Genomic DNA, 72,089 nt, shown 5'->3' on the forward strand with positions numbered 1-72,089 from the left:
TGCAATGGATTGTCACCCTGTCCAGGGTATACTTTGCCTTGTGCCCGATGCTCCCTGGGATAGGCTCTAGGTTCCCCGTGACCTTGAAGGATAAGCGGTATAGAAAATGGATGGATGTACCCTTGCATACTGTTATATAGTGCACCATAGTCCTGGAGAAACGACTTTTCGTTCCAGTGTATACAGTCTCTATAGAGGAATGACAAAAACCTATTCGACTTGAAAATCTTCACCCTTTTTCCTCCAATCATAGCACTAATCATTACAGCCAAACAGTTACATTTTTCTTCATCTGACCAGAGAATAGTCCAGAGAACCAAAAAGCTGCAAACTTCAGTCTGTCTTTTTTATGCCGGTCTTGAAGTAGGAGATTCTTTCTTATGGGACAGCCTTTCAGGCCATGGCAGTGTAGGACTGTCTTAATAGTGGATGTAACCAGCATCTTCACCAGGTTCTTTGTTGTTGTCTTGGGATTTATTTGTTCACTTTAGTACCAATTGTCATTCCTCAATGGGAGTTTGTACCTCTTTCCATGAACAATGTGGTGTCTGTGTGGTCCCAAGATTTTTATATTTGCATATAACTGTTGGTACAGATGCGTACGGTGGCTTAGTGGTTAACACATTCGCCTCACACCTCCAGGGTTGGGGGTTCGATTCCTGCCATTGCCCTGTGTGTGTGGAGTTTGTATGTTCTCCCTGGGGGTTTCCTCTGGGTACTCCGATTTCCTCCTCCAGTCCAAAAACATGCACGGTAGGCTGATGTCCAAAGTGTCCGCAGTGTGTGAATGCGTGTGTGATTGTGCCCTGTGATGGATTGGCACCCTGTCCGGGGTGTAGCCCAATGCTCCCTGGGATGGGCTCCAGGTTCCCCGTAGGATTGTAGGATTGTAGGATAAGCTGTATAGAAAATGGATGGATGGATGGATGTTTGTACAGATGCTTGTGGTACCTAAGAAGGAACCGGACTTGTGAAGGACCATAATGTTTATTCCCCAGGTCTTGGCTAAGTTGCTTGAATTTCCCATGGTAGGCACTGGCTCTAAAGGTAAGCAACTGGCTCTAACAGCTAATCAACTCTTTATCATGACAATCGGCCAATCTCATTACATATATTTCTGTTTAAATCTGTTTAAAGAGACGGTCAACTTGGCTTGTGTGAACAGCTTGTTATATCTGTGACTGGTGATAAAGAACTGTCTCACTGATTTATCTGATAAATAATGAATCATGAAGAAATACAGTGAGGAGGTGACAGTGATACAGTTGAATAATGTGAGAGAAAGAGTAACAAATTCTGTGTTTTTATGGTTTGAAAACGTTGTGGATTGTAAACAGGGATTGCTAGCATGCATAGACTGCCTATTTATTCGCCCACGTGACCGCTGTGTGAGGCGAGTTTGTCTCGTGCAGCCCCTCCCACCTGATACAGGCGCGCCGCCGAGGAGAAGCGCGCACGCCCCTCCCACCTGATACAGGCGCGTCGCCGAGGAGAAGCGCGCACGCCCCTCCCACCTGATACAGGCGCGTCGCCGAGGAGAAGCGCGCACGTCCCTGCCACCTGATACAGGCGCGTCGCCGAAGAGATGCGCGCGCGCGCGCGCCCCCTCGGCGACGCGCCTGTATCAGGTGGGAGGGGCTGCACGAGACAAACTCGCCTCATACTCTTCAGTCGGCTAAACTCGGATAGCTGACGACACGCCACTTTTATGAATGAGCGAAAAGACTAAACTTTTGCTACTCGTAACTTTTTTCTTCACACTAGAACCCAGAGCGAGCTCTCTTCCCCGGCCCAGAGAGGCACTGAGATGCCCTCTGACTTCATATCACTCTTCGGCACGGATATCGACCTCACTTCCCCTAAGTCTCTTTACTCCAAAGGTAACTTTTTGGGGTTTTTTGTTGTTGTTGTCCTCCTCTCTCTGTCCAACTTGGGTCACTTTAGGGGGTGTTAACATAAAAATACGTGTATTTTTATCTTCTGTATAGTTCTGTCGTGACGTTAAGTGTGAATTAAGACGCTTTTTGTATGTATTTATGCCGTATGAGAGCTATTAAACGTTATGAATCATTGTGTGACGTTTAAAATAAAAAAATGACAGTTTGTTTTCAACGGCTTTTTTTCCCCCCTTCTCACACTCGCGCACAGCGTCGCGTGGCTCGATTTGTTTGCGCACGAGGGGGCGTGGCCGTATAGCGGGGGAGGGCGGAGGCAGGGCTTGGCTTGTTGCTAGGCAACAAAGCCAGCTTTATTTCGCCGCCTTCTTGGACAGGATAAACAGTTATAGTAAACGAAGCTAAACCTTGCACATTTAAATAGCATATATTTGTCAATTTCACTGAAGATATATAATATATAGATGTTATGTAAACATCCCTGCTGACGTCACATCCTGTTTGCTTGTTTCTCAATGCAAAAGTTACTCCACTGTTTACTCCTACACACTAGAAGTGCACCAGGGCACTGCACAGATGTTTTTAAACTGAATTATGTAAACACTTAACTGGACTACAGCCAAACTGAAGTTCAGTGACCTTGTTTTTAATTACAATGCACTCAAGTAACCTTTAGCAGACATTACATTGTGAAAGGAAATGGGTGATGAAACTAAGAAGAAAACACCTGGGGCAGGTAGGAGAGTTAATCCAGACCTGGGCGAGCATTTACGAGTCGTGTATTGACCCTTTCTATATGAATGTTAAAAAAAAAAAAGTAGGCGTAAGTAGTAAGAAGACTGAGGGTTCCCAGATTGCAGCGAGGTGTTGAACTGGCACGGTTTTTACTGGTCACAGAACGGTAAATAAATAAATAAATAAATAAACTTTTACTAACCCCTGGGTCTGTACCATGAAGCTAGTTGAAGAAACTCAGGGTTACGGGATTAGTTTCGAGTTGACAAATCCAAACCAATCCAATCAGGCTTTATTGGTACCATGATGCTGGTTATCAACATACTCTGTCAACTCAGGGTTTGATCCTTAAAGTGCACCTATTATGGGTTTTCAAATATTACCTTTCATGTAGTGTGTTATAGAGCTGTTTGTGAATATAAAAACGTCTGCAAAGTTTCACAAATCAAAGCGCACGACAAACGGAGTTATTGACTCCCAAAAGAAGGAAGCGATTCTGAACAGCTATAACGAGTCATTTTTTCAGAATTACTTCCTGTACTAATCTATGTAGGTTTGTAACAAAAAGCCTCACCTCAGGATGTATGTAAATCTATTGTAGGAGACCTTTAATACAAAATCAGGCATGTTTCAAATCCATAATAGGTGCGCTTTAAGCTATGATTAATCCACAAGCGCGTGCACATAAACGCACGATGTTGGTACCGATCAGCCAATAGCGTTCAACATGGGGGGGAGGGGGGAGATGAGCAGGTGTGCATACTTTAATAATATTGTGGAAATATGATGAATTTAAACCTACACTAACCGCAAAAAGCGACACTGTTGCGGCTGCCAAAGCTCGGGAACGTTGCTGATTGTGTAAGTGCATACGTTTACTTTTATGGGCTCACAATGAGAATAAACAGATTGAAAACTTATAACCCCACAACATCTTTCACGTCATTTCATTTAATATTAAATGTAAGTGGTTTTAATTAAATGCTTCTCTGCGAAGTGCTCTTCTTCTTACAGTTTGCGATGGGGAGTCAAATTAGTTGCATCGGTTATATGTCTATGTTTGCTCACAGCTGATTGGTCCAAGTTGGGTTTGAGTTCACTTATCTAGAACATATCCCGCCCCGGAGAAGGTTAACCCTGGAGCGTAAGTTACTATGGCGATGAACACCGCTTAAAGCCAAGCCACTTTCGTGGTACCTAAAACCCAGGATTGGCACAAACTAAACTGAAACTTACCTGGCTAGCCAACTAAACTGACTTCATGGTACAGGCCCCTGGTCTTTTGCTTAATATACTTAGTAACAATGCAGTAAAACTTTTCCTAAAGGGTGGAGGATGTGAACGATGTTGGACTTTTCTTGCACTAAACAAGTCATGTTGCACACCGATTTGAACAGTTGTCCTGAAAAGTTTATATGAATTTGATGCAAACATTGTGACGCAGCACCTGTTGAATAGACCTGTGGACTTAAAGGGGGTTAGAGAACATTTGTTAGGAGTCCAACAGGTTTCATGAAGACAGGTAAGCCTGTGAGTGTAGATGATATGTTGGTCTTTATTGAAATCTCGAGTTGGTGGACCGCAGTACTGATGCAGGCCCAGGAAAGTATTTTAGCAGACCAAACCGAGCACTTGAAACCTTAGGTACTGTAGCAGAGCTAACGTATGAGGGAAGGAGAAAATAAAGGGGAAAAACTGGCTGTCGTTCAGTAACTCGTGCTTTTCTAAACATGAACCGGCTTGGCCTCTGTAGCAGGTTTTCTGTTGAGGCTTATCCAATCACATGCTGAAGGCATCGGACCAGAGACTAGTTACAGCGCTAGAGGCATTAGCTCAGAACAGGGTGAGTTTGCACAGGCTTTCATAGATATTTCATTTCATTTACGCTCTGAGGTCTGATTTAGAAAAGTGATAATGGTTAATCATTAAAAGGTGACTATTGTCTCCATTCAGTCATGATAGTTGCTTACCTGGGTCAAGGAGTTTTCTCTAACTGGACCTTTACACATTTACAACCTACACGCTACACTGTATGGCCAAAAGTTTGTAGACCCCTCATCATAACACTCATGTTCCTTTTGAACGCCCCATTCCAGATTTAGTCCCCTCTTTGCTGTTATAATAAGCTCCACTCTTCTGGGAAGGCTTTCCACTAGATTTTGGGGCGTGGCTGTGGGGATTTGTGTTCGTTCAGCCACAAGAGTATTAGTGAGATCAGGCGCTGATGTTGGGACGTTGAGGAGGTCTGTGGTGCAGTCGGGGTTCCAGTTCATCCCAAAGGTCTTCAGTGGGGTTGAGGTCAGGGGCTCTATGCTGGACACTCGAGATCTTCTGCTCCAACCTTGGCAAACCATGTCTTCATGGAGCTCGCTTTGTGCACAGGGGCATTACATGATTGAACAAATTTGGGCCTGTTAGTTCCAGTGAACGGAAATTTTGTGAAGATACAGCGTGCAAAGACATTCTGTACAATTGTCTGCTTTGGGAAGGTGCACATATGGATGTGATGGTCAGGTGGCCACAAACCTTTAGTCATATAGTGTACATCTGAGCAGATGAGGGCTTTTCTTAAAGGTGCAACTACCTCCAAACTGCCTTTCCACAACGCACAGCTTTCTGGTCTTCAGAATCTTAACCATTGACCCATTATTATTGTCATAAAGTAACTTGGTGTATTATGATGCGCAATATCCACTGAGCCCTTTGTAAGCTATTTCTTTCCGCTGATGCATTTCAATTAATTTCCTGTGGATTAGATATTCCTTTGGTTTATACACGTTTAATCAAATGTACAGGTAGGTCTCTATCTCGGTCACTACACAAAACCTTCTTGCTGCTATTATTTTCAGTAGAATCTTGCTTTTGTCCTTTCGTCTTCTCGTCTTTGGTCTTACTCAATCCCGCCCACCTCGCCCACCATTTTTCTCCCCAATTTGCTCACCTGTCAGTTCCCACCCACCCACCATAAGACGGGTACCAACCAACGAATGTGTGAAGGCTAACACGTGCTTTCTCCCTGACACGTAAAGCCAGCCGACTGCATCTTTTCGAACTGCGTAACACACTTGGAGGAACTCGCTACCTGCCCTCTTACGCATACATGCACTCTCAGACACCCAGGATTGGCTAGTGTTGCTCTGATTGACAGGCGAGAGAGAGAATGCCATCCCTCCCAGTCATGGATGTGTTACCTTTTAACTGGTCTTCGTAGCTCAGTAAGTTCTGGCTCAGTGCCTTGACTTAGTGTTGAGATTACATAAGGAATAATCTTCTCTGTAATCCTCAGTGACGCTATCGCTGAGTATTTTAAGCATGGCTGAGCCAAAGCCTGATATTCGGTTAATAATGGAGCCTATGTTCTATTTTCCATTCTGTCTATAGCCTAGATATGCTTTAAATGAGGAAGGTGTGATGGATTGAGGTGTGTTCCGGTTCCTTGTGGCTCATTGGCTTGTAGTGTAGTGGTCTGGGTGAATATTCCTTTCTACTCGGACTTGGCCAAGGCCCTACCCAAGCCATGACCAAACAAATGCTTGCTCTGTTTTGCCTGCATGCTTTTGCACTGGATAAATGTCAGGCTGCAGTGTTTTGGAGGTTTGTCCATGAGGGCCAAAATGAAGCCCTCATGGATATGAAGGATTTTCTTTTCTCATTTCAGAGTGTAAATATAAAAAAAAAACAACAACAACACTGCTCTAATCTGCTATAAACCAAGCCTCAATTTCCAGGTTATTGTGCTGTTGTGTTGAGGGCTGTAGTCATGGCTGTGGGTTCAGTTAATGGCATTTTATGGAGAGTGATCAGGGCGAACCAAAATTTTATGTTTCTATACACCTGAGCAGTTGAGGGTTAAGGGCCCAGCAATGGCAGCTTGGCGTTGCTGGGATTTGAACTCACAACTTTCCAATCAGAAGTTGAATGTCCTAACTACCTAGCTACCACTTCCCACTTAATCGGTCCATCTGGATCAAATCCCCGCTAGTCTTCTTTAAAGTAAATCTCAGAACCCACAAGCCACCAGGATTTGGGTGTCGAAAAAACCCAACAAGCGTAATTTCATCGTTCTGTTTCCCTAAACTCTCTATAGCAGCTTACAAGTGAGGCAGAATGAATATATTCATGTTCTTGAGCAGTTCTTGAATGTTTTGGGATGCAACAGCAGAGCTGAGTACTTTAAGCACTAAGTGAGACTCGGTATTATGAGTTGATCATACGGTATCTAACTCTGCATTTGATGTCAGTTCTTCTCCAGGATGTTTTATTCATTAGTTTTAGGTGATTTTTGGCCCAAAAAGAGTTTAGTTGAGTTATGTGCATGTACTGATACTTAATCAGACGTCAGCACTTCAGCTCCCCGGACTGTTGCATGTACGGGTTCTGAAAACAGAGGTGCATCTCAGTTTGGTGTGATTCTGACCTTGAACTTGAACCTTTGACCATTGAAGCCAAGTATTGTTTGGCGCCACTGTCTGACACCTGACCGTCACACCCATATGTGGTTCTTCTCCAAACTGTTGCCATAAAAGTTAGAAGCACACAATTGTATAGAAGGTCTTTGTATGCTACAGCGTTACAATTTCCCTTCACTGGGAAACTACGAAGCCGAACCTGTTCCACATGCCTCTGTGCACAAAGCGAGCTCCATGAAGACATGGTGTGTTAAGGTTGGAGTGGAAGAACTTGAGTGTCCTGCACCTCAACCCCACTGAACACATTTGGGATTAACTGAAACACCGACTGCACCCCAGACCTCACCCTAATCTCACTAATGCTCTCGTAGCTGAATGATGACAAATAACCACAGCCACGCCCCAAAATCTATCAGAAAGCCTTCCCAGAAGAGTGGAGATTATTATAACAGTAAAGGGAGGACTAAATTTTGGACGAGACCGTCAACAAGGACATACAGTGAGCGTTATTGTCGGGTGTCCACAAACGTTTGGCCGTGTTTTGGACAGCGTACCTACTTTATTTGGCGTGCTCAACGCAGTACTTATCTGGAGGATCGTATTTTATACGACGCATTGATTATTACATGAAAATAAAGGAACTCTGGCCATTTAAAGTGAGCTGTAGTTCTAGCAAATGACTGTTTGGTCAGGTTGTCCAGTCGGCATGTTTTCTTTAGAGAAGAGTACAAAATTAAGGAAAATATGGGCATAAGTCATTCATTCTAAATCGCAAAATAGTGCAATGAAAGCATGAAAAAGTTCTGTCCAGAAGGATCTGCGATCCAAAAGATCAGGTCGGGTAATTTTAATCGTTTGAACGCTTTGAAGTCAAGCGCCTGTATTCAACCTTGAAAAACGTCCTCCATGTCTTCACTTTTTATGTAGAACGCGGCGACTGGAATAGTACAAAGACGTACTCAGACTTAACCTGCATTACTTCGTCATTAGACATCTTTGCGTTACAGGTCATTATTTTAAAGTGATATGGATTAATTTAGACTAAATTTGAAAGGCTCCTAATAGGCTGCCGGTCAAAAGCTTTCAAATCATTAAGCACATTAAAGTTACTTTTGCACGCAGCTTTAGACTTCCTGCAGAACTTCACTAAGGACCGAGCATCGGCAAGCAGGTGCTGCAACATGATCCAATACACATGAGAAGACTTGGTTCCTTTAGGGGAAATGAAATCAGGCTTCAGAGAAACTCTCAGGCCCGTGTAATGAAGTGAAGAATTATTCAGCTGTGCACTTAAAAGTTATAGCCTATGAAACATGAAGAATGATGAATACACCGAACTCTATTATACGCCATGATATTTTGAAAAAGAAATACCTCCCGAACTTTTTTTTTTTTTTCCGTACTCTCAAATAATGATCGATCCGTACCACGGCGCTGTCGAATCCTCTTTCTGATTGGTCAGAAGGTGTTGATTAATTTTCTCCCAACAGCAGCTCTGAAAGTATAATGCGTTTAAACATTTCAATTATATTATCTCTACACTCAAGATCTAATGGATACTGTCTGATTTTTTAATTGAAGAAGCTTTTAGTCAAACTACTCTAAGCTTCGTGGTGAAGTCTGGACGCAAAGTCGTCTCAAATAAACGCGTAATACCTGTTCGTGTTTATGATGTCATAATTCAACGTCAAAAGTTTTGCTGGAAAAGGAAAGGTGTTTGTGAGAAGAAAAAAAGGGAGGGGGAGAGATGGGTGGATGACAGTTTTTCCTTCCTGAGCACTTTGAGAACTTTAATCCAACTTGCAAATACAGAAATCTCAGCTCTCGAAAGAATGTATGTACCTGCCTTTTAAAGTATCATCAGTTTCCTGACTGGTGTTAACTGGATTTATCTTCAAACTTCCACCATACCTTACCGTCACTCCGGTGTGTTTTTTTTTTTCTTTTTTTTTCTTTTCTTAAACATAACCGCAGTTCATCTCAGCTTCTCTGCGAAAGGATGTCTGAGAAGAGAGCAGACCAGCTAGAAAGGCCTTTTTCTGTGACGCGAGAGTGCGAAAGCGGTTAAACATATGGTTCTGCATTTCCAGGAGGACAGAGAAACTCCTTGGAGACGAGCCTCCTGTGACAAAGTTTGGCACGTTGGCAATAAGGGAATGCATTGCCTGAAACATAGGGCATTTCTCCGTCACAAAGACAAACGCTTGCATCAAATCCAGAATTTTTTTTTTAATCTTACGGAAATCATTTACGCATCACACGAAGTACGGTGAAACGATTTTTATTTTTATGTACGTTTCTGGATTATGTCTTAAAGCCGGTTTAAAGCCACTTTTGACCCAAATTCTCAAACTCGCTGTAAATGACTGATACTGATGGAGATGAACGAAAGGCCCCGAGACAAACGCGCTTCTGTGCTGTCAGTCCTTTCAGCCGTTTGAAATTTCTATTATGTACATAATCACACACGTAACCTTTGAGAAAAGAGCGAAGAGAACAAAAAGAGAAGGACGTTCTTTTAACTTTATTACACTTATCGGTTAAACAAGAGGATCTGTTCTCGTGGTTAAGGCGTTGGACTACTGATTGGAAGGTCATGAGAAGGTCAAATCCAGGCTGCCACTCCTGGGCCCTCGAGCAAGACCCTTAAAGGGATAGTTCCACACAAAAATGAAAATTCTGTCCTCAATTACTCACCCTCATGTTTGTTCCGAACCCGTAAGTTCATCTTCAGAACACAAATGAAGACATTTCAATGAAACCTGAGAGATTTCTGTTCCTCGGTTTACAGTCCAAGTAACCATAACATTCAAGCTCCAAAAAGTTCATAAAGGCATCGTAAAAGTAAACCATGCGACACCAGTGGTTTAATACGATGGGACCCGGAAGGGTTGCACTGTTTACAGCAGAGGAAGAGGGACGCTGTACACAAACTGAGTCACAAGTGCATACCATTTACATAGGACAAGCTTTGTAACAACATTTTTTTTTGTCCGCTCAAAGTTCTCTCAAAGCATTCGTATTGCTTCATAAAATTGGGATTAAACCACTGGAGTCGCACGGATTACTTTTACGATGCCTTTATGAACTTTTTGGAGCTTGAACATAGGGCTGTGATGGTGGTGAGGCGCCGGGGAGCGTGGTTTAGAGGGTGAAATTTATCTCTATATAATAATATATAATTTTATAGGTTTAAATCAAATAAAACCTAAATATTAAATCCAAAAAGAATTAAATGAGGCTTCATTTTAGCACGTCCGTCAGCGAAACAACTCGAATTCAGCCTTCTTGTTGCAGTGAGAAACAGCCTGAGGGCGCTGTTGGGATGCAGCCTTGTGATTGACCTTCAAAGAATAAGTGGATAATAAAGAGATGGAGTGAAACACGCCCGTTTCTCTCTCTCGTTAGGCACGAATCCAAAATGTTCCCAGATCGCCGATGTAACGTTTGGTTTCCCAACAAAATCCTTCGCGGCGGCAGAACCCGAAGTGAAGTAGCAGAATTCCCCTGACTGGATTTTCCACACTCAAACAACCCCACTCCAAACTAACAACAGACAGCACCATATAAGGTGTTTGATTATGTTGATTACGTAATTTGTGTATTAATATGAAATCTCCCACTATATGGTAGGCTATAAATACAAAAATATTGCAGCTAGTGTTGTTAATAATATTATTACACTCGTATACAAAACGTTGTACTTTGTACTTGTCGTAGTACCCACTCGAGCAGAAACATTAACGTGGTGTGTGACGTGACCCCACCGCTGTGGTGTGGTTGTCATGGCCACCGTCACAGCCCCACTTGAACGTTTTGGTTACTTGGACTGTAAACAGGGGAACAGAAATCTCCCAGGTCTCATTCAAATGTCTTCATGTGTGTCGAATGAAAGTCTTATGGGTTTGGAACGACACGAGGGTGAGCGATGACAGAATTTTCATTTTTGGGTGAACTATCCCTTTAACCCACAACCTCTGAGTTGTATAAAACGAGATAAATTTAAGTCGCTCTGGATAAGGGCGTCTGCCAAATGCCATAAACGGATAATTACATAAGCGTCAAGTTATGACTAGTAACCTGGTCCGGTGGAAATATGTTCAGACTTTAATACAAAAGGTTTTCCGGGTTCATACCCTGAGCATTTTGTTTATTCCGATGTGACAGTTCTGCATAGTCTAAGAGACCTTCCGTCTAATCCAGACCGTCTGCACGCTTTTGCCTTGATTTACCTGCAAATAAATAAAAAATTGAATAAATAAATAAACCTCCAAGCTAACGTATTACCAGGGTCTACGGAGGATTGGATGTCTTTTACATAATGGGTCTTCTGTGTTTTGTCAAAATACATGACGACGTCAGTACAGATGAATTGTTTTACCTCTCACAATGTGATTTACCACGCCTAAAAGTAGAGACTGCATATAAAACGATGGATCAGATATCAGAGAAAACGGATCAGATATCGGATCCCGTTACAAATCCACCTTGACTGGAATTGGATTTGGATAAATAAATTTAGTTTTAGGACTGGAAATGTTTACATATAAAGAGATAGATTTTGTTATATGTATATATGATTATAATTTATTGTATAGTGTTTTTTGTGTGAAAGAATTTAACTGTGAAGTGTTGTTTTTAAAAAAAAAAAAAAAAAAAAAACCAGCTTGATAGTTTTTAAAGAAAACGATATCGGACGAGCATTGGTATCGGTGGTACTCAAGGTTTCAGAAAAGAAAAAATGCTATCATGCTAATGATTTATGAGGAATTTGAAGGGGGTGTTGGGGGCGTGTCTATAAATTGACTGACAAGAGGCCAATACAAACAAACAAACATTCCATCTGGCTTTTTTTCCCAAGCTACATAATACATTTGTTTGGAGACAGTGGCTTAAACGATTATTTTTATATTTTTTCTACATAATGTCCCACGTTCTATCTATCTATCTATATATATATATATATATATATATATATAATGTATGTATATATATGTATGTATGTATATATGTGTGTGTGTGTGTGTAGTGTGTGTATATATATATATATATATATATATATGTATGTATGTATGTATGTATATATATATTAATTACACATTAGTAATAAATAAATGTTGACTATTACACCTTTAATCAGCGTTCTACTTGACATGGACGTGTTTCAGTTTCAGCTCTTCAGTTACCAACAACATACACAAAAGCCTCATTTACACATTTTTTTGGGGTTTTTTTTGCATGTGATGTAATTCACGCAGATGTGCTTTGTAAGTCACACACCACTTTTTATACACACACACACACACACACACACACACACACACACACACACAGAGTACATCCCCGTGTATCAGCGCATGATATTTGGCTTCTTAGTAAATCAGGGCTTTAGTTGATGTTTTTTAATCCCATACAGGCCACACAAGCAAACCGTTGATGATTGTGACCTTAAATAAAGTACACAGTATATAGAAAGAGGAAGTGAGTGATTTTGAATGCGTTTCTTTAGAGGTTACACATCAGTGGGGGAGTGGGGGTGGGGGGTGGAGGAGGACTTGTAATAAATAAATAAAAAACACAGCAGGACTCATGGGGACTCGCGCTTTACTTTTCTTGAGTCAGGAAAAAAACGTGTCAGCAATGCTTTCAGTGAGAACTTTTTTTTTTTTTAAGCCAGTAAAAAGAAACCGTATTACGAAATTTTTTTTTTTTTTTTTTTTTTTGGGCATATCATCCTGATACGCTTGTCTCAGATATTTTCGATATGGTGATATCTTTTTGTGCATGTTTGTGTTTTATAAGTTTAATTACTCTCTAACTGACTGATTTGATGTTAAAATCATCATTAAACTGGTGTGTTTTTAAAAAAATTTTAAACAGTTTTACTTGAACATATTGTGTATCTAGGAAATGTCTTTGAGAATCGGGGTACGATATTTTTTTTTGTCATATTGCCCAGACCTTCAAATTTTACAGCATTAGTATGTAATGACGGTACGACGTGACACAAAAGAACGTATTCGTTGTATTTATCAATAAATAAAACTTTCAAGATCCCTTTGGAGTCGTATTGAGGAAATGACAAACTCAAAATGAACTTTACGTCCACGCCGTCTTTTAGATTTCTTGCTGAAGTATAAAATGACAGAAGGAACAGAGTTACTTCCGCAAAATGTCTGCGTCACAGCGTGAACCATCAGCATAATCCCGCCCGAAAAAAGGCGAGGCTTCAGTGAATTCAGGTGTGATGTCACAGAGACGCTGTGTGTTTCGGTACGAAAACAAAAACCACCCCATTTAGCCTTACGAAAACAGAAGATATTAGGAATTAGAGGTTACTTTTTATTTATAACGCTGTTGTTTGAGCAGTATAACCTGAACGTTTGCTTGTGCATAGCGCGTTTAATAGAGGAGATCTTTCTGAACCTGGGCGAGTACAACGCAGGCTACACTCGAAGCCTACTCCTGAAAATTGGCTCGATTCCCACTCTCGTGCTTCTGAATCAGAACCCGTTTGATTAATTTATGATCTGCTATTGACTGTTCAAATGCGGAGTTTTGTGTTGTGACTCAGTCGTAGACATCTGCTAACATGCGAGCTAAAGTTTGCCAAGTTGCCTCGGTTTCTTTGTTTGTTTGTATGTTGGTGGTCCGACAGATGTTGATTGTAGCTGCTGTTGTGATTGTATCTTGAAGCGGTTTATATCAATCTAATCACAAGAATCTTTGCTTTCCAAAGAGATATCGCATGAGTACCTACATACACACAGAGGCTGTACACAGCATAGTTAACCCCGCCAGCGTGGTCGGAATTTACATCATGTCTGAAAGCTACAAGCGTTACAAAATCAGTCGTGTTTGCAAAGTTGGTTCCGCTCGATCGTCCGCATTAAAACTGATGACATGTTGCTTAGGAGCTTAGAATCGCTTTAGAAGCCGAACCCAAGGGCCGTTATGTTTCCAGCACACGTTTGAGGTTTTTGGCAACGCGACGGGTCAGCCGGCCAATCAGAGCACTCTGCGCTTTTCGGAAGGAGGGGCTTTGGAGAAATCGGAGCGTTTCAGGCAGCCGGGGAATAGAGGTACTGCAATAATGTGCAGTATGTAACATTAAATCATGTTAACCTATTGTATAAACAATAAACAAAATAACGTTTAAGAACGTTTAAAAATCATGATATGACCTATGTTAAGCACGTCTATGTTGAGTTAACACTTTTGTTATCCATAGTGGTAATAAATGTAAGCAGTGTTTTACCGTTGTAGATAAATAAACATGTATATCTACTAGTTTTATATAAATACCAGTTGTTATGTTTTCGACATCATAGTGTAATCTATCCAAACCTTTTCCTTTTTTGTTGTTTGTTTTTTTTTTTTGGTCACCTTAATCCTGAATCATGAAACACTAACATGAGTGCCAGTATTGGAGTAGCACACTGTTTTCTGATACAACAACAGATCATTACGGGATTTTTTTTTTCTTATTTATTACAAATTTCTACTTTTTTTTTTTTCTTTTTCAGTTTAAAAGATTAAAAAGCTCCCAGGCTATTTTGGTAGGTTCTTGGTATTAAATGAATAGATCATGTTTAATTGTGTCCTGGTTTATTGCACGCTGAGGCCAAACCAGCTCTCGTGCAAAAATACCGTCATGCAGAGATGATCACTGACAGACATGCTCTTGTTAGAAACGTTTCTTGTCGTCTCTGCTAAAGTGAATATGGTAAATGGTATGCACTTATATAGCGCTTTTTTAGCCTTAGTGGTTCCAAAGCGGTTTACACGGGTTCTCATTCACCCATTCACACACGCACACCAATGGTAGCAGAGCTGCCATGCAAGGCGCTAACTTGCCATCAGGAGCAACTTGGGGTTCAGTGTCTTGCCCAAGGACACTTTGGTACGTGGAGACATGTGGGCCGGGAATCGAACCGTTAACCCTACGATTAGTGGACAACCCGCTCTACCACCTGGGCCACAGCCACCCAGTAATAAAAGTGCATAAGCACAACACAGCGTGAGAGTGCTAGATAAATTACTCCGAACGGCGGTTTTACACACAAACCCCCCCCAATCAAACAGGTTTTCTGTTTCATGGTCGCGTCTGAAATACAGAGGAGCAGTTCCTGCATGGAATACTTGCTTTCACTAGGAAAACGTGCTGCATGAGTGGTTAAAGCCTCAGCTACTGGCATCCGTCAGGCTGAACCAGCAACGCTTTGCACTTCATCTAAGCAAAGTAGCAGATGATTGGGTTTCATACGAATTAAAGTGGAATTAAAATTGCAAACCAGACAGCCGCATTAGCAGTCTACGCATTATATCTAGTGCTGTACGTATATAGGGAATGATGTAGGCGTAAAGAGAGTAAATTAAAGCGATTAAGTCATAGTAAAAGTAGGCTGCAGTGGAGACAGGGTGAAGGAGCTGAAGATATTCGAGGAAAACACATCAAATCGCAGTACGTAAAGAGATCCCAATACCGTTAGATGGAACGGTAAATTTTCTCTTCATCTGATGAACACAGACTTCTGCAAATGTGATATAGTTGTCATTTACGTACAGGTGGCACGATACCGCGTTTTGTCTTTTCCAATGCCATTACTGAAACCTCGAGTGTCAGCCGATACCGAGACTCGTCCGATATCGTTTTCTTTCAAAACTCCTGTACAGTCTTTTACTGAAAATTCACTGATGTGGTAAATATAATAAAATCAGTCCTAACAAAAGAAAAAAAAACACCAAACGGTTTTATGTGTAAACAACGAAACTTCCTTTTCTAAATCCGATTCCAGGTTTTTGCCGCAGGATCTGATATCCGACACGTTTTCTCTGATATCCGATCCACCGTTTTCCACCGTTGTCAAGCCGATACCGTTACTGGGCACCATTTCATCAGCTTGAAAGGCACTTCCGTACTACGTCTGCTGAGAGACTCATCACTACTTGTGGGCAAACATTGCTATTACATATAAAGGCACTATATGGCACTACATATAAAGGCACTATTACATATAAAGGCACTACACTATGCGTAACGCGTTACTGGTGGGTTTCGGGCGAGACGATGCCTGCAACTGTGACTCATTCGTACCATTTCATTCATTTCTTGCGTTTTAGTCTGTGTTTGTTTAGTAACTGTGAATTGAATATTCTGTACATAATATTGAATATTTGCTTAGGACAGATTTGGGCCTTCTCACTACAGGTGGACATTTGAGTCTTTTTTTTTTCACAGTTTTCTCTTGTTGTTTTTCCTCTTTTTTTTTGTTGTCTCACCACGTTTCAGGTGTGTGTAAGGTCAGGTGGTACAACGTCTATCAATCAAAAAAAATCTTCGCCAGCCTTAACACGTATGATCATTTAATATTGTACCGTATGTACGTATGCTTATTATTTGAAGCCGCTAGTCCCTAAAGGTGAAAAGATTTTAAAGGAGTCGTTTTCAGGGTGACGAATGAAATTTTGCATGAGCTCCGAGCTCTGCCTGGTCTTCTGGCCCTGAGGCAGTCCTAAATGTTAAATATTTACGGAGTTAATCAAAGCCTCGGAGAGCGTGTTTTCCGTTCGCTGATGAACAGCGCTCGGGTTACCGGCATCGGCTTTCTGCTTAAACCAGAATCGCATCAGAAATCACACCACCTCCTCCTCCTCCTCCTCCTTCTTCTTTGCATGCTCCTCCATGTGATGGTGCCAAGCGCTCTCTTTCATCTCCAGTCTTCCTTCTCTAAATCACCCGACTCGTTTCTACATTTTCTGGTAACCGTCTGGTCACTATTAGACATTGTTTTAAAATGTTCAAGAACTTTGGAAGGGACTCTGAAAGAAGGATGCTTCCTTTGTAGGCGCCATCTCGGCTGAAACTTGAATTTGTTGCTGTAGTCTGGCTCCGAGTCGTCCGAGATCATAGCGATGAGTCGAGTTTAAGCTGCATTCTGCTCTCGGGATTCAGAACTATTGAAAGGATCTGACCTGTTAATAAAACATTAATAATACGTTAGTGTTCTTCTTTTTTTTGCGTGAAAACTCAAATAATGTAGCAGTGCGTATTATTATATTTGACATTAAACTGGAAGTTGCGAGTTTTATTCAACACAGTCGATTTGCATGATAAAACACAAGGTGCAACAGTCCATTTTTTATTTCTTACTTGCAGAAATAACCTGGAAGATATGTAGAGCATGATTTAAAAAAAAAACTAAAAAAAAACAAACAATCTTTTATCCTTCCGATTCAGAAGGCTTGTTTGTGTTTGGATGCGCCTCCTGTCAGTTATTTTATAGACACGTTACTCTAGGGGCCACCATAGATCCTGGGGGGCGGAACTTCATGAACATGGGTGGGAAGAGAGTGCTGCAGGGATGACGTATTTTTGTAGGCCAACCCGGAAGTTAGCATCACCCTGGTTCCCTCGGCATAATGCCAATAGGAATTTTCCACTGGCTTTTGGTTTATTGCAGAGGATAATCTCTGTGAGCAACAAAAGTTTATGATTCTTACACGTTTTGCTCATCAAGATAATCTTCACAAATGAGCACAACTTTTATTCATTTTGAAACCTAAATACAATCGGCAGAAGCAAAAAGCTAAGGTAAAGTCTATAAACGAACAGCACCACGGTCGCATGACTTCAACGTCACCACCGCTACGCTTCCGACAACACTCTCAAACTTTATTTAAAAAACACGTGCCGTGATAAGGATCCACTGTGCACGTTTTGTGGATGAATCCGCCCCCAACTTTTTTTAGGAACGTGTCCATGTTGCATTATTTTGGAGAAAATTCACGTGCATCAAGTTTACACGTGCATCTCTTTTGGATAGTTTTTCTTTGTGGTCTAAAGATGTTTTATTTGGCTTCTGCAGTTGATTAAAAGTTTAAAGAATAAGTATTTTTTGATAAATGTGCCTCTAGGAACTCTAAAGCATTAACATCCATCTCATTGTGTGTTTTATTTATATATAATATATATAATATATATATGTTTTCACATTGTTCTAATGCATTGTTAGCGACCGCCTTTTTCAAGACACGTAAAAGCTTTAAAAATCTCGAGTGGGATATCACTGATGTATTTCATGTCGTTAAATAAAACGGGAAAATATCATGAGCTTGTATTAACCAAAGACTTTATTTCAGGCGTTTAACCAGAAACCCATTCAAAGAACCCCATTGACTTCGGGGTTCTGGAACCGGAAGTGCAGAGATGCTAACTCGTTTCCGGGTTGTAGGACTCGTTCCTGCAGCGCTCTATCGTTCAAATCTCGAACACACCTAACCGTTAGAGCTGTAATTTTGTGGAAATAAAGGACTAGTTGTACCTAATGCACTTTTAACACTTGTTCTGGCTGTAAACAAGTCCATCATTTAACGTTCGCTCATTCAACAAGCTGTGCATTGATGCGTTTGAACTGGGGTGTATGTACTGTAGCTTAAGATACATTACCTGTTTATCTTCAGTATAATCTAAGCACTTGGGTCCTAAGGGTGTGGTTCCGGGCCAGAAAGCGCTTACCTGTCTTCTTTTGTGTTGGCTTACTTCTCAAACATTTCTTTAATACCTGAAGTGGAAGAAAAGAATGATTGTGGGTAAAAACAATAGCTTTAGGAGTCATGCTTATAACGAGCACGTTATTAATCACAGAGTGTCTATAATACAATCAGATGTTCTCTGGTCTTAATTAAATTACAGGTTGAATCCATTTACGTGATTTAACGCAGTCGTCAGCACGGACGAGGAGAGATGTCCGTGCAGCAGGATTACCCTACATCACTATTTCTTAATCCTGGTTCTGGAGTACTCCTGTCCTACACGTGTTGGTGATTACCAACACGTGATTTCAAACAGTGCAACTCGCGCATTTCTGGCAGCATTATTTATATTCGTCAGTACAGTCCTTCAGAGTCCTCAAACTATTATATCAAATGAAATGGGTATTTTCTTACCTTGGTAGTTGTCTATGTATGATGAAGCATACAGTATATAACGGATTAAAGTGTTTTTTTTTTATCCGCTTGCTAAAAAGGACTTCGCAAGTTATACTACAGATCATGATAAACGTCAGGAACCCTTGCAGACACCGACTGGCAAATACCTCCACCGTGAGTGCAATGAATGAACCGGAAATGCAGGAGCTGTGCTATTTGTTTGTCCAAAGAGCCTGTGAGCTGGGATAGATGGAGAACTGAGAAAGGAAAGCATCATGACCAAAACTGAGAAACACTGTCAAAAAACGAACCCCCCCCCCCATGGATACTACAAACCCTTCGGCAAAGCATAAAGTAACCGGAACTACTCCGATAAAACTTTCTCTCATGTCGCTCATCCGCACATGCTTGGTTGTTAAGAGCTGTAAGTTTTGCGTAAGGAATAAAGCACCTTTAGATATACTGTTTTAGACAAGTAATCAACAATGAGGCCTGACATGAAGCAGTGTTACTCAGTGTTAGTGTTTTTTGTTTGTTTGTTTGTTTGTTTGTTTGTTTGTTTGTTTTATTCTGTCGACGATTGCGATCTCTTATTTATTAAAGTACAATGCACCACACTTTTTAAAAATGATTTCTCCAGTCTCAAAATGATTCACCCCCTTCATGGCGAGCATCTTTAGTACTTAGTAGAGCTCCTTTTGCTGTTATGACCTGTTGTAAACGAGATGCAGAGCTTCTGGCAGCGTTGCTGAGGAATCTTCCCCCATTCCTCATGAGCAGTGTAACCGTATATCCCAAATCGTAGTATGATGAAACGAGTATCCCAAAGGTACCCGGATGGTGTACTGTTTCGGGTAGATTTTCGAAGTGTGGAGTTTTCAGCTGAAAATTTCAGCTGAATTTTCACACTTTCAGCTGATATTGATCACAAGAGGGAGGGAGGGAGGGAGGAGGAGTTTTCTGACTGTTTGCTTTGCTGTTATTGAAAATTATTCAATACCTTCTGACCAATCAGATTTGAGCATTGAACAGCAGCGCGGTTTGCGTTACGCAAGCCTGTATTTTTAACGTTTGTTGACAGGGTTCAGCGGCTACCCAGACTTCTCTGTGAGACAGGTTTTCTAATTTTCAGTACAGGGGGAAGTGTGAAATTCTTGTCTGTGGTCATCACACATGTACAGTATATAAAAAAATGAAATTTGTTTCGAGTCGACTGAAGTACTCTGAATTGCTGGAATTACCCGTAATATAACAATTAGCGTTGGTGGGAAATGCTTGGCACTGAAGGCTTTCGTGTGACTGCATAGAAGTTTCCACATACCAGGCACTGTGCCAGCATGCGTTTTATATAAAGGTCAGCCTAATCCTCGGATGTCATCTACTCTAAGAGACGCTGTCAGAAATTTTCAAAACGTGTCCATCCTGGATTTATGGCTAGAAGCTTGAATCGATTCATCTCATCTGCGTATGTTTAATCTAAGGTGAGCTTTAATTGTGAACTTCATGGACTGATGGGTGAATAACTGATGCGTGAGTGATCATGGGTAAAAGCTGTTTATGGTTTCCCCCCCATGAACACACCGGCCTCATGCTGTTATTCATTAATCATTTCACTAAGGAGAGGTGCTGCTACCGGTAGCCTAGACTAACTTCTGGATTTGAGTAAACCTTTTTTTTTTTTTTTTCTTCTACTTCTGTTTATACTTGTTAAGGAAACGTGAGTTTGTGTATTTAAAGCCCACCTGGCACCAACAGGCATTACTTTGATTTATTAGTACTGCTGAGAGCCATATAGTCAAATCAAGGCAAGTCAAATTTATTTACAGGGCACATTTTAAAATGGTAAATGATCTGCACTTATATAGCACTTTTTTAAGCTTAGCAGTTCTCATTCACCCATTCACACACGCACACCAATGGTAGCAGAGCTGCCATGCAAGGTGCTAGCTTGCCATCGGGAGCAACTCGGGGTTCAGTGGACACTTCGGCATGTGGAGTCACCTGGACCGGAAATCGAACCGCCAACCCTATGATTAGTGGACAACCTGCTCTACCACTTGAACTACAGCTGCCCCAAAACAAGTTCCTTTGCCCAAAGTACCATACAGAGGTAGCTAAGTCAAGGATGCTAAGATTTTAAAAAAGTTTATATAAGTTTAAATATTTTTTAAAAAGATTTTCAAAGTTTAAAGGTTACTCAATACAATACAATATAGGCTGCATGCCTTTCTGGTTACTTTACGCTAAATAAAGCATGACCTTTGTGACCTTGAATATGTGAACGCACTTATGTGGTTCACAACTCGTAATAATTCAGCATGACTTTCACAGTCGAGTAGAGTCTTCTTTATTGTGTCTTCACGCACGCGTGGACTTCTGTGTACCCGATCGAATCAACGTTGAGGGGAAATGAGCACTTTTGTTTTTGTCGGTTATTTAATATACTTCAGTTCACTTTAAATTTACACCCATAATGCTGTTTTTGACTTTGTGCTTATCAATATGAACAGAAAGGTATGTGTTCATAAGCACAAACATTAAATCGTTTATTTAACTATAACCTATAACTATTTCATTATTCAGACACCATAAATGACCAACATTAGTACTTTGTTGCAAAGCCAGCGTGGGCAGTTACACCTTCGAGACATCTACTGTAAGACGTGATTCGATCTTTGCAGAATTCTGGCTATATTTTTGCCCGTTCCAAGGTTACGATGATTCCCTCCCTTTTGATGGACTCTCAATTTCAAAATACGTCATGGCCATGCAAGCACCATCTTGCATTGCCTTTTTTTATTTTATTTCATTTTATTTGAACAAGTCTTGAATTATATTGGCTGCATGTTTGGGGTCTTGTTGAAACGTCCATCTACGTCGATGAGATTAAATCCTCCTCTAATATGTCCCAGTATATCACTCCATTCATGTTTCCTTAAAAGATGTGTAATTCCCCAGTACCGTGTGCAGAGAAACAGCCCCATATCGTGACACTCCCATCCCCATGCTTCACTGTAGGTATGGCGTTCATACATGCGACTTTTCTTTCTCCAAAGAAAAGAATCTTCCTTATCATTAATCTGAGAGCAAGTGTCCAAATACTTTTTCCCCGATCAGTTTTGTTTTTAAAATGTATCTTTGTTTACGCTCATGACTACATACTTTTTATATTTATATATTATTTCTATTTGAGGCCAAAAGATGTGTGAAAAATTAAAGTGGATATATGCTCTAAAGATACATATAACAAAAACAAACCAAAAAAAATCGGAATACTTCCTCTCATTGTACATGTGTGTGTTGGAGGGTACTTGTGTAAATAGCTTAAATTCCTCGGTACTCAGAGGTCCGATTTTCATCCGAGCCCACTGCACGTCCCTCCCTGTTGCTCTGTCTGCCTGCTGGTAAACACAGCAGCTACAAACTCGGAACAGAGCTCTACTGTCTCCGCAGACGAACCGCCTCTATGGAAAGCCAGCTGACGCTGACCACCTCACGTGGCACAGTAGGCCAGTCTTTACATTTACATTTAAAAAAAGACGACGTAATACAGTAATCTGCTTTTTTAGTCACCTAGCAGTTACCTCCCACCATCCAGTCCTCCCCTATTTTTATATATATATATATATATATATATATATATACATACGTACATATGACAGCTACCAAGTGGCCCAGCTCTTTGACTGCCCTTCATTTTCTGACTTCTGGGAGGGGGGTGGATCTCACAATCAAGCCTTCTTGGTTGCCGCGGTTGTTCTGTTACTGAACGAAAAAGGACGCACAACCCTCAAATAGCTTCAATGCAATTAAACTCTGATTGTTGCACATCAACTGCAGGTTCCAAATCTACTGGGTGTAATTGGTGCAATTCATCTTCATTTAATCCCAACAGCCAAAAATGAACAGTATTTCCTTCTGAGTGTTTATTTTCAATTTCATTTTTGCACCAACCCCGCCAGCGCAAACGAACGCTAAAATGGCCGTCGTTACCCCCTCGAATGACCCCTCGATTTGTTCGAGGGGTCATTTAGTGTTCTGCAATATCACTACAGCAACACTGCAGTAACAAACAACCATATTAGTGGCGTATCGTGCAGATAATTGCTCCTACAGAAAGGCGCTCAACTTCATCGCTTCCTTTTTGGACCTCCGAGGCGCTTTGCATGTTTTTCTTCACTGCTTTCCAGAATCCTCGCGATACATTGGAGTAGCGGATTACACATCAGGTTGCACTTTTTTGCCGCCGCTTATCCTGTGTGTACATCGAGTTTAATCCATTGTTTTAAGAAGATGCAGTGAGACTGGCTCATAAAAATACTAGTTAAAATCCCAACTAGACTCGATGACCGTTTCTGTTCTGTTCCTTTTGGGAAGAGATTTTTTTTTTTTTTACCTGATTAGCTTATAAGCTAGTAATATAGCCGAGTGTGCCGTTTCAATGACTAATTTATAACGTAGCATGTATAATATAATAGGAGGGCCTCTTCGATTATTTACAAGCATGTAAATAGTCTCTAAAGCAAGGATCGTGTTTCATCAGGCCTGAGTGTTTTGGACAGGATGAGAATCTCAGCTGTCGATCAAACAAGGGAGGGGCGGGGCAGTAAGCGACAAAGCACGATGTGAGGTGAAAAGCATTTTATCGAATAAAATGTACAAAAGGTTAGGAGATTGTTTACCACATGGATGTGGAGCTCGTCTAAGTTTCCAACTGGGAACGGTGACTCAGGCGATTGTTTCAATCGCCGCATTTCCGTGTTGGAGGTTGATTGTTTGTTTTCCCAGGTTGAGAACACAGCGTTTATGCATTCAGGGGCATGGGAAGCCCTGCTTCAAAATATGAGACGCATGTATGCTCAGTAAAAACCTCAATGTGAAACACCTTTCCACATCCCTGCGTGCATTTATTGAGTATTTGCTCTTATTAATGCTGTTTATTCGAATGTCCCTAAAATCCGATCCTTCTGTGCTTTACACCTTTTTGGGATTTTAAAACACTTTTTTCTTCTTCTTCTTCTTCTTCTTCTTTTTCCACATTGGCTTTGTTGATATCGTGCGAGGATGCAAAACACGTTCTTATACCCTCTTGTAATGAGCTTATAATTGGTGACGTCAAGCACTGACCTGCGAGTTCATCCGATTTATCCGCGATTATGACGGGAATCCCGTGGGAAGTGTTTTGCACGCAGCACGATTGTTGCGTCTGTCTTTGGTTAACTGGTAACATGCAATACTTGAAGACCCTGCATCACAGGTCTTGGTGTCTGAATGCTGCCTTCACTGTGGCCGCCACGGGGTTATTTCAATTACCTGAAAGGAGTGTGTTTACACTTCTGCTTGGGCAGCCATGGGCCAGCTGTGCTATGAATACATTTACAGCAAAAACAAGTGTGGAACGAGGTCGGGTTCTGGCTAAAGATCTGTACCGCTCGTTCAAATGGGTCTGATGGAATTGAAACAGTTCTCTTCGCACGAAGACTGATGGATATCAGGAATCGTTTTGTTGGTGATGATATGGGCGGGCAAAAATATCATATTTCAATGCTACACCCATATTTCTTAAAGTAGTTGCTTTTCCATTTTCGCAATTTCAAAAGAATTTCTGGAAAAAAAAGTCTGCAATCGAAAATGTGTCATAAACTACGGCCATGTGAAAAACCTGAAGACGATCTAAAAGTGATTAGCGACAAAAGACTACACAATGCACAACGTCCAAGAAACGAGTATCATAATGGAGAGGTTTGAAATTTGACGTTTTGCTTACTCATCTTTGGTAAGCATTTTATGCTAGTCAGGGTTGCGATAACGTTTCTGCTGCTAAATCAAGAAGAACATTCCATTCCTCACCTCTCCAAACATTGCGCAAGTGTTCCCTATGGCCACGATCGTTCAGATGTTGCCAGATATGGCGCTCAAGCACGTATCTTGCATCCGTTGGGTTTATCTCGCGTTTCCATCTCGTCCTTCTCGATAGACTAAATTATTCTTTACACGCTGACCCGTGTAAAGATTTTTACAACAGAGCAGCAGCTGGGTAAAGTGTGTTAAATGGTCTGCACTTATATAGCGCTTTTTTAACCTTAGCAGTTCTACAAAGCGCTTTACACTGGTTCATATTCACACACCAATGGTAGCAGAGCTGCCATGCAAGGTGCTAACTTGCCACCGGGAGCAACTCGGGGTTCAGTGTCTTGCCCAAGGACACTTCGGTATGTGGAGTCACGTGGGCCAGGAATCGAACCGCCAACCTTACGATTAGTGGACAACCCGCTCTACCACCTGAGACACAGCCGCCCAGCCGTTAAGAGCTTTTGTGATCGTAGCTCATGCAGCAAACATCCTGATCTTACAAATGAAAAATATTCCTCAGCGAATCATTTGAGCACAATTGGCCCGTTTTATTATTCTGAAGTACGGCTGGGCAATTCCGTTTCACAATTTACTCCTAGCTCAAGAAATACAATGGGGAATTTTCAGTCAGATCATTTTAATTGTTGTTTTTTTTTCCCCCCACAGAGCCTTTGGTGCAGGTCAAGAGATTAACAAACCTGTTCTGCCAAGAATGCCATCATGATGCGTATCTGCATGCTTGTACTTGCTTGTTTTGTTTTATTTTGGTTGTTAATTTGAATATTACATGGTGAGCTACCAAAGGCGTGGCTAATTTGAAGCATGTTTGCATCGTCATTGCTTGCCGTATCTAAATCTTGATCTTTGGCATATGATCTTTCTACATATTTTTTCATAGCAAAGCGATCTTGAAGTTGTAAACGTGTCTAGATTATTTCTCAGTACTGCTGAATTTCTGATTACCAGCTCATTCAGTGCGGTGTTTGTGTTGAATTTTAAATTAATGTGTGTATGTGTACATATAATATATAATATAATTTATTTATTTATTTATTTATTTTTAAAAAAAACACTTCTCACAATCTTTATACAGGTGCATAGAGTGACATGAACCAATAGGTGAGGTAGCTGTGTTGTGTAGTGTTTTTGCTACTCTCGGTGCGTGATGAAAGCCTGCCAAACGTGGAGACGGTGGCTCTCGTTGCTATGGTGTTATCGGCAGCTCTTATGTGGACGCAGCTGTAAACGTTAAGCCCTCACTTAAATCTCCGCCGGCCCTCTGAACAGAGATCCCTTTCGCCCCAGTGAACCTTTTAAACATGGCTCTTGGATCGCTCTTTTAACCCTTATTCTTAGATACTGAGTTTTCTGAAGCCGCTATCCTGATCGGTGTTGCACCACTTGGTCTAAGATGAACGTCTATTTTGCTGCTATTTATTTTCTTTCTTTCATGGTCAGTGACTCAAATACTATTTTTTTTTTTTTTTTTTTTTTTAACTTGAAAATTGAAGCTTTACCATCAGAGGTTTTTGTGTAATAACATTGCTCTTCACCACTCAGAAACCTAGAGGAAGTGTCCTCATTTAAAAAAAAAAAAAAAAGCCTTAATGGAGGTCTTCGGCAAGAACCAGAACAGCAATGAAATGACTCTCTCTATGAACGGCACTCTGTTTTCATTCTACTCAGGCCTGCGATATAAACAGCAGGCACTGTGTGTCGGTTGTGTGAGAGGAAATTGAAAGAGGATAGGAATTTTCTCTCCCTCAGAGTGTGTGGAAACACTTCGAAACAGTCCAGGTACGGATTTCTACAGCCGCAGTCGGAGCTCCGAGTGCATATTTTCTGTGCCGAGACACGGTCGTTAGTGTGAGACAGGGCAGAGATTGAATCGAAAGATTTAATCAGTCGTAAGACGGATGAATTCAAACCCCCCCAAGTTTCAATACCTCAGGTGTATGAAGGTGGTCTGAGAAATATGACGGTATAATCCTGTTATTGTGATACTGCATGCGTCGTCAGTACTTTAATAACACTGACTGACTCCAGTACTCAGTACTCATTATGAAAAGTTTAAAACATCTTTAAACTTTTCGAATGCACAGGTCGATCTGCTGAAATACTTCCCTGGGTCTGGCCATCAGGTGACGACCCCCCTGTTTTTTTTCTGAAACACGTATTATTTCAAAACCACAACATGTACGGTAGATTTAGTCTAACATGGAGCTCGGGTTTCTAGAACTTTGAACAGTGGGTCGAGTTCCATCAGCTGTTACGGTGGATTTTACTTCCCATCAGGCCCCGTTAAAGTGGAATCTCTCCAACTGGGTGTGTCTCTCTTTTAACCGTTGTTTACGTGAGAGAATGATTCAGATAGTGAATGCTGTTTTGGCTCGAGATCACAGAGCGTTGCGACTGGCAAACTGCCATTCGCAAATTCAGTCATAAATCACAAATCAGTGGGTGTGTCTCAATCAGCTCCCTGGGTGGTGAATCAGTATATCGTGTACACGATATCGTATACACGACATTACACATTGCGACACCCATGACTCAATTTCCGGCGACATCATGACTCTACATACTCGCGTTGTAAAAACGTCACCACTGCAACAGGTAGGACCGATACCTTTAACATTGTGTGTCATATGAATTTGCTAGCTCAATCACACGCGTTTCTTTCATGCTACTTCTCGCAGGATCGTCGTCTAGCTCGTGGATTTTTTAAAAAATCATTAAACACTTAAAAGTCTTTAGACTCAAACAAACCGTATGTAGAACGCCAAATAAATGTAAAAATCGCTAGCATAAGTAATCATTCGAGAGCCACAACAACGGTAACAAGCTGCTTACGTTTGTAGACGAAGTTGGCCGAGAGTTCGTCCGCCATTTTTTTCCGAACTGAAAATATGATGTTATTTCCAGTAAGTGAACATGGTGAGCATCGATGCGCCCTGGTTTTTGCGGTGCATTGTGGGATTTTTGTGGGGGGGAGGGGGGACGTTCCAGTGCACTGGAAGGATTTTGTGATCGAGACAGCCCTTAAAATGACCGACTCCCTGATCAGCGCCCTGACTACTGAACTAGGGAGCCGTTTGAGACGCACCCTAAATCTTCATATAACACCACACGCGAGAGAAAAGACAGCACATTATTATTCTAATGTTCACTGCGGTGTGTAGCATATCACAACTGTGAAAATATCAGACCGTTGAAAATGACCGTTTATTTTTGTATACTCTGATGAAACTGATAATAGTGAAATTCCCAAAAAGCCTCACATAAGAGCATGAAGCGTGAAGTTTTTAACAAATGCAGCAGATTAAAGAAAGAACCCACAACACCTCCTATAACGCCGAGCATAAACAGACGTAGACGGTGAACTAGCCGTGGCCATAAAACTGTTTTTGTCTCTCTAAAATGCACCTCCATGCCTCCTGTTTGCCCAGAAGCCCTTATGAATAGAGTGTCTTTGTCGCTCGCTGACTCATTGCTGTAAACACATTTTAATGGTGTTCGCCGAAGCGGCTGTCCGCCTCCACCTGCTCACTTGTCTGCCTGAGTTTCACACCGTATTTAAAAAAAAAAAAAATGGAGCCAGGTTGATATCTTGAGTTTATGACAGAAAAGCTTGCTGAATGAGCTTGTCCGAACGCATTATAGTTTCACTGACGTGTTTTAGCCAAGCGGAGGTTTGCTGTCTGCTATTCTGGGACCAGTTCCTCCACACAGCAGAGATACGAGCAGTGAAGATGTCTGCTTCTTTTTTTTTTGGATATAAAGAAGTAAAATGTAATAAAGGGCACTACGTTTGACCTGTCAGAACAGCTGCAAATGCAAATCCTGGTTTATGGGGGGGAGAAGTGGAAATACTGTTGCATGAAGTTTTACTTCTACCTCTTGGTATATGGGGAAGGGTGACTTCCCCCTTAAATGACGAGTCACTGCAAAACTGGACGGTCCTAAAGGGGCTCGGCAATGCTCATTGGCATACTAAACATGGTTTGAGGGCATTGTGCTTTTGTTAGACTGAAATAGCCTGCTGTCTCAGGAGGGGGGGGGTCCTACAGCCAGTCCCTGGCTTTTGGCTCTTAAATTGTAGGATATAATACCGCTGTCGGACATTTATAAAATGGTCAGGACTTTTTCCAGGGTGATGGCCAAGTTTTGTGTGAGGTTTTAAAGTAGAGCCCAGGGGTTATTTGAGGATGAATCGAAGGCCAACACTTTGAATGTCATAGGAAGTAATGGAAATGTCGAGGTAAATGCACAACAATACAAATGCCCTTATTGATCACCACTGCGTAATGAAATCTAACATTGTTTAAGGATATGCTCTAGTTGAGTTGGCTGATATTTAATCTCCGATCATATTAGAGAACTAAGGGCCAGCAAACCTTTTTTTGCAATCTGAACAAATTGAATATTGTACAATATTCATAGGTATAGAAAAATAATTTTAAAAAATCCCCTCTAAGCAGTGCTGCTTGCTCTGTTGTCGGTTTGTTATCTGATCGTGCACACCTGTTCTGTGTTTAGCGCTTAAATACGTAGTTTGACGATGCGTAGGCTACCTCGCTGTTCCGTTTCTTTATGAAATTCTACCGTGCGTTTATCTGAGTTTTGTACAGATTTGAATGTTCTGATTTTGACCCGTATTTGTTTGTTTCGTTCCTTTTTTTATTATTATTATTATTTATTTAAAATGGTGTCTGGCCGTGTTTTGAACCCGAATTTTGGATTCAACTTAGTAAAGCACATGCTGAGTATACGCATATACCTCGCGTCCTGCTTCTAACCACACATCACCTCAGACATGTTTGACATCTACGGTTTACATAATCGTAGCATTTACGATTTTTGTCACTCCTTGCTACAGCAATACAGGAGACACCTGAAAATGACTGTTTTGTAAAGCGGGTGTAAAATTGGCCAGACAGAAAAGTCTGTAAGTTCAGTAAAGAGGAATGGACACGGGATGTGAAAGACGTGCATCTAGGTGAGCTATAACACATGAATTCCTAAGCCTTGATGTCATGAGCCAATAGCAGACAAGAAGATGGGATTCTTTGGTCTGTAAAAAAATTAAATAATAATAATAATAATGATGGACTAGTTGCTTATTAATAAGTAACGCTCACGCTACACTTTTGCCTCGCTGTTTTCTTGCTGTTGCTTGACGCACACTCGAGAGCTAAAAAATGTGCCGTCTCATCCAGCGACAAATGCTAGGTCTGTTCTGTTTTTCTAAAAAAAAAATAAATAATACTAATTCTATGGACTTCCTTGTTAGCAATTTTTGCATGGAAGATCACGTACGATTTAGATCTTCATGTTATACTCGTGTTCATAGACCATTTAAAAACAGTCATATTTTTTTTTTCCTTCTGTTTCTCTTCCAGAATCAGTGTATGATCTTCTCCCCAAAGAGTTGCAGTTGCCCCCTTGTATTGAGCAGAAAATTGCAGCGATGAGTCAGAAAAGTGGAGGAGGGACAAGTTCCCCCCCAACAACCCTCACTTCAGGTAAAGTTCCCCAATCTTTTTTTGTTTTTTTTTTTCCTTCCTTTCCATTTTAGTACCATGATATCACTGAGCGTATGGAGCTTAGAAGCTGATAAAAGTATTCGAATATGATACGTTTTTTTGTATGTATTTGAATTATATACACGTCACATTAAATAAAAATTCCACCCCCTGCGGTGTATTTGATAAATTTACGTTTTTATCTACATTTTTTTCCCCTTTGTTTTGAATTTGCTAGGGGTAAGATTACAGATTTTACAAATTCAGAACCCTAAATACAAATCCCCCCAAAAATGTCTAATCTCAATAAACACAGATTTTATAGAAATTAGGTCAAAAGTGAGTCATCCTGGATTCCCAGGAGAACGTAAACGCTTTCGGAGTGCCGTGAAGAGAAACGGGGGGGATGAGGTAAGTGCATATAAAGCTTTCTATTCAAATAGCCAGTTTACGACAGTGATGTTAATCACTCAATGCTTACTGTATACCCGGTTTAAATTTTTAGGTAAAGTTCTAGCTAGTTAGGCTACAGTAATGTTCGCTTACTGGCAGTCTTTAGCAGCTAACAGTCTGGAAGACTACAGCATTATATAGAGTTCAGATTTCTACCTCATTCCACCCATCAGCTCATTTCTGAGATCTTCCTGGGCTGAATTTGGTGAGTTAGAAGAGGGTAGAAACACAAATCTCCTGTAGGGTTGTGTGAAGTGAATTTGGCACCCCTCAGCCGTATAAAGTGTTATACGATACATATACAAGAACTGCAACTCAATCCCACTCAGTGTGTTATAATTTAATGAAGAAAAGGCACTAGATGCTCATGAGAGTCTGATAGACGCTCCATGTATAAGCATTCCCAGTGCCAAAACAACTAGCTGTCAGCTGCTAACGCTGCTAACATTAGCATAGCCTGGCTAGAATGTTACCTAAATAGATAAATAAATAGCATCAAGTATTTCTTAATTTCTTTGTAGTAAATTAGCTATTTGAGTAGAACATAAAAGTTTTAGATGCAGTTACCTCATACCTCATCTTATGGTTTTGTTGTTTTTTTTTTTTTGTTTGTTTGTTTGTTTTTTGTCTTTCTTTTCACTTCGCGATCACGGCATAGGTTCGATCCTTTGAATCTCAAAGCGCCGATGAGACGCCGTTGACCTAACCGATATCAAATCTGTATTTTTGAGGTTTGAATTTCACCCCTAGAAAAATGTCAATTTATTAAATACACCACATGGAGGGAAAATTAATTTATAACTCAAATATAGGAAAACTCATACTCAAATACTCTTTTCAGTTACCAAGTTCTCTATGAGCAGCGCTAGAAATGGATCTGACCCATTATCCACCTTTTAGGCTGCCTACAAGACAACTAAATCTACAGCTAACATCTGTAATAACTAACACTAGGTTAGAAGGTTAGCACCATGTTCCTGGGTTTTGTATTTAAACATTAGAGGTTGCTCTAAAGATTGGAGGTTTATTGTCCTAATCTTTCACCGGATTTATTTTATATTAAAAACCAAAAAAAAAAAAAAAAAATGAAAACACGCAGCCACACCAGTCCTTCGTGGATAAGACTGAAGACCCCTGTCATAAGTGGTCATGGAAGGGGTTGTTAATTTGTTTTTATTGTTCTTAATATTACATCTTTTCAGAGTGGCTTCTCCAGAGTCAGCTAATAAGTAAGCCAAGTGTTTGGTGTAATTGTATAGTGCAATTTTTTTTATTTTATTTTTTTTTTTAGGTCTGATTCATGGAATCAGGAAATACTTTGTCGTCTTAAGTGAAGTATACGCTTAGATAACTGAAAACACTTGATCTAAAAATAATAATAATAATAATAATAATAATTTTTACATGAACAGTAAAAACAACTGTTTAAACTTTATAAATACACAGCTACATATTTTAAAAGCTATAATAATATAATATAATTAATATAGTTAATATAATTATACTCCTTTTGAATTCTTGGTAAGGAGTTTAAGGGAGGTTTTCTCTCTGGGTAAATGTCAAGATTCATAGACAGCAAGTTGGATAAAAAATAAATAAATAAATAAATAGGGGGGAAAAAAACAAAAAACCTTAAACACAGGAAGTTATACAAACCTATCCATTTTTAATTGTCTGTCAGAAATTTGAACAATACCTGCAATATTACTGAGGACCAGTTCAGTACTGCTCACAAGATTCAGCAACCAAACACACTGAAATATATAGATGTGTGTGTATATATATATATATACCTTTGCCTGTACTTAATTAATAATAATTGCACATTATGTTTTGGTTTGGCCAATTTTCTAATATTAGTGCAGTCACCAAGTGCATGACTGGAGAGAGGGGAAAAAAAGACCTCCAGGAACTTTAAAATAAAGTGAAAAACAGAAAGAAAACATGTTTTGTTCTGGGTTTTTTTATTTTTATTTATTTTTTTATTTTTAGCAGGAATACTCCTCATTAGACTTATCCCAGGATAATAAATACACTCAGACATGAACATTTAAAATGAGATTCACCTTAGTATTTTTTTTACTCTACTCCTTTATCAAAGTACCTAGGTTTAAGGTGAGTTTGAGTAAACCAGAAGTCTGTTGCCTTTGGACATCAGTACCCAACTGCAGCCATGAGGCAGGACATGCTGGCTGTAGCTGAAGGAAGGTGAAGTATTTCCAGTTTATATCTTAACTCGAGACAGCAGGTTTCACTTCAAATCGGCCTTAAATCTTCTGGCTATTTTCCTCTTCTGTTTTTTATTTATTTATCTTTTTTTTTTTTTTTTTTTTTATGTTTGTTTGTGCACCCATTGACCCAGTTTAATGTGGTATTCACAGATATTATCAGAAGTTTCTAAGGACATTCATTATTAAAGGCCTGCTGTTGATTTCTTTCCACACATTTTCACTTCTTTACGCAAAGAGAGCCCTTGCCTGGGTTTTCCAAACACCTGTCCTGAACCACACGAAGCCTCCAAAAGCACATGTGCTATATGCATCTTTGAGCGGCACTGCTCCCCTCCCTGTCACTGTTTTTCAGGGCTGCTATTCATAGCTTCGCTAGTCATCACATGCCAGCGTTGTAGCTTGGGCTGGTCCACCTTGTCCTCTGGTACCATGTATATCTCATCAACTTGGCTCCAATGTTAGGCTTTTGTTGCTTGATCCATTTCCTCTTCATATACTACCCCTAAAAATGACGAGCGCAACCGATCTGCGCTATACTAATAAAGCTTTTATCTATTTGTTTGTTTGTTTTTTTATATATATTTTATTATATGCTTGAGCATGCCCTGCATTTTATTTTTGCAAGGTTTGGAGCATAAACTGATCTTTTTATACGGTGAAGTACAGTAGTGCTTTCCGTCAGCCATTTCCCAAATAAAAACGGAAGCCATGCAAATATTTGCACATGTGGTTTGGTGGGGCAAAAGCTGGTCACTGTTGGACGGTGGATCATCAGATGCCCCCTAGTGAGTTGAGTCAGGTTAACCTGAAAGCATAAGTAAAATGACTCGCTCACCTTTTACAAACCAAATGCATCATGTCAATGAAGAGTACTAGTTTAACGAAAAGTTTATCAAGGAAAAAGAAACTGGTGAAGCAGTTCGAACGTCTCGCATAGAAGACCAAAAAAAACCAAACCAAAATATCATTGCATTGTAGCTTTAGCGTGTGATTTGAATGTCAGTTCAAATTAGTTCATTATTATTATTATTAGCAGTATTTAAAACTATCGTTAAAAGCTCAGCTTTCTTTTTAAGCACGTTCCTGCAGTAAAGGCGGCTATGCGTTTGCACTAGCGAGCGATCAAGGCAGCAATCAAATCTATTCGTGATTCTTTGATGGGTCTGAGTTCAGCCAGATCTTTCAAAGCTCATCTGATGCTTGTGCTTAGTTTTCTGTTGTATAAGCTTACTTTCAAAAAAAGATATGCTTTGTAGCTTTTTTGAGCCTCCTGGTTTCTTTATTTGTTTTCCTTTTATCAAATGGGGACAATGTGATTTATTGTTCTTTTCAACAAGATCCTTTTTTTTTTTTTTTTTTTTTTAAATTATTATTAAATTAATTTTAATTAAAGTGATTATTCATAAAATAAGTATTCTTATCTTGATTTTTGAGGGAGTCGCCGATCTTGAATGATTGTAATGAGGCAGAGGGATTTTACTATCTGTACTATCATACTATAAATACGTACTACAGGGTGTCCCAAAAGTCTCCATACATAGGGGACTATGTATGCCTGCACAACGTCGGTTGTGCCTTCATCAGTGGAGGTCCGTGGACGTCCACGTCTCGGTTGGTCCACAACACTTCCGGTCTTTTTGAATTTGTTATTAAGTTTGGCATCAGTGCCATGTGTGTGATGTGCTCGCCATGTTTCATGTTTAAGTCCATCGCAACCTTGCGACAGCTTCCCATCAGCTTCTTTTGTCAAAGGCATTCTTAAAGGCTATCCGCAATTTTATTTATATATATATATATATATATATATATATATATATATATATATATATATATATATATATATATAACTATGAACAATTTTGGAAGACAATTTGCTAAAAAAAAAGTGTAAACTTCCCCTGTGTATGGAGACTTTTGGGACACTCGGTATAATAATAATTTCCTTTATATTTCATTAAACTTTAAAGGTCAGTCTTCACTTTAAATAAACATAAAGGATATACCTAAAAGATTGAAGTAAAACAACTGCATTCAGATACAACCTGTTGTTGTATGTTCAATTTACAAAAGATGAGAAATAATTAATAGTTTGACCTAAATACATGGGAAGAAAAAAAAAAAAAGTTCTTTCTTGGTTTTGTTGGTTCAATGACCTGTAATGTTTGACATTTACATGATGTTTGGTTGGTTGCTTGGTTTTAAGAAGGGAAAGTTTGAGGGCTTTAAAATGGTCCAATAATAATAATAAAATAATAGATTTTGAATTTACAATAAAAATGAGTCATTACTTCTCGTTTTTCATTTCTTGCGGTTTCAAAGATGTTTTTTTTTTTTTTTTAACCTTGATGTGCACTGTTCTGAATTTTCACACTTTACCCTGATGATAAATTTCAACCCAACAGCTGTGACGTGAAATGAAATGACCTGCTGATATTTTTCATGCTTATAAATAGTGGGAAAACGTTATGATCCTATTTTCAGTATGATTTGTAGTGGTAGAACTGTATCTTCAGAAGGCCTAGACTGGGGGATGAATAGATTAGAGTGAGTGGAGTTTATTTGCAGACAATGCATTGCTTTGAAATGTGTTGTAAGTCAGTTTTGCTGTGTTTCCCAACAGTTTTTCCTTCCCTTTTTCTCTATATACTATGTCTTCATAGCAATTCATCTCTTATTCATCACTTTTTTTTTTCCAGTCAGGAATAGAAAAGGTTTCATAGATGTTAAATCAGCTCAATTTTTTTGTTGTCAGTTATCTGTTTACATGAATGCTTTCAAATAGTTCTGTACTCTCATGTAGTTCTTGATCCTGTATTTACTTCATTCCCCCAAATAGGGCTCAGAGTAGACTTGAGACATGGACCGTGTCATTTTGGATTTTCAAGGCTCAGTAGTAGTTCAAGGCTTTAATATTGATTCTTTAAACTTCATACAAAAATTCCTTTCATCTTTTGAAAATAATATGCAATGGTCAGCATTTTATTACTCATTGGTTGTCTCGTTTTTATTCCAGGAATTTCCCTCTGAAGCAGGGAGTGTCTGCATATAAAATGGTCTGCAGTTCTCTGCTTCATAGGTCAGAAGCTGGTTTATTTTGTTTCTGTGGCTATGCTCAGTCCCAACAAAAAAAAAAAAAAAAAAAAAAGAAAGAAAGAAAGAAAGAAAGAAAGAAAAACCTCAATCTGACAAAAGAACCCACCATTTGTAATGCATCATTTGACACGATATGTCTAATTTGGCCTGAGTGACTGTGGTTTGCAGTTTGCAGATTTATGAACTCCTATAGATCATTTTTTCCCCCATCTATATAGGAACTTCCTGTAGTAATACTAAGTGCAGAGGTAATTATTAGGTTATATCTAAAGATCTATATAGGCCATATGCTCTACTGTTAAAAGCAGAACAGTATTATGAAAGCTGTTCATTGGCACAAGCTATGTAAAGACAATGTCATGTCTCCTTGTTTTTTTTTTTGTTTGTTTGTTTTTTTTTAAACGTGTGCCAGTTTTAGAATGAGCTTAACATGTACCATTTATTTAGCTTGCATTTCAGAGAAAATTGCACCGTAATATTAGCTCACAATCTTATTTTCTTCTTTTCACAACACTTTTTTAGTATTTTATGGCCATTTACAATCCTCACACACACTATGATGCATTAATAAAAACTGGAGAGGAAAAAAAAGAAAAGAAAAAAAAAGAAATTGTAATTGGAGATCCAAACCACAAATCTCAAGCAGTTGTATGGAAAATTTCGCTGCTTAGCTGGGACTGCTAGCCAAAATAGACAAGAAATCTTTATTCACTGTCTAATTGTACACACTGCAGATGCCTCCTCCATCACCTCTGCTATGACCAAGGGAAGTGCCAGCAGTGCTTTTTCCACCTCTTCCAGCTTCACTGTGCTCTCCTTGGGCACAGAGCAGGATGCCGGCACTCCAGGAGACGCGAGTAGCCGTAGGAAGGCAGATATGCTCGCCACGGAAGCCAAACTAACCAGGGGTTGTGGAGATAAGGGCGGAGGAGGCTCTCAGCATCAGCACCACCATCAGATGACGCCTCCCAAACGACCAGTGCTGAACATCTCGCCCCCGCCGGAGGACCTGTTTGACAACAGCCACATGTCGGGATGCCAGGACGAAGTGCTGCTTGATTCGGAACAGAGCAACAGCATCTGGATGGAAAACTCGCTCTCCAACTTCAGCATGATGAGCTCCAGTTCTTACAACGACAACACGGAGGTTCCACGCAAGGCCCGGAAACGCACGCCACGTCAGAAGCCAGGGCCAAAGCCGGTGTCTGCTGAAGAGGCCAGCATGGACGTGTTTGACGCAGACAGTGCCAAAGGTCCACACTTTGTGCTCTCCAAATTTAGCTCGGAAAACAAGGCCAGTGGCAAAGCAAGGTGAGGGAACGATCAGAGTCGATGCCAGACATTCTTCGTATTTTGCACACTTTTCTGGCCATAAGCTTCAGCATCTTTATTGCAATCTGGTCTCTTGGTACTTGCCATATTCCATATGATATTTCCATATTCTGGTCTCATATGCACTTCCTTGCACCAGTTTCTGATGGAAAATTTGGAACAGCTTTTAAGAGCACTGTATTGCACACCCCCCAAAAAAAAAGCTTCACAGCATCCAGTCTTTTAAAGTTATTGAAGAGTTTTGAGTTTTGTTTTAAACAGTTAGTGGGCGGTAAACAAAATAACCAAGCCTGTTTGCCGGCATGCTCCCGGAGAGTTCTTGCGGTGTTCAGTTTCAATGTCAAGTCAAACGTCCTCTTTCCCTGTAATACGCAGGGCTAGGCCATGTTTTGTCAACAAACATACCACTCTCTTGCGAAAGACTTTTGCGAGATCTTGGGATGGACAATTTGAGGTCCGAGTAGGTCAGAAGCCATGTAGATGTTCGATAAGCCCACATTTACTCAATCATCTCATACTCATAGTCACGAGTGTGACGTTTGAGAACACTGAATCATAATTTTCCATCTGGGAAAAAAATTTGGAGAGTCGACTCCACTCTGGAAAATATGGACATGATTCCAAATCGTCAAGACCGTCGCGTCACTGTCAGATCTTGACAATGGGCTGATAAAGCAGTGTGCGCACATTTCATTTTGCTAACAGGATGCTGGCAAAGCTTCATTGCCAGATTTTAACGCTTGTTTGAAGTTTGTTTTAGAAAAAGATTTTAAATAGTCTTGTTAACAGTGTTAGTGTTATTAAAATGTTGACAATACCCACAATTCTGATACCATGTATCGCAATATTGATATTATACCAAAGTTTTCCATCTGAAACTGGTACATAGAAATGTGTATTCATGGAAAAAGACAATGGGACTACAATATTCATGATACTGAAGCTTGTGGCCAGAAAAGTGTGGGGGGGGGTGGGGGGGGTGATATGAAATGAATCATAGTCCAAAAATGTCTCCAACACATGATCGTGGTTAATAGATAAACTCCAAAGTTTATCAACCAGATTTCAAGCTTGACACTTGACGCCTGATGCTGCTCCTCTCTGAATAATTAAATACACACTCTTGGCATAATTTAGCGTGATGTTATGTTTAGATCTTCACTGTGTTTACTAGCGCTACTACACCATCCCAGAGTGTAATTTAAGCCTTGTTTCGTGTTGCCAGCTGACTTCAGCATGCATAACTGGATAAGTACAGTGCCCTCCACTAATATCGGCACCCTTGGTAAATAGGAGCAAAGAAGGCTGTGAAAAATTGTCTTTATTGTTTTAACCTTTCGATGTTTTGTTAAAAAAATTCACAAAAATACTCTGCACTCATGGATATCAAACAATTGCAAAAACAACACAGGTTTGTCCAAAAATAATATATTTTGTTAAATATAGATGTGCAACAATTTATTTAGTCAATATTTTGTGCTACGTCACTTTGCCAAGATAACAGCTCTGAGTCTTCTCCTATAATGCCTGATGAGGTTGGAGAATACATGGCAATCTGAGAGGGATCTGAGACCGTTCCTCCATACAGAATCTCTCCAGATCCTTCAAATTTCAAGGTCCACGCTGGTGGACTCTTCAGTTCTATGGGGATCAGGTCAGGGGACTGGGATGGCCATGGCAGGACCTTGATTTTGTGGTCAGTAAACCATTTTTGTGTTGATTTTGATGTATGTTTTGGATCATTGTCCTGCTGGAAGATCCAACCACGGCCCATTTGAAGCTTTCTGTCAGAGGCAGTCAGGTTTTCATTTAATATCTGTTGATATTTGATAGAGTCCACGATGCCATGTATCAAAATGTCCAGGTCCTCTGGCAGAAAAATAGCCCCAAAACATTAAAGAACCACCTCCATATTTAACCGTGGGCATGAGGTACTTCTCCACATGGCTACCTCTCTGTGTGCTCCAAAACCACCTCTGGTGTTTATTACCAAAAAGCTCTATTTTGGTTTCATCTGACCATAGAACCCGATCCCATTTGAAGTTCCAGTAGTGTCTGGCACACTGAAGACGCTCAAGTTTGTTTTTGGATGAGAGTAGAGGCTTTTTTCTTGAAACCCTTCCTAACAACTTGTGGTGATGTAGGTGACTTCAGATTGTAGTTTTGGAGAATTTCTGACCCCAAGGCATAACTAACTTTTGCAATTCTCCAGCTGTGATCCTTGGAGATTTTTTTTTATCCACTCAAACCGTCCTCTTCACAGTGCGTTGAGATGATGTAGACACACGTCCAATTCCAGGTTGATTCATAACATTGAAACTTCTTAATTATTGCCCTGATGGTGGAAATGGGTATTTTCAATGCTTGTGCTATTTTCTTATAGCCACTTCCCATATTGTGAAGCTCAACAACATTTTGCCGCACGTCACAGCTATATTCCTTGGTCTTACCCATTGTTATGAATGATTATGGGAATTTGGCCTGTGTGTTGCATCATATTTATACACCTGTGAAACAGGACATCATGGTTGAACAAGTTCCTGTTCCTAGTCACCCAGGTGTATTTAAAAAAAAAAAAAAAAGTTACATATCAATAGGAATATACTTCTAATATATTTTTCTCGTATGAATTCATAGGGGTGCCAATAATTGGTGTACAATTTAGTTATATATTTAGTTGATACCTGTGTTTTGTTTGCAATTGTTTGTTATCCATGAGAGCAGAGTATTTTAGTGAATTTTTTTTACCAAAAGGTTAAACAATAAAGACAATTTTTCACAGCCTTCTTTGCTCATATTTACCAAGGGTGCCAATATTAGTGGAAGGCACTGCAAGACCCTGAATCTACTCACTATAATGACACTCTCTATGCTTTCTAGTTCGGATGGAAACCAGGCGTCGGGTCAGAAAGGTGGGATATTGTGTGGGCAGTACCCACAGAAAAGCGAAGGAAAGGAGCTGAAGATCCTCATCCAGCCTGAGAGTCAGCACAGAGCCCGATATTTGACCGAGGGCAGCCGGGGTTCTGTAAAAGACCGCACCCAGCAAGGCTTCCCTACTGTCAAGGTGGGGCAAGTTCAACATTTTTGTGGGGTTTTTTTTTTTTGTGCAATCTATGCACTTCGGAAGCCTCATTTTATCACAGCATGCATAAAACACATTTCAGATCTAGAAAACGTATTTATCGAGAATAAATCCGTCACATTCTAGATTGCAATACTTGTGCGATACCAGGCAGATTTACGTAAAGAAATGGCCCCCAGATTGTAACATAGCGCAAACAGCTTTCCTTTAAAAAGCCCCAAACTGCAGCACCGCTTGTTGTAGATGACACTGAGCACATGAGGAGGTCCAAGAAGATGAACTTTTCCAACAGTGAGGTAGAAATTATAATGTACTGCACAGCAGTCACGGAATCCACCTGCAGAGTTTATTACCTGAAACGAAGATCAGTAGTTATAAGCCTGGCAAACGATGTATTTACAATTGTAAAACATAATAAATGAGTTCAGTTTGAAAGAGACATGGTTACATCAGACTGTTTAACATGCTAATGAATAATTACATCACTACCACATTTTTTCAGCAGTGGAGTTTAGTCCCTGAGTTACCTCCCTCCCCCCTCCCCCCACCCCTAATGGGAAAACAGCTCTTTTTCTCAATTCAGTTACAGTCCACAAGACATTTTTAATGGGCAGTGATTTTTAATTCAATCGATGGGCCAGATTAGGAGAAGGAAAGACTTCGCAATGATGTGTTGAAAATGGTGAAATAAAAGCAGTAGCTAAACGTGAAAGACATGTGATGTGAGAGGTTGTCTACTAATCGTTGGGTGGGCGGTTCGATTCCCCGCCCCGATGCTCCTGATGAGACCCTCGGATTCTGTCCCGAATCTCCCCATCTTTATAAATCATAGTCACTGTTTACATTGTTCACACTGTTTTCAATCAACAGTATTATTGTGTCCAATTTCCCCAGCGATGGATTGCAGCCCTCGCCTTGTTTACTAGTCCTTTCGCCTCTCTTCTTTATTCAACTAAAATGTAGTCATTAGGTCGGTCAGTCCACGTGTTTATATTCATCAGCTGTTTGTTCTATTAACTAATCCTCACAGCTCGAGGGTGTGAAGGAGCCCGTCGTCCTGCAGGTGTTTGTAAGTAATGACGCAGGTCGCGTGAAGCCTCACGGATTCTATCAGGCCTGTCGAGTGACCGGTCGAAACACCACCGCCTGTAGAGAAGTGGACATCGAGGGCACCACGGTCATCGAAGTGCCTCTGGACCCCAGCAATAACATGACTCTCGCGTGAGCATTATGAATTCGCATTTAAAGCGGCAGCAAAGTCATACCTTACTAAAAGGAAATATCTCAAATATGTATAATGTAGCTCATATTTTTAGTATGAGATTATTATTATTATTATTATTAAGCTTGTTTTGTTTTTTTTTATATTAATTTATTGGCAGATGATTTAGCTCGTTTGTAGAAATAAATGCTTTAAAATTAAGGGAAAAAAATAGGCAGTTTTGAGCTTGAAATTAGTACAAATATCCAGAAATAATCTTGATAGTAAAGTTAAGGACTGACTGATGGGTGTTTTTACAGCGTGGACTGCGTGGGCATCCTGAAACTGAGGAATGCAGATGTGGAGGCTCGTATCGGCGTGGCCGGATCCAAGAAGAAAAGCACGCGTGCCAGACTGGTGTTCCGAGTGAACATCCCTCGAGCAGACGGCTCTGTGCTCACTCTGCAAGCGCCGTCCTCTCCGATACTGTGCAGTGAGTAGATCCGAATTATTCCAGGTGTGCGTTAGGTGCTAACAGGCTAGCGAAAGCAGCTGTTGCTCATGTCGAATACATAGTATTACTAGCACAGAATAAAATTACCTTCATTTAGCTTACAGTGGTCAGCGCAGCCCGTGCTGCCAGTCTTTACTCCCATCAGCTGCTCACACACCAGTGTATCAGACATGCCGTGAGCTGCCGTCAGGTCTGTGTAGATAAACAGGTTTGGAAACCCAAATTTTAAATTAGTTTGAGAGCTCTGACGTACACCGAATGGAGTAATCGGTTTAACTAATTAATATTTATTTCAGTTCATCACTACTAGCAGCTGCATATTTCATGTTGTGATTTTTGTTTCATGTTGTCATGAATTGTTGATCTGCTTTATATTGGGGAGAAAAAATTGTCCACCATTGAAATTCCTTTGAAAATGTAATTCGTTTTAGAAGCACTATATGAGCTTGGATTACTCAAAATCACTGCCTAATTCATTATTCTGTAAATCATCAATGAACCGGTTACCAAAAAAAACGAAACCTGCACAATGAACATAGCACTGTAGAACCTTTTGAGAAATATGTGTTCCTGGTAGCTGATACCAGAGGTTACTGTGTTTTTCAACAACTCTGGTCTATTACCTGACTAATAAATGATGCCAACCTCTACAGTATGGCCATTCGAGTCCTTTTTTTTTTTTTTATAACCATGACTGCTAAAGTTCTTTGTAGATTATTCCGCGACAGTTTGTGCTGATAGTCGTTTGGTTTTCTTTCTCCAGCTCAACCTGCAGGAATACCCGAGATCCTGAAAAAGAGTCTGCACAGCTGCTCGGTACGAGGAGGCGAGGAGGTGTTTATCATCGGAAAGAACTTTCTGAAGGGAACCAAAGTGATATTTCAAGAGAACGTCTCCGGTACGACGCCACATCTCCTTCTTCTGGCGTAATCTAAATTCATAAACGTTTCCTATTAGACTGCTCGTATGCAGTCTGACGTCTGTTTTTGTGTTCCTCGTAGATGAAAAGTCCTGGAGGGCAGAAGCTGAGATCGACATGGAGCTTTTCCATCAGGTACAGATAAGCATACAGAGTCATTTTCCTGCTCTGTCTGATCCATTGATGGCATTGTCATTACTGTTTCCGTTCCTGATGTTATCCACAGTTCGCTGTCCTGGTTACTCGAAAATAGAACGCGATAAAAAGAGCGACGGGACATTTTTGTGAAAACTGATGGCATTAAAACTCGAGGTGTGAGAGACGCCATCTGTTTTTCACAATGACTAAGCTCCTGATGTCAACTCTTTTTAAATTTAGGTATAGATATACACACAAGTCTTACCACAATGTTAAAATTCCAGTTTTGCATAATTAACTTGTGTATTAATGTAAAGATCAAAAGTTTAGACACACTCATTCTTTATTTAATTTCATATTTCCCACATCTTAGAATAATAATAATAAAGTCATCAAAACTCTGGAATAACACAAATGCATCTATGGGAATTATGTTGTGATTTCGTATTCTAGCATCTTCAAAGTCGACGCCCTTTTTGGCTAGAATGTACCGAAATGTATTCTTGGCGTTTCCTCACCCGATTTCTTGAGGAATTTCCCTGAGATGTTTTTTTTTAAACAGTATTAAGGGAGTTCCCACCTACGCTGGACTCTTATCAGCTGCTTTTCGGAATATTTCGCTCCGAGTCGTCCATTTTTTTTTTTGTAAATAAAATGTTAGTTTTCTAATGAAAGAAATGAATCCGTCAGCACGATTATATTTCTGTCTACGACACCGATTTCAAACATTTAATCACACGCCTTCAGATGAAAATGTTTTTAAGATCGTGAGAAACATTTCAGTCGCGTGTCCGCAAACTTTTGACCGGTAGTGCACATCAAAAGCAACCAAGACCAGGCTTATGCAGATCGTGACATAAAAATGGCTGCCACTTCTTATACATTTTAGATTCACGTTTATTAGCTAGAAATTTTATCTATGCAAAATGACTTACACTTCAGACGGGATACAGTCAGACCAATTGAACATCACAAGCCATGCTCAAGGAGCCAACAGTGGGATTCAAACTCGCAACATTTCGATCGGTAGTTCAAAATTATATCGACTGTGGACACTTTGAAAATCTGTGATTTTTTTTTTCTTTCGTTTCTTTTTTTGTTTTGTTTTTTCCTTTAAAACTTTTAATGAATAGGTTTTAGAATTTTGAAATATTTAAAACAATGGAAGTAAATCTTCAATATTTTGAATATTTATTCATATTTAAGATTTTGCACTATTTAAGATATCACAAAGCAAATCTGTGATATCGAACATGCCTATGGAATCTTCGTCTCGACACTCCGATGGATTTGATGTGGAGTCCATGCACACTTTCATCAAAGAAAAGCAGGACATAGCAAATACTCTGAAATTCATGTCGATATTTCATTTTTTACTTTTCATTCAAGTTGTTGAGCGGCTGTGGCTCAGGTGGTAGAGCGGGTTGTCCACTAATCGTAGGGTCGGCGGTTCGATTCCCAGCTCACGTGACTCCAAATGCCGAAGTGACCTTGGGCAAGACATTGAACCCCAAAATGCTCCTGATGGCAAGTTAGCGCCTTGCATGGCAGCTCTGCTACCATTGGTGTGTGTGTGTGTGAATGGGTGAACGAAACACAGTGTAAAGCGCTTTAGATTAAAGCGCTATATAAGTGTAGACCATTTACCAAGACCATAATTTGTAATGAAACTCGTTGTATTAAACTAGTAAAGATTGAAGAATAGAAGCTTTTGAACCTCACCGTATATGTAGACAAATTCAGTTCAATTTCATTTGCATAGCGCTTTTAACAGTAGACTTCCCTGAGACGGCATGGGGAAGAAACATTGACTCGAAATAGAACCTGTTCTCTTCTGGGTGATTTTAGATCATAAATCATTACACTATACAGGTGTAGAAGAGTAAAGATAAACAGTACTACTGTAAGTGTGTTGAAATGATGTTCAGTATGAGCAGATCTTTATGGTTACAGCAGCAGCTACACAGAACCAAGGGTGACACTTGGGCATAAATAGTTTTTTCCATCCATCCATTTTTTTCTCCTCTTATCTGGGTTGCGGTGACAGCAGTTTAAGCAGAGATGCCCAGACTTCCTTCTCCCTAGCCACCTTCTCTAGCTCCTCCACAGGGATTCCCAGGTGCTCCCAGGCCAGATGAGAGGTATAATCTCTCCATCTAGTCCTTGGTCTGCCCTGGGATCTTCTCCCAGTTGGACATGCCCGAAACACCTCCCCAAGGTGGCATCCAGGAAGCATTCCTTTCGATGCAGAGGAGACAGAGACTCTACTTTGAGCTCACCTTGAATGTCCGAGCTCCTCACCCTATCTCTAAGGCTGAGCCCAGCCACCCTGCAAATGAAGGTCATTACTGCCGCTTGTATCTTGTATGGGCGGCTGTGTCTCAGCGGGTGGTCCACTAATCGTAGGGTTGGCGGTTCGATTCCCGGCCCACATGACTCCACAGGCCAAAGTGTCCTTGGGCAAGACGCTGTACTCCAAGTTGCTCCCGATGGCAAGTTAGCGCCTTGCATGGCAGTTCTGCTACCATTGGTGTGTGTGTGAATGGGTGAACGAGACACGGAGTAAAGCGCTTTGTATAAAAGCGCCATATAAGTGCGCCATTTACAATTTTTTTGTATCTGCGACCTCATTCTTTCAGTCACTACCCAGAGCTCGTGACCACGGGTGAGGGTTGGGACGTAGACTGACCATTAACTTGATAGCTTTGCTTTTCGGCTCAACTCTGTCTTCACCATGACAGACCGGTACAATGTCCGCATAACTGCTGACTCTGCACCGATCCGTCTGTCAAGCTCTCGCTCGGCTCTACCCTCACTCGTGAACCCAGAGATACCTAAACTCCTCTGCTTGAGGCAGTATCTCATTCCCAACCTAAAAGGAACAACCCACCCTTTTCCAGCTGAGAACCACAGCCTCAGATTTGGAGGTGCTGACCTTCATCCTGGTCGATTCACACTCAACCGCCCCGGAGCACTCTGGAGGTCACTGCTCGATAAATTGTTTTTGGAAAGTGCAAATCTTTAGGGCATCCATGTTAGACTGGGAAGTAAGTCAGAAGTGGAGAACCTCAAATCAGTCGTTCTTGGTTGTTTTGTCCTGTATCGTATAATCGTGTAGATATACTACAATCTATTAAATACCTTCCAAGTGTAATAGCAGTGTGAAAATTGGTCACACCTGATTTAATACTCTGTACTAAATCCTATTAGTAAAACGGGAGTCCATATACCTATATGTAACACAGTGATACATTTCCAAAGTGCCCCTATAATGAAGTAAATGTACAATTGTTCAAAAAACAAACAAACATAAAAATGTAGAGGAAAAATAAGACTGCACAATTGGGCTGAAAAAAAAAAGCCCAACAGTGCCATCATGTGACTGGCTCGAATCATTCTACCATTTGACTAATGGAGTTTGCGATACGAAACCTTATCCAAACACATGGTCATATCATTCATTATACTGTCGTAACCAATTGTCTCTTTTCGTCGTCATTACCGCCAGTCCACAACTCTTTATATATGACCATTAAGTATTTTTTGTGGGGGTTTTTTTTGTTTGTTTTTTTTGTTTCTTCCCATTTAGAATCATCTTATTGTCAAAGTCCCTCCATATCAAAATCTTGCCATTACCTCGCCCGTGTCTGTTGGGATCTATGTGGTGACTAATGCTGGACGTTGCCACGATGTGCAACCGTTTACGTACACTCCAGAGCCAGGTTTGTACACTATTTTGTGCTAGACTTAACTGTACGTATTCTACATTAAAAGCCATTTCATTAATCGTTCATTTGACATGTTTATAGTTATGGATGTATCTGTGAAGAAAGAGACTGGGCCTCCAGGCAAACCCTGTTCTTTGGAACAGATAAAAGGTAAACATGAACGGTTTACAATTATATTGCTAATTTGATATTAGATTACCGAGTCAGTGCATTCTGAGGTTTTAGTGTCGGAATATCAGTTTTGTCACACTATATTAAAAAAAATATATATTTTTTGTCATTTCAAACAGTAATGGAAAGTGCCTTGCTCGTCCCTATCTCGCCTCTCGTCAAAACAGAAGAGGTGACTCCGATGGAGGTCTCCAGCAACTCGGCATCCTTTAAGGTTATTTTTAGTAAACGATACATTTGAGTAAGCGCATATAAGTGATATGCTGCACACAATAATAATAGTCCTACTGAACGAATGCTTTTCTCTCTTGCTTGGTTTACTCTACAGACCTCTGATCTCATGAACTCCACTCAACAGACCCTAGAAATGAGCCACATTTCCACCAACAGTCCCACGTTCGCAAACTCTGTAGCCTGTCAACCGGAAGAACAAGAGCAGCCTCAGAATTCTGTTTTCTCCACCAAGGAAACATTAAACAACATTCAGAAACAAGACACCACCCAAAACAACTCCTTCCACGTGTCTGGGAAATCTCTGCTCCAGCAAGGGGCCCAGCAGTTCCTCTTAGACAGCGACAGTCTAGCCCAGGAAAGGTCAGGGACCACAGCGGGTACGTTGGTGGGGATTGCCCAGATGGACGACAGCCCGCAGCACCAACTCTCTCTTCTGCCGCCGGATGAGGTGGCGCAGCTCGAGCAGGCGGTGCGCCAGCTGCAAGCCAAGGGGTACTGCAACATCCAGCTTCATTCAGAAGATTCGCTAGCCAAGAAGCAGCAGCAGCAGCACCAACTTCAACAGAAGCAAATCCAGCAACATTTGCACCAGCAGCAGATGCAGCAGCAGCAGCAGCAGCAGCAACAAGTCCTGGAGAACCTGCAACATCATCTTTTCCATCCCCAGGTTCCAATGCAGTGCAGTCGAGAGCAGCAGGGCTCTTCACAGGGCATGGTGGAAAACAGTAATACACTCTTCCAGCAACCCCCTCAACAGCAGCAACAGCAACAACAGCAGCAATCCGTCATGTATCACCAAGCAAAAGATCTCATCTCCATTCAGTCTGGATTTCTTCAGCAAGCAACCTCCCATTCTCCTTCTTCTTTGTTTCACACCTCAAACACTTTGGCTGAGGCCCAGTCCCCTCAAGAGGCTCTTTTCCACACACAGAAGACGTCACCCACTCAAGAACAAGTCCAAGCCTCCCTTTTCCAGAACACCATGAACGTTCTCGACAGGTCCAACTTGACCGCAGAACCGACTAGTATGTTTCTCTCACAGAATGCCTTACCTGGTCAGCTTGCAGGAAATAACAACCAGTCCCAGCAGCTAGCCTTCCTTAACTCTATGCAGACATCTGGCCTTGAGCCACAATCTGTGTTCCAAGCCACAAGCCAGCTGTCCTCCATTCAACAGAGCACACCCATGGAACAGCAATCCCCACAACAGGCCTCACAAACTCCACCAGGCTCTCTGTATCAGAGTATCCAACAAACACCAAATAGCAAGCACCAGGCTGGGCTGCTCTATAACTCCCTGAGCTCAGGGATGTCTCCAGAACAGTCGCCGTCTAGCCTCATGTTCACTGGTCAGCCTCAGATGCCGTCAATGAATAGCACGAGCCTAATTTCTCCAGAGCAGCAGAACCCATCGCTGTCCTACCCCCAGAACGGCATGATCGCCGTCAGGCAGGAAGTACCATCCGAGCCCATGTCCTTCCAAAATCAGAGCGCTGTTGTGGATAATCAGTCTGCAAGTAAGCAACAGCTGTTCCAGGATCAACAGCCAATGCAGCTTGCACCAAGGTCAGGCACCGGCTCTCAGCCTTCTGTGAATCTCTTTATAGCCCAGTCTGACATGCCGAGAATGCCACATGCGTCACAGCATGCCTCACAGGAGGTGCTTTTTGCTGTACAGAGCAGTGTGGCTGGACTTCAGACCACCACTTCGTCACCGGTACAGCAACCCGGATCCCTGTTCCAGACCTCAGTGAATGGAAGCCCCAACCAGAACCAGCAACCTAACCTCTTCCTTTACGAAATACAGAATGGTAAACATGATAAACCTGTGTACAGTCCGTCATAAATGAAAAACTGGTAAGAGCAGGGTAGACAGACATAGATCGCTATTTCTCGGTGGGTCAAAGCACTTTAACGCTGTGTAGCGAGCGCAAACCATGGACAGTTTTTACCACGCATGTTATTCAGCTCAAACAGATGATGGATGGCATTTCCAGAATCAAGGATACGAGTCCCGTAGTAGTCCTGATTCTGGAAATGATTCTGTCTAGCATCCATGTTGCACAGAAGTAACTCTATCAGACATAATTCAGATAATGTCTTCACGTATGACCACAGCTCATAGCCAAAATGCTTCTCAAAGGCTTTCAGCCATTTTGTGGAGGATATAAACGTAATAGTTCACCACCAAGAGACATTTTCAGGAGAGGATAACGACTATATCTACATAAAGTCGCCCCTTCAAGTGATTCAAATAGTCGTTTATTTCCCGTAGTCTATATTAATGCACGTGATTACCGGGTCATACTGTTGAATTCAATTATATGAATTAGTTCAGCTCATTGGACTTCCAGGCAAGCATAACATGGGACAGGGTAGTGCATTGGAGCTTTGACTTGCATGGTGGACTAGCTAATAAAGCTATGTCCGTCCGTTCGTCCCCCCCTCCCCAATCTGAAAAATGGCCTAAACACGTCTTTATTAGATCTTAAAGGTCCTGATTTGTTCTCTGTTGTAGATTGCGGTCAGATGATGGACTCCCAAGGAAGCGCACTCTCAGACCAGAGAGAGAACGAAGGGACGATTCATTCCTTACTCAACTCGTCGATGGGCGAATCCGGAAACGTACCGAATTCCCTCACCACCTCCCAGAACATGGAGAAGCTCGACGACCTCCTCGTGAGCCTTCAGGAGCAAAGCAACAGCCTCTCTCGCTCATACTAGGACCTTACAGACCCTGCAGGTAAACGATTAAAAGAATACTAAAACGCATACTAAGAACTTTCATATCGAAAGGAAAGTTTGTCCAGTTTCTGATATACCACCACCAGAAGAATATGTACCTCCTATTTTTAAAAACGAAATATGTGTATATCTTGCAACAAGACAACAATCTCAAATATACGGAAAAGTTGACAAAAATATTTAATAAATAACCGTCCCTGACCCTCTCGCCGTTTGATTGATATCTTACTTGTAATTTGTCCAACATAAGTGGAACTTGCCACACTAAACACGTTTCAAAATGTTTGTCGTCTCTGTTTCGTTCTATTAATATGCTTATTTCATTTTCTCGTAAAAAAAAAAAAAAAAAAAATCAACAAGTTTGTACCCACTTTTATTTGTCTCCCAACACAGGCATATAGAAAACGGCGGAGGAATCGCGATAACCGTGACGTCTGCTGTGTGAATGTACAGTTTTGTTATTTGTGAGTTTAAACACTTTGAATGTCACGGAGCTTGTCGTGTTTGTCTTTAGATGTAAATGAAGCCTATCTTATAATAGAAGCACTTTTTTTGTGTGGTGTGTGTGTGTGTGTGTGTGTGTGTGTGTGTGTGTGTGTGTGTGTGTGTGTGTGTGTGTTGCATCAGCAACTCAGTACACAAATATTTCTATGTGCACCTGTGACTGATGCAATACAAAAACAACCCTAACTTTTATCTTAATCAAATAATGAAAGAAATGTGTTAAATATATATATATATATATACATTTTAAACAGTTTGTTTTTTGTGCCCCAGTATCACTTGTGCATTTTGTTTGCTTTCAGTCTAAATTTATGCGACTGGTTGGTAATTTGTCCTTTTCTGGTTATGTTCAAATGTTCGTTCTCTCTTCATACTCGCAAACATGTCTGGAAAAACAACGCATCCATTTGTGCGTCGCAGTGAGAAATGACTAATTTATAAATTCTAAAATACGGACATATCTCGCTAACTCGCGCTCCGTGCTGTATTTGATTGTTTATAGGCGTCTGGAACGCTGACGATAAGCCGTAAAACTTTATCGCCCTGTTCGTTACCGTTTCGTGGTGTCCTTTTCATTTTTTTTCAATGACGTTCTTGCCACATTCAAGGAGGACACATTTTATTACGCATTTAACCTTGTTATCCTTGTAAATACAACTTTTACAGCAGAATATTATCGTTCAGGGTAGCAGAGGAGCAGTCAAGGCCTCGACTGCAGGTCTCTGGATAAGGTGGCGCTTTTTACACTATGAAAAATCTGGCCAGTTTTATGGCTCGGAGGGTTGATGATGGGGGGGGAAAAGGCTGCTATCTCATGAATGAACGTCGAATATCATGCAAGTTTACTGCCAAGCTTGTTGTAAAGCTGCCAATTTTTTTTTTTCTTTTACAGAGATATCTGGCTTGTGAGTCAGAAGGCAGGATGTGTTTTCTTTTTTTCTATTAATATATTAAAGTGTGATATTAAAGTGTATTAGCTCATTTGAGCTTTTACTGAGATAATTACCGCCGGATTGCTTCTTTTTAGGACTTTTTATTGCTAGTTTTGAATAGTGACTATTCAGACCTCTGTTTAGGTGGAGGAGTGATCTTTTAGATCTTTAAAGGAGCCCTGTGTTAGGGGAAGAGCTGTCTGTGATTGGCCTTCATCTCTGTACAGGACAGATTAACAATCAATTAATTGTTTGTTTCTGTCATTAAATATTTATGTGGATATATATATAACCAGATTTTCTCTATTGCCAGATTTTGGAAAACTCGTATCTTGTGTAATTTATATCTCCAAAAACATTTTCAAATGGGAGAAAAAGAAAATGGTGTCTGTTGAATTTGTTTTTAAAATCTAAAAAGTAAAATCTAAATGTGACCGTCTGTCATAAGTAAGATGTAAGTTGTTTGGTTTCGAATTTTTATTTCCATATAATGAATTTTATTTCCATCAGATTTTTTGCTTGTACAAGCTTTCTGAAAGCTTTATTTCTAACGGTTTCTAGAACAGATTTAACTGCTGTATAGAAATGGATATCGTGGGACTTTTATAAACAAATATTTTTAACAAAATATAACATTTTAAACACAATATAACATTTATGACCTCATCTGACTTTGGACCAATCATATCTTTTCCTCTGTGATATATATATATATATATAATATATCTTCAGTGCCCTCCACTAATATTGGCACCCTTGGTAAATAGGCGCAAAGAAGGCTGTGAAAAATTCTTTATTGTTTAACCTTTTGATCTTTTGTTCAAAGATATTCTGCTCTCATGGATATCATACAATTGTAAACACAACACAGGTTTATAAAAAAAATGTAAATTTGTTAAATATAGGTGTGCAACAATTATTGGCACCCTTTTAGTCAATACTTTGTGCTACCTCCCTTTGCCAAGATAACAGCTCTGAGTCTTCTCCTATAACGCCTGATGAGGTTGGACAATACATGGTGAGGGATCTGAGAGCGTTCCTCCATACAGAATCTCTCCAGATCCTTCACATTTCGAGGTCCACGCTGGTGGACTCTCCTCTTCAGTTCTATGGGGTTCAGGTCAGGGGACTGGGATGGTCATGGCAGGACCTTGATTTTGTGGTCAGTAAACCATTTTTGTTGATTTTGATGTATGTTTTGGATCATCGTCCTGCTGGAAGATCCGACCACGGCCCATTTGAATCTTTCTGGCAGAGGCAGTCAGATTTTCATTTAATATCTGTTGATATCTGATAGAGTTCATGATGCCATGTATCCTAACAAAATGTCCAGGTCCTCTGGCAGAAAAACAGCCCCAAAACATTAAAGAGCCACCACCATATTTAACCGTGGGCATGAGGTACTTTTCCATATGGCTACCTCTCTGTGTACTCCAAAACCACCTCTGGTGTTTATTACCAAAAAGCTCTATTTTGGTTTCATCTGCCCATAGAACCCGATCCCATTTGAAGTTCCAGTAGTGTCTGGCACACTGAAGACGCTCGAGTTTGTTTTTGGATGAGAGTAGAGTCTTTTTTTCTTGAAACCCTTCTAAGGGAATTTACCTCATATTTAAACCCCTGTGAAACAGGAAGTCATGGTTCAACAATTCCTGTTCCTTGTCACCCAGGTGTACTAAAAACTGTAAAATATCAATGTGAATATACGTCAAATATATTTTTCTCATATGAATTCATAGGGGTGCCAATAATTGTTGCACACCTATATTTAACAAAGATTTTTTTTTTTTTTTTGGTAAACCTGTGTTGTTTGCAATTGTTTGATATCCATGAGAGCAGAGTATTTTTGTGAATTCTTTGATCAAAAGGTTAAACAGTAGACAACTTTTCACATCCTTCTTTGCTCCTATTTACCAAGGGTGCCAATATTATATATATATAGAGATATAGAGATATAGATATCATACTGTATAGATAAAGCTATTCAGTACATGTTCACCTTTATTCAGAATATCTTCAGTCCAAATTTCACTTCAAGCAGCTATGCAGTTAAACTCCGTACTCACAATGTTTATTTTTAAATTATTTCTTCCTTATGTATTCAACTTTCTTTTTTTAACAGTTGGGAACCTATAGCATTGTAACTGTTTTGTTTGTTTGTTTGTTTGTTTGTTTTGAATTTGTGCTTTACTTTAAGATAGTTGTTGTGATATTGTGGTTGTATGTTCCTACTCAAGGAGAAAAGAAAAGCTCAGAAATAACACAGTTCTCAAAAGCCCAGTTCCCACAGCGTCACTGCGACCTGTATGATATGAAATGGTTTGTTAGAATTAACCTACATGCGATGTGTAGTGAGAGCCAGCCCAGTGCGTCTTGGGGGTAAATCTGCTTTGTTAAATGCAGTCTACATAAATATTTTGTTCATCTTTTTCATCATTTATGCATTTGTCGTCTTGTATTTTTTCTGTAAGCTTGATCTTATCAATAAATATTATTGGTAAAATTAATTGTTTCTTACAGTGTCTGTGTGGATAGATGGACGGATGGATAGATAGATGGATGGATGCTTGAAAGTTTGTAGAATTTTCTATACTATTCACACAAGTCCTAAAAGTAGATAAAGAGAACTCCGTTAAACAAATGAGACAAAAATATTACACGTGGTCATTTATTTATTGAGGAAATTGATCCGATATTACATATCTGTGAGCGGCAAAAGTATGTGAACCTGTAGGATTAGCCGTTAATTTGAAGGTGAAATTAGAGTCAGGTGTTTTTATTCAATGGGATGACGATCAGGTGCGAGGGAGCGCCCTGTTTTATTTAAAGAAGGATCGGAGTCTGAACTTCACAACATACGTTTGTGGAAGTGTATCATGGCACGAACAAAGGAGATTTCTGAGGACCTCAGTAAAAGAATTGTTGATCCTCATCAGGCTGGAAAAGGTTAAAAAAAAAAAAAAAAAAAAAACATCTCTAATGAGTTTGGACTCCACCAATCCAGAGTCTGATAGATTGTGTACAAATGGAGGAAATTCAAGACAATTGCTATTATACTGAAAGCAAAGGTTCACATACTTTTGCCCCTCTCAGATATGTAATATTGGATCATTTTCCTCAATAAATAAATGACCAAGTATAATATGTTTGTCTCATTTGTTTAATTGGGTTTTCTTTATCTACTTTTAAGGCTTTTGTGTGAAAATCAGGTCATATTTATGCAGAAATATGGAAAATTCTACTGTAGATGGATGGATGCTACAACTAATTCCCAATGACAAAGGAGAACCTTGTTATGAGTTTTATTATCCAGTGAACCCTTGGAGAATTAATACCACAGTGGCAGTGGTAGCTCAGTGGTTAAGACGTTGGTGTACTGATCGGAAGGTTGTGAGTTCAAATCCCAGCACTGCTAAGCTACCACTGTTGGGCCCTTGAGCAAGGCCCTTAACCCTCAACTGCTCAGATGTATAAGTGAGATAAATGTAAGTCGCTCTGGATAAGGGCATCTGCCAAATACCATAAATGTAAATAATCATCAGCAATGTGGTGTGATGAAGCAGAGTTAGAGCTACCACCCCAAAGATGATTATTTTCCTATAACATTATGACTTGGAGTGTTTTATTCCTCTTATACCACAGCAGTGTGCCAAAGCACACATTTTGACTTTGTTAACAAACAAGTTATACTTTTCAACTGTTCATTCATAGTTACATTTAATGTTGTGGAAATTCCATGTAACAAGTGAGTTCTCTCTTCTTTTTTTTTTTTTCTTCTTTTTTTTTGGTCATTTGAAGTTAATGAGATTTATTTTTTTTTTTAATGCAGATTGTCTTGTTACAGAGTAACTTCAAAGCACAAACTCCTTTGTCCAGAAGTCCATCACAGGGCACAAGCACTCACATTAACACACCACCGACAATTTGGAAATGCCAATCAGCCTACATCGCATGTCTTTGGATTCGGGGAGGAAACTGGAGGATTCGGAGGAAACCCCTGATGCACGGGGAGACCATGCAAGCCCCGTGCACACAGGGCGGATGCAGGATTCGAGCCCCAACCCCCAGAGGTGTGAGCAAACATGCTAACCACTAAGCCAACGTACGACTCCCCAATTTAACTAATTAACTATTAACTATTACAGAGATAATGGTTACCTAATGCACTTTTAAATACGCTTCGACTATTATGCTGTTATAGAAAATTAATCAATACTTGTTGACCAATCAGAATTGAGAATTCAACAGCGCTGTGGTATAAATGGTTAACAAAAAATGTATCAAGAATTAGTTAAGCTGCTGCTCAGTTAGGGAGATAACCATTTTATTTCATTTTATTTTTTTTTACGAATGGTACAGTCCAGGCCATGTCTTACACATCCAAAGAGAAGTGGGTGATGACCAAACTCAAAATCTAATTAGCTTTCCAAATAGCAGAGATATCACTGAAGGAAAAAACAATGTTTTAACACTGAGGTAAGAATTGGGGTGGCAAGTTGTTTTGTTTTTTTGTTTATTTATTTTATTTTTTATTTTTTTTTGCCCCTTGATGCCACACCACTGAGATGAAGGGTGATACTTCTACAATGAACTGGAAATAAAGTTGGTTTGATGTTGGACGTTCGAGATTCGCGGAAATGCGGAAATGAAGGGACCTTCTCTAAAGTTACACACGACATTGTTATACACGATTCTAACTTCAATAGCATTTGAAGGGAATGACTTACAGTCATATAACCCAGGAGTTCCCAAACTTTTCCAGGGCAAGGCCCCCCAAATGGCATTGACATTTGACCGAGGCCCCCCTTTTGCAAGATGTCTTTAAAACACATTAAAAAATACAGACTTCTGAATACATCCCCTTTTTTTTATTAATAATTACATCTTACATCTTTACATTACATTACATTAGGAATTGATTGTGTGTGTGTGTGTGTGTGTGTGTGTGTGTGTGTGTGTGGTTGTCTGAGAGTGAGAAAGAGAAAACATACTAGTCGAGGAATGGACACCCCAAATTGTTGAGGCCCCCCGGGCGCCCCCTGGTGGCCCCCACTTTGAAAACCACTGATATAACGAACTGTAAAGTGTTCACCTAAGTGTCAGGTATGAAGCACACCTTTTAGATTTTTGATATTTATCAAAATAAACTATTAAATCATATATAATTATTGTCATGTATTTTATTACTGCATGGGCCCATACACAAACTATACCATAATTTAAAGCTCAATAGCATTTGAAGGGAATGACTTAGTCACAGGTATGAGACTAGTATGAGAATAGTTTCTAAAAGGTGTGTCTCATACCTGACACCTAGATGAACACTTTACAGTTGGTTATATGACTGTAAGTCATTCCCTTCAAATGCTATTGAAGCTAGATTCGTGTTTAACAATGTCGTATGTAACTTTAGAGACGGTCCCTTAATTTCCGCATTTCCGCGAATATCGAACGTCCAACGTCGAACCAACTTTATTCCAATCTACAACGACAGGTCTGCTCTGTGGTTTAGCTTGGTGTTTTTTTTTATTATTATTATTTTTTTTAATCATCTTGTTTTGTCGCCGCTAAGTGCTAGCTTCACATTTTATACCGGTGCCGGCAACTTCTTTGCGCGTGGGTTGGACAAATATTCGCGCATGCGAGTCTTCTGATTGGACGGCTAAATTTCTGACCAATCATATCACAGGAGGCGGGGCTTGTTGAAATACCGTTGAGTGGAGGAGGAGGAGGAGAAAACTTATCGCGCGTGGGGTTAGGTAGCGGTGCGGAGGCTCGGACAAGATGGCGGACGTGGCGGCGGACGGAGAGAAACTCAGTAAAAAGTATGCGAATTGTAAGAATTACTGTGTGGACTGGACAAGGTTGAAATGGGAACTTTTGTTAGAAATTTTGTAGGAAGATTTATTAAAAAAAAAAAAAAAAAGCGCTTCCGGTTTATAATCTGAAGGATCTGCTGTGATGAATGATGTAACGTTATCTTGCTTGGGAGTAACTTTAGCTTAGCTTAGCTTAACTAGCTAGCTCAGCTAAATATCTTATGGAGTTGAGCGTAAAGTATGCGAATGAAACAGGAGCAGGTTCATTTACCCAGCTGTCTAGCTAAGCACATAGCATAGTGCCATTAGCTAGCAATGTGCGTACCCGAATCCTAGATGGTACCGGTGTTTAATTGTGTTCCCCCTGTCACGTGCTCTCGGAATGGTCGTAATTACGAGTGTCTTAACTTGTAAAAAAAAAAAAGAAAGAAAGAAAAGTCCTTCACGTTAGTGCTTTGCTTTGTGGGGGAATGGCAATCATCTAATATTCAGATCAAGCGTGTTTAGGGGGAAAAACATGCATGTATGTGAGCTGTCCTTGACTTCTGCATCTTTTCCTGATTAAAGGTGCAATAGTCGATTTTGTTATGTCTTTCTTGCACATATAACCTGTAAAAAGATGTAAAGCATGGTTTAAAAACAATGCCTCGAGTCGTTTTCTCAGCAGAAGTGTATTACGTGGCTGACAAAACTCATTTGGAGCACTGATTTCCGGTCCGGAATGCTTGTTAGTGTTTGGATGGGTCTCTTTTTATGGACACGAAACTCTACGGTTCTACGTGTAGATCGTTTGTGAAAATGGCTGGGCATCGACGGGAGTGCTCAAGGAGTTTGTAAAATATTTACTTATTCTTTGTACACTAGTATTCTGGTGGATTATTTGAACCATGGAGCTTTTTTTTTTTTTTTTTAGTTTTGGATTAAAACTGTTTGGTACAAGTGACCCGTCAAACAGCCTGACAAGTAGAAGACTTCGTTGATAAATATTCATTTGGAAAAACTGACGCACGTTTGCATTACCCCAAGTTACTCGGTTACAAAAGGTTCAGAGTTGGACCGGAAGAGCTGTCGAGTTAGGAGGTTGAGATAAGGAGCCGTTTGCGTGACTGTTACTGCATTCCATGAAGATTCCAGAATGCTATTGCATTCCCAACAGACCAGGAGCCTGGATGTATTTATCAACAGCCAGGAACAAAATCCAACTCTTTAAGGGCTGCCAGACCACCAGGGAACAAACTGATCTAAAATGTAATGCTCCAAATAACAACAAAAAAATAGAGATGTTCAAAATGAAAATAGAAAGTAAAAAAAAAAAACTTCAAAATAACACAACAGAATTTATCGGTCAGTACGTTTATACAGACAACACTATTCTGATGTTAAGAAACCAGCATGTAAACAGCGATTTCTGATTACCTTAATCTGACTAAAGTCACACTCGAAGTAAACACGAATGGAATTAAGACGTGTGGAGTATTCCTGTTTTAGTCGCGTTATCGACGTGCATTACAGACATGTACACACCTTAATCACACTATTAACGCCGTGTGGGAGTTTTCACCGCATTGTGCGACACGTACACACACGGCAGCGCTCAACCGTTTGATGGCAAACAAGAGGGCACGGCTGCGTCCCAAACCACGTACTTACCTACTATATAGTAGGTGAAATACACACATTTCTGTATAGTATGTAAGTATGTGGTTTGGGACGCCCACGGCTTCACGCAGTCGTCTATTTGCACATATAGCATGAGAAATAATTAACTGCACTTGAAGCTTTCGTAAAATTAAAAATGGAACACCCAAAACTGTATGTCGATGCGTGAAATTCTGGAGGAAATGTCGGACAGCGTGGCGTGGGGACGTAATGACGTGTGCTGTTAATCGATCTACGTTCTATAAAATGTAAAACGGGAACATTAAAGTAATATTCTATAAGCGACTCATGTAAACACCTTAATCAGAATATTGTCTTATTCAGAATAAAGGTCAGTAATTAGATTACTGCTGTCCATGTAAACGTAGTCAGAGAGAGTTTTCATCTTGCCTCTATAGACCGCTCTCGTACTGTATAATGACAGCGGACCCTTCTCAGTAGTTCCCGGGAAAACTTAGTGACCTTAGTAAGTTTGACCCTGGCGTGGTTGTCGAGTTGTCTAGAGTTTACACAGATTGGCGTGAGAAACGCCAACAACCTGTGGTTGAAACACCTTGTTGATGTGAAAGTTCAGAGGAGAAAGAATGTCCAGACTGGTTCAAGCTGATGGGAAGACTAGAGTAACTCTCATAACCACTCTGTACAACTGTGCTGAGCTGAAAAGCCTCTCAGAACACATGACATGTCGAGCCGGCTATAATAGAAAACTACACTCCCGCTGTCAGCCAAGAAGGAGCAAGTTTCTCGTACACCTCTCAGCGCTTTTTTTTTTTTCTTCTTTCTATCTTTTCTTTTTTTGGTCTGTTTAATTTTGTGCAGCGTGAAACGGTTGATGTTTCGTAGACGTGCGAGGTGGGGATACAGAAATGAGTCTGACGTGTGCGTTTTCTTGGTTCAGGACCTGCGCATCATGTTGACGCTGGTCAGAGCAGCCAGGCAGCCCGTGTGCCGGGCCGTCGGGTTACGGGTGCAGAAGTTTGTGCCCCACGTTCTGCAAACGGTGCCTTCGCTTATTGAAGGATGTCGCTGGAGAGGTGACAAAAGGTTGGTGGTGTTTATGTCTAATGTGATGGAGTGGGTGGAGGGGAGAAGGAAAAAAAACCCACAACCAACCTTTTGTCACTAGGGCTGTGCAGTATGATGACGTTATATCAATATTGTGATCAATTATATCACAGTAAAATTTTTATATATATATATATATATATTAGTAATAATTACAAAGATCTAATTGGAAGCAGCTGATTTCAGCGATTTTGTTAGTAAAAATAAAAATTATTGTTCGATGGTAATTTTTTGTCCCCCCTGCTTTTCAGTTTGACGTAATTTTTATTTATTTTTTTAACAGATATTGAATAAAAGTATTATCTTTTTATTTTTTCGATTTATTTTGCAAACTTGCATACCATGGTACAATTACGCATCACGTATCGTGACGTGATTGTCACATCGCCCACCCCTGCTCGTCACCTCACCGAATCTCTGTGCACGATCTTGCATCATGATCTCATTGTCGTTGCGTTAAGGTCACGAGGCTTTAAGTCACAGCAACTCGTCTGCATTTCAGTGAGCTGAAGAGGCGCGCGAAGGCGGAGAAGAAGGCCGCGGAGAAGGAGGCCAAGACCAAGGACCAAGCGCAGCAGAACAAAGAGGCGAATGACGAGCAGCATGTGGACGGACTGGACGAGGAGACTCTGGACCCCAACGTAAGTCATACGTTACCGTAAACGTCATGTCGACGTTCCATCTCGTCTAACTTGAGAATCTTAACCCCGCTTCGGTAACCATAACAAACGAAGCGAAATACAAATAAGAAATAACAATTTCGTAAACGCTACAGGAAACCGTGAATTTGAAGCCTGATCTTCATCACATTTTATACCACAGCGCTGTCGAATTCTCGATTCTGATTGGTCAAAATGTGGTGATTAATTTTCCCTAAACAACAGCTCTGACAGTAGTGCATCTGCAGTTCACAGGTATATTAATACGTATTCTAATACACGATATCCATGCTGTGTCTTTATAGCAATACTTCAAGATCCGCACGCAGGCCGTCCAGGCTCTGAAGGGAACCGCTGAAGACCCCTATCCCCACAAGTTTCACGTGGACTTGTCTCTCACCGAGTTCATTGAGAAATATAATCACCTACAGCCCGGGGAGCAGCTGTCCGATGTCGTCCTTAACGTTTCTGGTAAAATTCTTGACCGTTTTGTTGAGAGTTCAACTCTGGAAGTTTTTTTTTTTTTTTTTTTTTTTTTTTTTTTTAAGTGTGTTTAACGTTTGTCGTTTATCAGGTCGTGTCCACGCCAAGAGAGCCTCCGGGGCCAAACTGCTCTTCTATGACCTGAGAGGAGAGGGGGTTAAGCTGCAGGTTATGGCGAACTCCAGGTCCGAGACACTCTCACACACACTTCACAAGGGCTCGATGTTCCAGTGTTCCTCAGCTGCACGTTATTTAATAAATGACATGCAGCTTTTCCTCCACTCAGGAATTACAAATCGGAGGAAGACTTCGTGCACATCAACAATAAATTGCGCCGTGGTGACATCATCGGGGTACGCGGTAATCCTGGGAAGACGAAGAAAGGCGAGCTGAGCATCATCCCTGTTGAGATGACCCTGCTGTCTCCATGTCTGCACATGCTTCCTCACCTGCATTTCGGCCTGAAGGACAAGGTCAGCGTTTCTGCTTACACACACACACGCACACTGTTTTATTAGCTTGGGTATTAATTAAAATTATAAAGGGTGAAAGTAAAAAAAATGTGTGTCTTTGTGATTGTTAGGAAACTCGTTTCCGTCAGCGGTATTTGGACTTGATCCTGAACGACTCTGTGAGGCAGAAGTTTGTGACACGTGCCAAGATCATCACATACCTGCGCAGCTTCCTGGACCAGCTTGGTTTCCTTGAGGTGAGACTAAAATCTACATAAGGGGTGTCGAAATCGTTTTAGGTAAAGGGCCACATGCTATTCTTTGTCCAGTTTTACAGTGGTGCTTGAAAGTTTGTGAACCCTTTCGAATTTTCTATATATCGGTATGACCTAAAACGTCATTCTCTTTGTCTACTTTTAGGATTTGTGTGTGAAAATCCGATGATGTTTTAGGTTATATTTATGCAGAAAAGTCTAAAGGGTTCGTAAAAAATTTTAAGAACAAATAAACACTTTTAAATCCTTCATTTGACCAAATTCAATTATGGTCCCTTTTTTTTTTTTTCTTCTATATTCTGTACGCACCGAATTCTATGATCGCTCGTTGACATCCCGGTTGTCATAGATCGAGACCCCGATGATGAACCTGATTCCTGGAGGCGCAGTGGCTCGGCCTTTCATCACCTACCACAACGAGCTGGATATGAACCTGTACATGAGGATCGCGCCCGAGCTTTACCACAAGGTACAGTACTAAACTAAAATCTGAAGGACAGAACGTACCGAACGAGCTGCCAGAACGACGTTGATGTTTCTCCATCCTAGATGCTGGTGGTCGGAGGTATCGACCGCGTCTATGAAATCGGTCGTCAGTTTAGAAACGAAGGCATCGACCTCACGCACAACCCCGAGTTCACTACGTGCGAGTTTTATATGGCCTACGCTGACTACCACGACCTGATTGAGATCACTGAGAAGCTTCTCTCAGGTGTGTTTTACTCGCTTTATATTAATCCTGCTAATCTAGAATGAGTTGTATTCTTGAGTTGTACCCCTCGACCTCATTTCATGAGTAGGGAAATGTTACCCATGTGAATATTGTTAATAATTATTTGTTGAACGCTGGACTTTATCAATATTATCGCCACCATTTTATAAACTTAAGCTATTTAAGGGTCCTGGTTGCTGAAAATACAAGCGAGTGTGAATCTGCTTTGCTCTTATGATCAGGAATGGTGAAGCACGTCACAGGAGGTTACAAGTTGACCTATCACCCTGATGGACCGGAAGGACAAGGCTATGAAATTGACTTCACTCCTCCTTTTAAGAGAATCAGCATGACCCATGATCTGGAAAAGGAGATGGGAGTGAAATTCCCAGCCGCTGACACTTACGATTCTGACGGTATTCTAACGGGGAGCGTGTGTATAAAGTGTTCAAGTAAAAGAAAAACGTGCTGCCGTTATTCGCGTCATTTTGGTTCTCTTTTTTTGTGCAGAAACCCGCAAATTCTTCGACGACCTGTGTGCTCAGAAGGGAGTGGACTGTCCGCCTCCAAGAACAACAGCTCGGCTCCTGGATAAGGTTACTGATTTAATTTACCAAGACGTAACGTTGCTGTGTATCATAGTATTAATCCGAGAGATCAGTCTCTTACAATCCGATGGTTGCGTCGTTGGACAGTCGCTAGCTTCTTTTCTCTTTTCCACTAACCAGAGAAAGGGGAAATACTCACTCACTCGATACTCACGTGTCTCGCCTGGGGAAAATCCTAGAGTTCTTATCGAATATTAAACACGACCGGTCAAAAGTTTGTGGACACTCGACTGAAACGTTTCTCGTGATCTTAAAAACCTTTTGATCTGAAGGTGTGTGATTAAACGTGTGAAATCGGTGTCGTAGATAAAAATATAATCGTGCCGACGTATTCGTTTCTTTCATTAGTAAATGAACATTTTATTTACAAAAAATTATATTTATTTTAAACGGACGACTCGGAGCGAAATATATTTCCGAAAAGCAGCCGATAAGAGTCCAGCGTCGGTGGGAACTCCTTTAATACTGTTTAAAAAGCATCTCGGGGAAATTCCTCAAGAAATCGGTTGAGAAAACGCCAAGAATACATTTCTGGAAATTCTCAGTAAAAAGGGCGTTGACTTTGAAGATGCTAAAATATTTATTTATTTACTCATTCATTCATTCATTCATTTATTTATTTAATTTATTCATTTTCATATGGTTTATTTACATGTGATTCATTTACATGTGATTCATTTACATGTGATTCATTTTCATGAGATTCATATTCAAGTGATTCATTTTCATATGGTTCATTTACATGTGATTCATTTTCATGTGATTCATATTCAAGTGATACATTTTCATGTGATTCATTTACTAATTTGCTTCTCTTTAAATCCAGTTTTAGACTGTAATATTACAAAGGTCTTTCCAGATTATTTTGATTTATTTTGAAATTTTTATCACTAAAAATTATCGGCGGGGGAATAAAACTCAAAAATGAGTGCGTCTAAACTTTTGACCGATAGTGTACCTGTTGAAAAGTTATAAGATATTATTGTTGTAAGAATTTACAGAATGTTCTGTTTTGCCTACTTTGATCTTGCCATGAAAATAGCCATTGATGCTGACATGGCATTACAAGAACAATAAATAAATAAACAAACAAACACATCAACCAAGGAGGCATTGTGATCATCAGAAAGAACTGATTTTGCTAGTCGTAGAGACAAACATTTTTAACGAATTAGCACCCTACAGGAATGTGAAAACCAAGACAAAACACGACCAAAATAGAACACAACTGTCCTCCAATCCTGTAAGTAGCACGTCGGACGAAAAGAGAGACGACTCCATGAAAGACGTCGGATGAAGATGAGGATTGTAGTTGCGCAATCTTCACAGGAATTGGAGTGTTCACTTCATTAGTTGGCATTATTGCATTTAACAAAATAATTACCTCGTCCTGCTTTAAGGTTAAATCGCGTTCGTTTTCCTGGCGACCAAAATATGAAACTGGTCACTACGTTGAGTTTTCTCTTGCTTCACTGGATAGCTAAAGGATTTATGATGTGTCTATCCCCTAAGATATACTGGTTTTTGGCTAGAGCAGAAAAATGCACCAGTTAGGAAAGTAATAATCACTTTTTATTTGTGTAGTGTTAATCTTTTTCTTTACTTCCTGTATTGCAGTTGGTGGGAGAGTTCCTCGAGGTGAAATGCATCAACCCTACGTTTATTTGTGACCACCCTCAGATCATGAGCCCACTGGCAAAATGGTGAGCACTTCTACAGAACCTGGGGTTCTCAACTAGAGTGGCATAGGACCGTCGATATGGAGGGTAGTGCATACGTCGTGACGTGATACAAAAACGTGATGGTGTGCACCTTGGAGATATATATATACACGATATCAGCGTTCCTTTAATTATTCATGTAATGCAATTGCACTGTTTGAACACCAGAGGTCCCAATCTGCATGACACAGTTAAAACATGTAGAGAGCATGCTGGTCAAGTCAACGCATTGTTTCTGTAGAGCCTGCGAGACACATGAAGTGACCGATAACTCCGGATTGCAACCACCAACATGTTATTCGTTGTACGGTTACACTATTATGATATACTGGCTAAAACGAGCTCTTCGGTACTTTAAAACAACACCAGCCCCGTGCCTCTGTGATCTACGGTGCTCCAGAAAGAAGCCACGGAATGCGGGCATTTTAGCCGAATTTGGAGCTCTATTTCTGTTCGGGAATGCGTTATGTTTCAATCTATCAAGTCCTCAGATCAGACATTTTGGGATAGGATCCCGGTTCTCCGCGGGATGGGAAATAGGAGTTCTTTCAGTCATAATTGTTCTTCGTTCATATTTCGGTTAACATTTTCTCCGAATCGAATCACGAACGCAGTATTGTGGCTCGATTCGTGGTCCGGGTGTATCGTTAAACCCCTAATCCGATCGCGTTTACGTGCGTGACGTGCGAAGGGAACAAGGAACGTCCTGGAGTCAAGAACTCCTTTCTAAGATTATCTGTATCGTTTTTAATCTCTTGCGTACTCTTAATCGTCTCTTCATGTTCCTCCAGGCACAGATCCCAGAAAGGGCTGACCGAGCGCTTCGAGCTCTTCGTCATGAAGAAAGAGATCTGTAACTCCTACACCGAGCTGAACGACCCGATCCGGCAGCGCGAGCTCTTTGAGCAGCAGGCTAAGGTGAGAAAATTTGCGGCATCTGACACCGTGTGTGTGACAGTCTGACGTGTGTGTGACAGTGTTTGTGACATCTCTATGATTCATTTGAACAGGCGAAGGCAGAAGGTGACGACGAGGCCATGTTTATAGATGAGACGTTCTGCACGGCATTAGAATATGGTCTTCCACCTACTGCAGGCTGGGGCATGGGCATCGACCGTCTCACCATGTTCCTCACTGACTCCAACAACATCAAGGTAAACCAACCAACAATCTGTTTTTCCAGACAAAAATACCACAAGTCAGATCAGATTTGTGTTAAAGGGAATTTAACCTTTTCTTCCCTTCAAATTTCGACATAATTTCCAAGCCCTTACGGCTTTATCGATCCTCGTTTATCTTCATTTATCTTACATTTCACGGATTAAGACCCTGCCCTGTCTTGAATTTAGATTTACCCTCATTTATTTTTGCCTTTTCAGCCAATTCTGAAAATCTATTTATTATTCTTTTTATTATTCATTCTCTCATTCATTCGTTTATTCACGCGCTAATTTGCTTTTGAGATGATGTAAGGAAAAATTCAACCCAAGTAACATCATTAAAACTCGATTCACCGACGATAATCTTTTTATTTCAATTTGTAGTATAAAATTACATTTCTGCCACGGCGCTGTTGAATTCTGGCTTCTGACGTTGATTAATTATCTAGAACAGTAGCTCCGACAGTAGCTCCGACAGTAGTTTATCTGCAAGTCCCAGGTTTCTATTAAGCGCTTGGTCTAATACGTTATCGTTTCTATAGTAACAGCTCATTCAAAGGGACTTGCATGGCAGACGCTCCACATAAAGATGATCTAATATATTAATTATTATCTTGGCTCATAATTTTAATATAATTATAATTAATTATATTAATATATTAATAATATCTTAGATTAGCTGTTTTTTAATTTCCCCTACAGGGGATAATTAAAGGTTTATCTTATCTTATCTTACAAACATATATAATGGTTGATATGGTGAAGTTTTCTGTAGGGAAACATTTATTTAGCATTTTAGCTCTCTGTCCTGAAGACATTGTGAAGACTTCTGGACATTGTGTTATTGGAAAACGATCACCTTTGGGGTTTTATCCCTTACATAACTCTCAGACATGCGTCAGTTACGCTTTATTCTACTTCTCGGTGAAAGGATCATGTCAAAGTTTTGAACTTTTGCTCGATTTTCTGTTTTAAAACGAACATGCTGGTGGATTTTTGTGTTGCAGGAGGTTCTTCTCTTCCCCGCCATGAAGCCTGATGACAATAAACCCGCCGCTCCAGCAGAGGGCACTTCTGTTTAACACTGTGACCCATGATGTCGCCTGATCAGAAAGGAGTGACGCGGCAATCGTCAGCACCACGCGGGGTTCATGTTTCTGCCTGGCTTTGCAGGTTACTGTTAGAGACTGATGTTTATGTGGTGAAGGATTTCACATCGCAGAAAAAGGAATTGGGTCCATGTGGGTTGTTTTTTTTTGGCAGGAACACTGAACCCTGTTTTTTTTTTTGTTTGTTTGTTGGTTTTTTGTTTTTTTACTGCTGCTTTTGTTCGTTGTCAGTTCACATCAGGTTCTTTCAAGCAATCAAGACAGTGATGACTCAGATTCAGCGATATTTTTCTGTAATAATGGTTTTAATACCACCTGTTCTCTGTATTTTTAATGATCACCAGATTGATTATAGGAATAAACCTCCATGTGCGTGATTAAACCGTGTGAAGTTATTTAAGCGTCATGGCCGATGAGTAATGGAATGCATTTTTTGGTGCACTTTTGGACAAAATCTGAAGCCTAGATGTATAAAAATGGGTAATGTGAATGAGCTTTAAATACAGGTGAAGGTGCAGTACTGATCATTTCTACTCTGGAATTTACATTTCAGGGGTTTTTTTCCCTTCAATATTCTGCTGTGTGTTTAATCCCATCCCCCCCCCCCGAAGACCTGCTGTTCCTTCTTACACCTTCTTCTGCACTCATGGTCATGTCAGATCATGTCATACACACCCATATAATTGTTGATATCCACGTTTGCAAATATATATGTATGTATGTGTTATATACACTTTTCAAAGCTTTGTTATTAGTATACTAGTCTTGGTATTGCTTTGATTTAGATTGAAAAGGAAATCTGTGGTATCATACATTCCTATTAAATGCATACTGGGACCAGACAGACCATTTAATGGCTGGATATGCCAGCTGGACGGCATTTCCTAATAAAATAAAATGTGTTTCAACACCAGTCAAATTTAGGTTAAAGAGGAACTACAGTCATTAGTTACGTGCTTACGGAAGAGGTGGGTCTTTAGCTGTTTTTTGAAGATGGTGACAGATTCTGTGGTCCGGATTGAAGTTGGAAGATCATTCCACCACTGAGGGACAGTTTAGTGTGAAGTTATTGGAAAGGGACCTTGAGCCACGCTGAGTAGGCACTACTAATGCATGAGGGAATGTAAGCCCCAAGGGGAGTGTTGAGGTAGGGCAGTGCTGTTCCAGACAAGGTCTTGTACGTGAGCATCAAGGCCTTGAATTTGATGCGGGTGGCTACAGGAAGCCAATGGAGGGAGATGAAGAGGGGTGTGATGTGGGTTCTTTTGGGCTGGTTGAAGATGAGGCGTGCTGCTGCATTCTGAATCATCTGAAGGGGTTTGATGGAGCTGTCTGGGAGACCCGAGAGTAGTGCGTCGTAGTAGTCCAGTTTTGAGATGACAAGAACCTGGACTAGTAGCTGTTTGGTGAGATAGGGTCTGATTTTCTTGATGTTGTAGTATAGATTTAACCTGCAGGACCGTGTAGTTGTTGAAATGTAGTTTGTAAAGGTCAAGCTGTCGTCGAAACTCACCCCAAGGTTTCTGGCTGTCGTGGTTGAGCTGACCTGTACGGTGAGGTTGATTTGAGGGGCAGGCAGGGATGACGAGAAGCTCAGTTTTTGCCAAGTTGATCTTAAGGTGGTGTTCCTTCATCCAGTTTGAGATGTGAGCCAGGCAAGCAGCGATTCGTGCAGTGACTGATGGATCATCAGGCTGGAAGGACAAATAGAGCTGGGTGTCATCAGCGTAGAAATGATATGAGAATCCATGAGACTGAATCACAGGCCCCAGTGATGTAGTATAAATAGAAAAGAGCAGTGGACCCAGAACTGTTTCCTGAGGAACCCCAGTTGTGAGATGCTGAGTTTCAGAAACCCCTCCCCTCCACAATACCTTGAAGGATCTGTCTGATACCTAGACTGGAGAGAGTTGACAGGAGGATCTGATGATTCACAGAGGTCAAGTAGGATGAGGAGAAGTTGAAGTTGGAAGCTAGGGCAGCGGGTGTTGCAATGTTCTCTGTGGGGATCCAGGTCTCAGTCAGAGCCAGCACACTGAGGTTGGACTGGGTGGCAAAGGCAGGAATGATATCGCTCTTGTTGACAGCAGATTGGCAGTTCCATAGCCCGATTGAGAACAAGAAGGAGTCTGCTGGATTTGGGGAAACCACTTGATGAAGTGTGTATTGTGTTGAACTATTTCAATTGCGTTTGCTTGATTTGTTCATCGCAAACAGCTGAAAGTTTGTAAATTTTGACAATAAACCTGATTTACAATGGGGGGTTGAATCATTTTAATTGCAACTGTATAATATTTCAAGTCTGTTTGATGAATTGCTGGTGTTTGTGCAAGTGTGGACTCTGTGATACAGAAACGTCCATATTAGTGACTCGTTTAAAAAGATATAACGAGCACAACTGACAATGAATGGTTTCCAGAATGTTCTGAGAACGGCATTTTAGTTCCTGTTTGGTTCTCGTGTGTATATAAACGTTAACGTTTCTTTGTGCGTTGAGGCTCAGGGAATGTTTCTTTAACGTTCCGATAACCTTGCTGTAGCGCTTGATGTTTCAAAGAATGTTTCCTTAACATTCTGCAAACCTTTCAGTCATTTAAACCTCTCAGGAACCGTGATGGTTCAGAGCTGTTTTGGCAGCACAACGGGAGGAGGACCTACACAATATTAGTCAGGTGGTTTTAATGTTCTGCCTGATCTGTATGTGTAATTCCAACAACTTGCTACGAAGCTTCTAAGAGTTAAAAGAGTCGACTCTTTTTCGTGAGCGGATCCGAATATCATGACTCACTGAATAGAGTCGGAATTTCTGTCCCTATTTTCTATGTTATACATGCTTGAACTCGAGCCAGATCATTACCACTGGCTGGAAATAACTCTATTTCTATAGCGTTTCTATAGCTCTATACAAATCACTAGTTTGTGAGTCGAATCTCGATGACTCGATTCCCTGAATGAACAAGTCGGTTCATTTTTGGAATTCTATATACACACAAGTAGTTTACTTCATCTATATGGGGTGTTACCCTCAAACATAGGTGGAATTAAAATCTCGACTACAGTGCTAGCACATGAATGTTTTAAGTTAATAAAAAAAAATGGAGTTGAAATAAGATTTATTTTTAGTCGTTTTATTCTGTATGCAAAACGCATAGCTGATTGGCTGAAGCTCTTTATATAAGCATGTACTGTAGATTTGTTATCCATTTTGAACTTGAACCCCCAGGCATCGTCCCGTCTGACCACCGAGAGCGCGCGCGGTCGGGAGCGCGCGCGGAGTCATGCATGAGCGCTGCAGTTTTCTTTGAAGTTCAGGGGGAAAGATGGCGATGTGCGCGACGCTCACGCGCTTTTCCTGCAACTTTTCACTGGTTTTGCCCACTCTGTCTAGAACCGTAGGGTGCCAGATACTAACAAGGACGAACAGATCTACTTCACGGACTTTCTGCACGACGTCCTGGCTTTCACAAGGTAAAACAAATTATTTTGTTGTTTTAAAAAAAAAGTGCATGGATGTGGAGCCTTGAATTCATCAACAACATGACAGGACATGCAGCAACCTGCAAGAGTTTTCATGCAAGATCGAATTTGTTATGTTACTTTTTGCAATCTGCTTCATTTCCTTTTTTTTTTTTTAATTATTTTTTTATGTAACCTTTGACCTCTTGATCTCTCAGGTTCAGTAATCACTCAATCTCCTGGTTAAGGTGCAGAAGTAGATTTCTTTCCTTGCACGAATGATCTCTTATTTGCAACCAAATCTAAAAATGTACTAATTCAATACTGTGCATGAGTCAAAGCTCAATTCAGTTTTATTTCTATGCTCTCAGAAATAAAGCTGCACGTTTCCTTTCACACTAGTGGTACCATCATTGGACCATTTTATATATTCCCCAGATACTTTTCAAAATAATAATAATAATAATAATAATAATAATAATAATAATAATAATAATAATAATTTAAGCACCATCATTGGACCTTATTCTTAAAGTCACCACATGCACTTAAATGACGCACCCTTGATAGTACCACCACAGCGACAGCTTTAAAGGTACGCTCTGGTACCTTTTTTTTTATTATTTCTGCGAGTGTCTAGCACTTCAACAACAACAGACTTCGCCACAAAGTAGATTCAGATCCCTAGCGAGCAACCAAGAGGCGACGGTGAAGAAGTGAAATGACACGAGCGAGAAATCTTGACTTGAGTCAAGTCTTGAGCCTGGATAGTGAGATTCTAAAAAAAAGCCAGCGTATAGGTGTAGAAGAGTAACGACGAACAGTGCTGAGCGGATTGAAATGACGAGCTGATGTATGAAAATTCATACATCATATGAAAATTCATACTGAAGTTCCTGTTTACATATGCCCTACCGTTTTTATGCACTAAAATGGTACCGTTTGATTGTCGTTATGAAATTTCGAGGCCTTTTAGGAGCCGTTCATGTTCGGAACAAGGTTCTTGAAGTCATGTCGAATTGATCTTTTGGTAAAAAACCGCTCCTTAAAAAGTCTCTTAAACATCTTCCAGGAGGAACCCTGGGTTGAAATCCTCACCCTTCTCTGTTGTTTGATATTTCATCTTGTAAAGTGGTGGAACAGGTCTGCCTGATTTTAATGTTCGCGTGCTTTGTAAATGTGCACGCCAGCTGTTTCCCACAGCGCTCGCATCGTGACTCCGTCCTCAGTCCGGTTTAAACCTGAACTGCTGGGGCGGTTTATTACCCTGAATGGAATTCTGACTG

The 72,089-nt window shown here is 40.5% G+C and overlaps 3 protein-coding genes across 6 annotated transcripts in view; all 3 read left to right on the plus strand.

The window, feature by feature from the left end:
* The first annotated feature begins 1,374 nt into the window (after nt 1–1,374).
* Nucleotides 1,375–54,132, plus strand: nfat5b (nuclear factor of activated T cells 5b). 2 transcript variants are annotated; one of them, XM_053633961.1, is made up of 14 exons: nt 1,375–1,880; nt 30,223–30,345; nt 36,857–37,433; nt 40,335–40,521; nt 41,570–41,760; nt 42,061–42,233; nt 43,018–43,152; nt 43,256–43,308; nt 46,901–47,033; nt 47,121–47,189; nt 47,330–47,424; nt 47,539–49,255; nt 49,963–50,187; nt 50,583–54,132. In XM_053633961.1, exons 1-13 carry the CDS (start codon nt 1,808–1,810, stop codon nt 50,166–50,168), a joined length of 3,732 nt encoding a protein of 1,243 aa, XP_053489936.1. In that variant the 5' UTR covers nt 1,375–1,807; the 3' UTR covers nt 50,169–50,187; nt 50,583–54,132. The 2 variants fall into 2 exon arrangements, with proteins under 2 accessions (XP_053489936.1, XP_053489937.1); XM_053633962.1 differs by lacking the exon at nt 1,375–1,880 and adding an exon at nt 36,043–36,105 and having other exon boundaries at nt 30,261–30,345.
* Nucleotides 54,133–57,187: 3,055 nt separating this feature from the next.
* On the plus strand, nt 57,188–67,729 carry kars1 (lysyl-tRNA synthetase 1). 3 transcript variants are annotated; one of them, XM_053633964.1, is made up of 15 exons: nt 57,359–57,450; nt 60,002–60,147; nt 60,671–60,809; nt 61,133–61,298; nt 61,402–61,495; nt 61,597–61,783; nt 61,894–62,019; nt 62,387–62,506; nt 62,587–62,749; nt 62,992–63,165; nt 63,260–63,345; nt 64,975–65,060; nt 65,870–65,996; nt 66,089–66,232; nt 67,246–67,729. In XM_053633964.1, the coding sequence occupies exons 2-15, from the start codon at nt 60,014–60,016 to the stop codon at nt 67,318–67,320; spliced, it is 1,821 nt and encodes a 606-aa protein (XP_053489939.1). In that variant the 5' UTR covers nt 57,359–57,450; nt 60,002–60,013; the 3' UTR covers nt 67,321–67,729. The 3 variants fall into 3 exon arrangements, with proteins under 3 accessions (XP_053489940.1, XP_053489939.1, XP_053489938.1); XM_053633963.1 differs by having other exon boundaries at nt 57,438–57,461; XM_053633965.1 differs by lacking the exon at nt 60,002–60,147 and having other exon boundaries at nt 57,188–57,450.
* Nucleotides 67,730–70,481: 2,752 nt separating this feature from the next.
* gcshb (glycine cleavage system protein H (aminomethyl carrier), b) overlaps nt 70,482–72,089 on the plus strand; it is a 7,075-nt gene continuing 5,467 nt past the window's right edge. The window contains exon 1 of the mRNA XM_053635303.1: nt 70,482–70,815. Within this exon, the coding sequence (XP_053491278.1) occupies nt 70,668–70,815 (148 nt within the window). The 5' untranslated portion in view covers nt 70,482–70,667. The remainder of the gene's footprint in view (nt 70,816–72,089) is intronic.

This window comes from Ictalurus furcatus, chromosome 10 (assembly GCF_023375685.1).
Source record: "Ictalurus furcatus strain D&B chromosome 10, Billie_1.0, whole genome shotgun sequence".
In the NCBI taxonomy this organism is placed as follows: Eukaryota; Metazoa; Chordata; class Actinopteri; order Siluriformes; family Ictaluridae; genus Ictalurus; species Ictalurus furcatus.

Coding starts and splice junctions, on each gene's coding strand:
- nfat5b (XM_053633961.1), top strand. CDS start 1,808: ATGCCCTCTGACTTCATATCACTCTTCGGCACGGATATCGACCTCACT. Junction 37,434..40,334: donor AAGGCCAGTGGCAAAGCAAG/GTGAGGGAACGA, acceptor TATGCTTTCTAG/TTCGGATGGAAACCAGGCGT. Junction 43,153..43,255: donor ATTTCAAGAGAACGTCTCCG/GTACGACGCCAC, acceptor TGTTCCTCGTAG/ATGAAAAGTCCTGGAGGGCA.
- kars1 (XM_053633963.1), top strand. Junction 61,299..61,401: donor TGTCGTCCTTAACGTTTCTG/GTAAAATTCTTG, acceptor GTCGTTTATCAG/GTCGTGTCCACGCCAAGAGA. Junction 65,997..66,088: donor TCTTTGAGCAGCAGGCTAAG/GTGAGAAAATTT, acceptor TCATTTGAACAG/GCGAAGGCAGAAGGTGACGA.